This window comes from Notechis scutatus, chromosome 1, assembly GCF_049901735.1.
Source record: "Notechis scutatus isolate UNSWTSFEM ecotype Mainland chromosome 1, rNotScu1.2, whole genome shotgun sequence".
Taxonomy (NCBI): Eukaryota; Metazoa; Chordata; class Lepidosauria; order Squamata; family Elapidae; genus Notechis; species Notechis scutatus.
The window spans coordinates 148,688,510-148,760,598 of NC_142009.1; the positions used below are offsets into that span (position 1 = coordinate 148,688,510).

General features: G+C 41.5%; 1 protein-coding gene across 2 annotated transcripts; it reads left to right on the plus strand.

Annotated features, from left to right (window-relative positions):
- The first annotated feature begins 15,390 nt into the window (after positions 1 to 15,390).
- Positions 15,391 to 33,807, plus strand: ANKEF1 (ankyrin repeat and EF-hand domain containing 1). Of its 2 annotated transcripts, XM_087948464.1 has the most exons (10): positions 15,393 to 15,690; positions 20,155 to 20,541; positions 20,693 to 20,892; positions 21,778 to 21,927; positions 24,023 to 24,146; positions 26,588 to 27,413; positions 28,617 to 28,843; positions 30,967 to 31,205; positions 31,981 to 32,124; positions 33,389 to 33,807. In XM_087948464.1, exons 1-10 carry the CDS (start codon positions 15,408 to 15,410, stop codon positions 33,548 to 33,550), a joined length of 2,742 nt encoding a protein of 913 aa, XP_087804590.1. In that variant the 5' UTR covers positions 15,393 to 15,407; the 3' UTR covers positions 33,551 to 33,807. The 2 variants fall into 2 exon arrangements, with proteins under 2 accessions (XP_087804591.1, XP_087804590.1); XM_087948465.1 differs by lacking the exon at positions 31,981 to 32,124 and having other exon boundaries at positions 15,391 to 15,690; positions 33,389 to 33,690.
- Positions 33,808 to 72,089: the final 38,282 nt, after the last annotated feature.

The window sequence follows — 72,089 nt, forward strand, 5'->3', positions numbered from 1 at the left end:
ACTGTTCACACATTAATGGCACTTTTCATCACACATCTGCAGTTATCACTGTGCAATTTCTTGAGTTCTTCAATGTGCATGTAATTGTGTATCAAATTAATTTGCACCTATAGTAACTTAATTTACCCATGTCAGGCAGACTTTGACATTTATTTTATTTATTTATTTTGTCAAGCATCTATTAGATAACAGGTAGAAGTATAAACATGATGATGAATACATGAAATGGATATGAATAAAAGGGAACATTAGGACAGGGACGGTAGGCACGTTGGTGCACTTATGCATGCCCTACAGACCTCTTAGGAATGGGGTGAGGTCAACAGTAGACAGTCTATGTTTAAAGTTTTGGGGGTTTGGGGAAGAAACCACAGAGTCAGGTAGAGTATTCCAGACATTGACCACTCTGTTGCTGAAGTCGTATTTCCTGCAATTGAGTTTGGTGCAGTTTAACTTGAGTTTGTATCTATTGTGTGCTCGTGTACTGTTGTGGTTGGAGCTGAAGTAGTCATTGACGGGTAGGACATTACATTTATTATGCTACAAGAATTCGATCACTAGTTAAAGTGTAAATCATCTTGTTGTTGTCCAATCACGATTTCCATGCAAAAGTGCACTTGTCTGTTAATTGTACCAACCTGATAAGCTGGGCAAAATCTCCCAGAAAAGGTATGAGCTTCTCTTGAATGTTTACTAAGAAGTCTCATCACAATCAAGTCAGCTCTAAATTGACTAAAGAAGTGCTATACCATTATTACTTTAATAAGAACATTTTAAGAATACCAAAGGCTCTTTCTTTTCAAGAGGCAAATGGACTTTCTGGTTTTTCTTTGAAGATGTTTTGCTTTTTACTGGAGGCTAAAACATACGATGGAGGCTAAAACATAAGATGAATGGTTGCAAGTACTCAGCATGGCTGGTCTAGTGAAGAGGAGGACCAAGGGAGACATGATAGCAGTCTTCCAATATTTGAGGGGCTGCCATAGAGAGGAAGGGGTCAAGCTATTTTCCTAAGCGCCTGTAGGCCAGACAAGGAATAATGGATGGAAACTAAACAAGGAGAGATTCAACCTGGAAATAAGGAGAAACTTTCTGACAGTGAGAACAATCAACCAATGGAACAGCTTGCCTTTGGAAGCTGTGGAAGCTTCATCACTGGAGGCTTTCAAGAAGAGGTTGGACTGCCATTTGTCAGAAATGGTGTAGGGTCTCCTGCTTTGGCAGGGGGTTGGACTAGATGACCTACAAGGTCCCTTCCAACTCTGTTAATCTGTTAATCTCTTCTCATCCAAGAAGTTTCTTCATCTCTGACTGCAAAGAGTATAAATCCTTCCATTCCCCACTATCAGAGCTGAAGGAGCTTCTTGGATGAGAAGAAAAACATCTTAAAAAGAAAACCCAGAAAGTCCAGTTGCCTCTTGAAAAAGCACCTTCAGGACAACCATGACCTGGTTGACTGAGAATTTCCATAGACATTTCAAGAGAAGAATCTATTATGTTTAATTGAAATGTTTTTGTGGCATTGTCCCAGCGGTGGGATTCAAAAATCCTAGCAACTAGTTCACTGCCCAGTTGCTGGGTAGGCGTGGCCATGGTGGGCAGGGCCTACCAGAGCTTCCTGTTTCCGGCTTCCGGTGGGCCTCCAGAGCCCAGGGGAGGCCCTTTTCGCCTTTCCAAGGGTCCAGAGGCTTTCCCTGGACCTCCGGGAGGGCAAAAACAGCCTCCCCCAGGCTCTGGAGGCCCTCCAGAAGCTGGAAAGAGGCCCGTTTCCGGACTTCCAGAAGGCCCATTTTTCCCCCTCCCGGAGCCTCTGCGTGGACCTTGCACTTACCTCCATTGAAAATGTGCTGTGTGGAGACTCCTAGGAGGGGAGGGGCAGGAGGCCAGCCGGTCGGTTGAAATACTGGTTCAGTGAACCAGCTGTAACTTTAACATCCGGTTCGCCCAAACTGGTCCGAACTAGTAGAATCCCATCCCTGCATTGTCCCCCAAATCATTGGGCAGGGGAATAAGGTGTGAACTGTTACCAAAAATTAACTTTGTGCCAAAATGTAGTTCATGAAAATGTCTCTTGTGTTTTTGAACAGATTCACCTACAAATGACATGATTTTAGAGACACTCTGATCTACCTCCTGATTACATCGGAATACAATTTTACATAACCGAGCACATCTCTGTTTTCCATTTCCCGGGTGCATTATTTGGAAACTATATATCACAGTCAGAAATAATAGATGATACAAAGAATTCAGGAAGGAAAAAAAAAGATAGAGAAAAAAAAATTCCTGGCGAGCAGTAAGAAAATTAGAGGATGAAGGCAGTGAGAAAAATTTGAGAGCCTGTAAAGCAACTCACAAATTAGGTTTGTGTGAAGTATGTTGAAGTCTTACCTGCAGGCATAAGTGATCTAACAATACAAGAAAACCATGAAGAAAATTCTGCTGAAAGCTATGGTAAATAGCTGATGACATATTGGAGGCACAAAATGCTGGCTCTCTACTCTCTGAATTCTCTCATTGTGTTCTTTTTGCAATGGCACAAATAAATATGCTGGACCATCCACGTTTTCAGAATGGAGACTACTTGAGAATTAATTTGTTTCTACCCTGTGAGAGAAGGAACATCTTGTGACAGGCAAAACACATGTGAGGACTTCTGGGATGCAAAAAATACTAATGTTAGTGGGCATGAGGCCAGAGGTGTAAGACAGATTATATACCTCCTGGCACGTCAAATCACATATAATGCCCAGATCAGATATTCTCGTCGTATCTATCAGGGGAAAATAAATGGATATAGGAAATAGAATATAATTTCTGACCAATTTCACTTATATGGAAATGATACTTGTATGTTAACCTATATATTGAAAAATAGCTTGGTTTTCATGGGGAATATTACAAATATTATTTTAACTATGCCTTATACATAGGTTGGGCCTTTCCAAGGCAAAAATTGTTTCTCTGAAAAGAATGAGAGCAAAACAGCTCAATTTCTCCATATTTAGAGTGTCCCTGTAAAACCAGGATATATTTTTCCTTTTGGGACTGATGGATAAGCAGTTGGGGAAAAAAATCATGGAACATTATTTTTATATATGATAACTGCAGCAAGGCTATTGTATGCACAAAGATGGAAAGATATGGCAATACCTATGACTGAAGAATGATTGGTAAAGATGACAGAATCTGCTGAGACGACCAAATTCACAAATATGTCCAAAATACCTTCCTCCTGCTACTTTCTTTTTCAACAACAGCCCTGTGAGGTGAGTTGGACTAAGAGAGTGTGACTGGCCCAAGGTCACCCATCAGGCTTTCATGGCTAAGGTGGGACTTGAATTCATGATCTCCTGCTTTTAGCCTGTTGCCTTAAACCACTAAACTAAACTGGCTTGTTTTTGTTATTAGTTCAAAAAAGATTACACCTACTGAACTGTTTCTTTAATTTTAAACACATATGCAACAAACACCCACAATAACTACACCCACATGGATATAAGTATCAGTGTGGAAAACATTTAGGGTAGCTAGACACTGAAAGCATACTGTGAACAGTCTTACAAAATGGCTACTCTCTCTTGGGAGAAGATTTCTACTACAACAACTTATCATTTATTTCCTCCCACCCTCCCTCCTTCCTGGAAAACAGTGCCAACACCATGCACATCCTTTAAGTATTTTCAAAAAAACAACATCCAACTTTCAGTCATGCAAGAAAAGTTTCAATTCTTTACAAAATGTAGCCCTCTGAAAAAGGCCAAGATCGGGAATCAGAATTCTCCGGTTATAAAGTGATACAGGAGCATTTATAAACATTTATAATCACCCTAGTGATCTGTCATAACATCACATATGGATCACTCTAAACATTTGTGTGTGTCTATGATCAGTTCCATCCCAAGGAGATTCACTGTCTCTAGACACTGAGAATGTTAGGTAGCCATTAAGAATTAAGAATACATCAAAACAAATTGGAATGATAAGTCTCAGATAACTTATCACCTCTTATTGGAACAATAATTAATCTGCTTCCCAATAATCTAAAATCCTTACCATACTTTTAAAATTACTTCTCCTTTTCTTATGACAATGATGGAATTGACTCCCTGAGATATATTTTAAAAGATAAAGCAAACTAAAAAAAAAAAAAAACACACGGACCAAACCGCACCTATGCAAACATTTGGATATTCTCAAGTAAGTTGGTTTTCTTTTATGTTGCAGATGGATGACGTTTTATGGCCACAGTCCTATTTGCACTCACTAGCCCAGCGTGCTAGTAGAAAAACTGGTTGTAACATGAGGAAACTTCTCCTTGTCAAAATACAAAAGAGTAACTATTAACTGTTCAATTCTGTATCTGGCGATAGTTGATCAATCTAACATAGACATTATTATAGTTGACTCTATGGTATCACTTCTGGCTTCCCTCATTCCAAATGGCCAACTTCATTCCCATAGTAGCAATTTTAATCCTGTGGAACAAACTCTCTGGGGAAGTTTACTGAATTAATCCTTGAGAACATTAAGTACATTGAGAACATTAAGAACTTAAGAAGAGAAGGGAACAGATAATAGATAAACTCTACTATTGCTTTTCTATAGGACCAACCCACAGATTCCTTGTTTCCAGAAGCGAAGGAAATGCTAGTTGGACTAGATACTGAATCACAGCTAGTTCTGGTAGTGAGTCAATCTTTACATCATTTGAGGACAGCAAGTTTGCTTTGGAGAAGCAAGAAGGGCCATATGGAATACATTGGTTTGTCTTTTATCAGGAAAATGGTAGGGAACTCAGGGAGACCAGCCAGGCAGCTACTCCCTTTGGTTTTCTTTAATTTGTAGGTTATTCCTATTGTTTTGTTTCTGTATTGGGAATGGATTCCTTTAACCATTGGGTAATATATGGGAAAGAAGGAAGGAAGAAGGGAGAGAGGGAGGGAAGGAAGGACTAAAAGTCTGTTTTGCAAGCAGCTTTTTGTTGAGTTATTAATTATTTAGCAGGCATACTTTTAGTGGCTCTCAAATGTTCTTTTAAATCCCAAAGAACAAGGTAATGTCAAACCTCAGAGGATCTTTCCAGATGATGAAAGAGAATCCCTCGGTTTTTACTTTTACCACTTGCAACAGCCAAGGACACATAACCTTATTCCTGTGCAAACAGGGATACTTTAGTTTCAGGGAAAAAATCCACCTTTTTTACTGCCTTGGAATGGATGCTCAATATAAATGTCCATATATTATGTTGTCGAGATAGCCTTTTTGCTGTCATGTGCAGCTTATAGGCTTCCTAAGGCACCTGCAGAACCCTGTGAAGGAAGAAGATGTTAGAATAGATAAGACCACGACAGCAAAGATCTGACATGTTTTGATTATCCCAGAAGGAGCAATAGGTAGCTATGCATGCATTCAGTCAGCAGGTTCGCTATGGGCTCCAAGCAAGTGAAGCAAAACTCACTGGCTTTTTTTGCTCTCTGAATTGTTCTCAAATCAGCAGAGGACAGCTATTGCCGAATAAACCAGATGCTGTAAAATGGGCTATTATAACCTTGATTATGAGATGAAGAATACTCCAGTTCAGTGGTGGGATTCAATTTTTTTTTACTACGGTTCTGTGGGTGTGGCTTGGTGGGCATGGTTTGGTGGGCGTGGCAGAAGGATATTGTAAAATCTCCATTCCCACCTCACTCCAGGGGAAGGATACTGCAAAATCCCATTCTGTCTCCCACCCCACTAACCTGCTTTCCAGCTCCGTTCTCCTGTGCAGGGCAACAAAAGAAGACCCAGCCAATCAGCTGGGACTCAGGAAGCAGAGAATAGATGGGGGCAGGGCCAGTCAGAGGTGATATTCTGAACTACTCAAAAATTTCCAGAACTGGTCAGAATCTGCTGAATAACACCTCTGCTCCAGTTGTATTCCTATTTTTATTATCTAAGGCAGGGCTGTCAAACTCCCAGCCCATGGACTGAATGTGTCATGTGCTGGCAATGCCAACACCTGATTTAGGGAAGGGGGGAAAGTCTTGACACGTCACGTGACTCCACCATAATGACGTGAGTTTGACACCCTTGATCTAAGGCATAAAGCAAGGAAAGATCTTTGCACTTTTAGAACCTCTTGCTCCATGTTTTGATTAGATGGCCTTATTATCTCTACCACTTTGGGAATGAGAAGAAAGTGAGGTTGTATGTAATTCAGGAAAGGTTTGTGTATCTGTGCATATTTGGATATGCATGCACTCCTTGACAGTTTTTGTATTGATAGATGCACGATATATGATGGAAAAAGTCTCAGCTAAAATGCTGAGACAAATAAATGTTCTTAGCATAAAGATACATGCTTGCATACAGTTGCAAATGTTAATATAATTGCAATATGACAGTCAAACACATCCATTTGCATATAGTCATTCTGTTCTAAAATCCAGGGGAGAAAAATAACTGTAGAAGTCTAAGAAGCTGCTTTATGGTTTTAATGTATAATTGTATAAAGAGCCATCTTGTGGACAAATAATGCAGTTTTTGGTGAATGAATTTAAAATTGTAAACGCTGAAGGAGAAAAAAAAATGAGTGGGTTAGGAAACATGTGGCCTTCCAGATATTGTTGAATCTCAGCTCTTATCAGTCCAATTAGTGACCACACAGGTGATAAGGAGCCCAACACCATTTGAGGACTCACAAAGTTTCTCACTCCTGTATGTTTGAGGGAAAAGGAAGGAAGGAAGGAAGGAAGGAAGGAAGGAAGGAAGGAAGGAAGGAAGGAAGGAAGGAAGGAAGGAAGGAAGGAAGGAAGGAAGGAAATTATGTTCTTATAAATCCGTTGTTGTTGCTGTCATGTATCATCTTTGTTGTGAAAATCTTTTTTTTCTTTTATTATTTCTTTGTTATGCTTCAACAAATAAACATCCTGTTGATTTAGAAATTTAATAAGAGAATTTTGTGGAAAATTGTGAAAATATAGGATAGCACAGAGACTTGGTTAATAGAGAAACAATGGACAAAGGGATTTTTTTATTAAACAGCTAAAACATGACTTTTTAGATAGGGTTATTTATTCCTACAGAGTATGTATTATGCTCCATTAATATTAGTGTATTTTAGCATTAAAATCATTCCTAACCCTGCTTCCTTGGTAGGCAGAAATTTTCCTAGGGTTGGACTCTTAAGCTTCAATCGACCACGTTCTTCCACCTGCTCCTCCTGTTTTTCAAGTTCTTTCTTTCTGCTGGACTATAACCTGGGAAAACGTTTCAGAGCTGGCATCTTTCCACTCCCTAATCCACGGCTTTTGAACTTTGGCAACTTTTAAGCTGGGTGAACTTCAACTCCCAGAATTCCATAGGCACCACTTCCCTAATCACTGCAGTAAAATGTGATGCTCCCTTTCTAGAATAAAGATAATGCTAACTGCTTCAGTGATACTTTTAAGAAAGGGGGCTCCTGTATTTTATATCTATCTATCTATCTATCTATCTATCTATCTATCTATCTATCTATCTATCTATCATCTATCTATCTATCCATCCATCCATCCATCCATCCATCCATCCATCCATCCATCCATCTATCTTTCTTTCTCCAAAAGCAATTGATTGAATGCCTGATTGATTGAATGCTTGACTGATTAAAAAGTGAACGCTTATTCTATTTCATGGCCATATAGTCGTGGCATTCAAATGCAGCGCCCGATCAGCGGCAATTTACTTAGAGGAAAAAAATAGTTCCTTTTCAGATTTACAGAAGCATAGACATTTTGTAATACTTGCATTCTTAATAGTGTAAAATAGGCCCCGGGATCTCATTTTCCTTGGCAATTTTGTACATATAGGAACATTTATGTCACCACAGCATAATATGCTCCACAGTAAGAATTGGATGAAAACAAAGCAAAAAAGTAAAATATGCATAATATATACGGGATTATTATTTTTTTTAGAAAAGGATGGAATACAAGTGAGTTAGCTAAAGGAATGCAACAGAAATCATGCTCCATAAATAGGGCTCCTTTTTCCCTTGATGAATGTACTGTCTTTAGCATTGTTGCAACATTCAGGAATCCAACAGGTAGAGTCTTTTCCTGCTGCTGCCTCCCGCATTCATTTGTTTGCGTCATGTACTGTACCTCCCTCAACTTTTTCACTTCTCTCCACCTCTTCTTTTGCCACTGTCACTGATATATGTTACATTGTGCGTTACTATTTAAGGGGGAAAAAATAATTGGAAACTTAAAATGACTGATAATGGAGTTAATCAGAGACAGCTCTTGGGACCATAAACCCAGGGAAGACATCAGAATGGCAGGAGTCAAGATCTGTCATTGGTTTAATGCCCTGACTGCCCATTGCCCGTAAGGCAATGATAGATTTAGCTGCATGCTTTTTAAAAAATCGTAGGAATATTTTTCTTGGAAAATGGAATGCCTCTAAAAGGTCAAAGTTCCTCTTGCACATACGTGCTAGTCGTTTCCGGTTCTAGGGGGTGGTGCTCATCTCTGTTACAAAGCTGAAGAGCCAGCGCTGTCTGAAGATGTCTCTGTGGTCATGTGGCCAACATGACTAAACGCCGAAGGAGCACGGAACGCTGTTTCCTTCCCACCAAAGCGGGAAGGTCCTATTTTTCTACTTGCATTTTTACAGGCTTTCAAACTCCTAGGTTGGCAGAAGCTGGGACAAGTATCGGGAGCTCACTCCGTTACACGGTGCTAGGGATTCGAACTGCCGAACTTTCTGTTCGACAAGCTGAGCGTCTTAGTCACTGAGCCACCGTGTCCCCTGCTTTGACCTTAATTGGATGGTAAATGTAGACATGCACTATCAATGACATGTATCTGAATTCCCTGCAAGATTAAGGGATACCACATCACCAGTCCATCTCAAAGGATGCTAGTAAAACCATCTAAAAGCAGGCAAAATACTACTTGTGTTTGGCTGCTGTACAGGTAGTCCTTGACTTACAACAGTTTGTTTAGTGACCATTTGAAATTACAGCAGCGCTGAAAAAAGCGACTTATGACCATTTTTCACAGTTATGACCGTTGCAGCCTCCCCATGGCTATGTGATTTACATTCGGAGGCTTCACAACCGACTCACATTTATGACAGTGGCCTGTGGTCCTAGGATCCCCCTTTGCAACCTGCTGACAAGCAAAGTCAATAAGGAAGCCAGATTCACTTAACAACCATGTTACTAATTTAAGAATTGCAGTGATTCACTTAACAAACACGGCAAGAAATGACATAACATGGGGCAAAATTCACTTAACACATTTCTGATTTAGCAACATAAATTTTGGGGTCAGTTTTGGTCTTAATTTGAGGAGTATCTGTAATTTCCTATGCATAGGATATGTCTTGGGTTTCGCTTGAAATTGCCATTGCAGAATTTTAGATAACACGTTCCTGGCTGTGGTAATTTCGTTCTGTATCTGGATCTTCAATCATATACCTTGCTTTGGAAATTTGTCGCTAAAGTACAAACATTCTTTTTAATGTAGGTTACCTGCAGAACAGCTTCTTTACTTTCACAATTACTCATTCATGCACTTGTTTAATCAAGATTATATGTCATTTGGCTTTGAGTGGCCTTGGAAGGCTTCCTTGTTTGAATTCAGAGGCATGAACCAAGACTGTAATAAGCTTGTGCCAATTAATCAGTGCACACCAGTCAAATGCCAAACAACAGTGAATCTTGAGTAAAACGATAATTCTTTGTGTGTTTTAATTAATGTGTGAATGTATTTCTGTGCTCTCCTCTAAAAGGTATGAAAAGCAGGGGCAAACATGGTCAAGAGTTGCAACAAGGTACAAACAACTGAATGATATCGGGGGAAAATATAGACAGCTTGTGTTATTCCAGGTATTGTTTATTATTAATCAAATTCAAATGTTGCCTGGCTCTCATCTTTTTTGGTAGCTCACAACAACCCAGATAAGGACAATACAATAATAGCTAAATAATAATAAAACAAAATACAAAGACCTGCAGATAGAAATAGAGTGACGGTGGCCAAAGAAAGTAAAGATAGGACCAATAGTAATGGACACTTTGGGTGAAATCCCAAAATATCTGGAGCACTACTTGAACACCATTGGCATTGACAAAAAACACAATTACTCAATTGCAAAAAGCAACTTTACAGCTTACATCTTGCAATGATACCTCTAATACCATCAAATTACAACATCTTCCTACTCCAAGTCCTTGGGAAAAATTCAATAAGCAGATAAAAGTGCCAAACCTCATCTAAACATCTAGCTGACCGTGTGATGAGCCATAATAATAAATATCCCCCTTTTAAGCAGGAGTGATGCTTTGCACTGTTCCTTATTTGGATAATGGACTGATCTAGTATCAGGGGATTCTCTTGAGGCTATTTAAGAACTAGCTCTCACATGCTGGGATTAAACAATGATATATTACTTTCAATACAATGACATTTTTATAATATAATTAAAGACTACTGAGATTCTATTCTTTAAATAGCTTTGTGTATTGAAAATAGACAAGTGAAAAAACTATCAATATTAACTACAATTTAAGATAACAATATTACATACGATTATTTTCCCTTTTCATTCAAAGTTGAATATTACAAGAATTACCACCACCCACAACAAAGTATTTGTCATATGTTAGTGGTCTGGCTCTTTAAGTAGCATGGATATCCAAGACTGATACACAGCTTGGGTGTGGCTGATGCTTTGAGGGGGCTCTCCCTGCCTTTTAACTTTTTTTTTTTGTATATTTGTTATTGTCTTTTTTTCTATTTTCTATTTTATTCTATTTCATTTTATAAAGTTAAAATACCAAACTCCAAAAAAATTAAAACAAAAACAAAGAACCACACAATCAATCAAGACATTTAAAAAGTGGATTAAAAAAATACACTTATACATAATTGTATTGATTAAAAAACTGTTGCTGGTCTTCAATTATCCCCCTTAATTGAATACTGATTAATACATTGCTACAATATTGGTTCTCACTCCTTATGAAAAAGCCTCTCCCCATATTTTTAAACTAGTAAATCTATTTACAAATTATTGACTTGTCATCTACTATATTAGTGACAAAATAATTAACAGGAAGTACACTAATAATAAAAAAAGAATCCCTTACGTAGTGAGATGGATAGTGTATAAATTTCATTAATAAAGTTTTTAAAATTGAGCTATTTTTTTTAATGTCTCCAAAGTATTGTAATTGAAGATGTCTTCTAGAAAGTAACTTCCATTTAACTCAGCAAAGATCCATAACAGCAAGCCCACCCAGCCCAATTAAGAAGCTAAGTGCTGTTTATTTTGTATCCACAGATACTTTTGTAGAGTTCAAAAGAAAACCAACATATGACCCACTGCAGGAATATAATGTTGTGCGTGTATTTATTTGTTTGCTTAATGCATTTATAGATATTTTTTTGTCCAGGCATCACAGCAAATGTGTAGAAAACATAATTCTCGCTGGCCCTCTAATGACCTGGTTGTATGAATTTCCAACCCCGAGAGTCTCCTCTTTTGCTCTAGATACACAGATCTTAAGTAGTTGCAGGATATTCCAGTAAATCTTTGAGTAAGCTGGCATAAGATTCCATTTCTACAGCAATGTTCTTTTCGCATTGCCTGATTCTACCCCCATCCCTGGTCTCTTAGCTGCAAAGCAAGAATTTAGCCCGGTAAAAAGACAGCAGGCCCCTATTTTAAGTTTATGATCTTCTTTTCTCTTTCTGACCCATATTATTTTCTTTTTCTTTTTCTTTATCATTTGGCTGTTTATCCACAATGGTATGCAAATATATAACCCACTAACCTTGTATATAAGAAAGATGGAACGGAGTATTAATCTAGGAGGCTATTGTTTTTCATTGGTTTTAAAAGCTAAAGCTTGCAGTATATACTGTGCAGCAGCAATAGTAGTGCATCTCAGGCAAAAATAAATAATGCAGAGGAGAAAGGAATGTAAGATGAAGCTGGATTCAGGCCAAGTGCTGAAGAACTGGCCAATGAACTAGCAGCAGTGCCAACATTATCAGCAGTCCTCCAAAGGTAAAGATAAAGATGCCCTCAAATCGAGTTCAACTTCTGGTGATTTTATGGATATACCTCTTGTCTTTAATGTGAAAATAGCTTTTTATCCTCTGGGGATTATTTTTTAATGATTTTTCAGCTTAAAAGTCCTGATATTTCCTTAAGATGTCTCATCCAAATGCTAATGAGACTCAAACCTCCTCATTCTTCAGAAATATTCTAGAAACTAGGCAAAATGTCAGCATTGGAGAAAGAGGAATGACTTTTTGCCAACCAACAACTTGTAGGTCAGACGGTGAGAGGCTGAGCTTCTAATAAGCCAGCAATTCAAGGATCCTCTAAGGTCGTCTTTCCATTGTTGAAAGCAATTCAAACTTGTCCAGCAGGAACCCTCTGCAGCTGTGTTTCTCAACCCTGTCAACTTTGAAAGGGGTGGACTTCCAAAATTCTGGGAGTTGGAGTCCGTCTCTCTTAAAAGTTGTCAAGGTTGAGAAACACTGTTGTAAAATAATTGTCTGTCAATCTAGTCTCCTTCAGATTTGTAGGGACTTCAGTTCTTGGAATTCCTAGCCAGCAAGGTATTCTAGAACCAGTAGTCTCTCTACAACTGGTGAGTCCCTTAAAGGCATTCTGAAGCATGTGGCCAGTTTATGCATGTGGTGTGTCCCCTCCCACAATGCAGAGTAGAAATTGTTTTGCCTTAAGTCAGGGGTGTCCAACCTTGACAACTTTAAGACTTGTGGACTTCAACTCCCAGAATTCCTCAGCCAGCAAAGCTGGCTGAGGAATTCTGGGAGTTGAAGTCCACAAGTCTTAAAGTTGCCAAGGTTGGACACCCCTGCCTTAAGTCATCTACCTACAATAGAACTCATCTGATTCCAGCTTTCCAAATGAAGACCATTATCAAATGGAGCTTGCCTTTATTTTAACCACAATGGGGACTTTTTAAAAATGCTTCAAAACTCTTCCAGTTAATTTTCAGGTTTAAAAAAAAAGTTTGTGAGTAAACTCTTCCATGCTTATTTAACCAAGGCACTTATATACCAACGCTCCGTATAGAAAACCAGCAGTGGTAACTGATACCTTTATAAATGATGAAAATGACATCCATTGATATTTGTGCTTAATTTGACAAAATAAACTGAAATGATTACAATAGGTTTTGTTTTTTTTGCTGCAGGGTGATCTTTTGATAGAGATTACCATAGGTAATTCAAACCAGTTTTTCAAAAATTCAATAATGGCTTGTTGTGACTCCGAGATTTGAACCTGGTCAGTCAGCAGATGTGGGTTCGAGCGATGAAGAAGATCTGGCACTGAGATTCGAGCCTGCATTATTAAGTGACTTAGAGGGGAGTCAAGTAGAGGGAGAGGAGTTGGATCTGAGAGATGAGCCTGATTTATTGGAGGTTTCGGAGTCCGCTCCCTCCCCTGAATCTACTTCCCTGATTGCACCTCAGGTGTTAACTGTTAATCAGGAAAGTGTGTCAGAGGCTTCAAGCGGTGATGAAACTGCCGGATGCTGGCTGGATGCGAGGACTAGGAGAAGATTGAGACGTCAATCTCAATTAGAAAAGAGACGTCCAGCAAAGGATTAATTAATGAGACTGACACGCCCCCTCTCAGAGGATATAAGGGAGCGTAGGAGTTTGTAATCTTTGCTGGAAACAAAGTGGATTTTGCTTTGGAAAGAAGTGCGTCTGACTACAGCGTTGTGATTTATGGACTATACAGAATTGCCAGACAGATTCTAGAAGGATTGCCAAAGGACTGTGCAAACAGAGCAATTAACTCTTCTGTCTCTGGTTTTGTTTGTGTAAAGTATTTGAACTCTGGAACTTGAGATTCTCACCTGTGGATACAAGTGGGACAGAACAATGGCTGGTTACTAAAAGTGGGAGCCAATCCTTCTTCTCAAGTTACAGTAAGGTTGGTCTGCAAATAAATCCAAGTGAAGGTGTTGAAGCATGTCTGTAATTTAAAGAAGGATCCTGAGTTCTTTCAAGTTGTTTTTATCTGAAGGTACATGCCATTCCAGCCTCACTTACTATACAAAAGACTTATGGAAAAACATGCATCCCAAATTGATTGAGGCTTGCAGTGAGCTTGTTGTAGGTATTTTTGCTGACTTTGGAGAACATATGGAAAACAGTCAGAAATTGTCTTGGGATAAGTATCACAGGAAACATAGCTAAATGTCTATGGAGATTCTCAGCCATCCAGATCATGGTTGTATGACTGTAACCTTGTTGCATATATCCTAACCATTTATATGGACTGTTTCCATATAGTATGATTTGATTGCTTATTGGTACCCTATGGCTATTATTAAATGTTGTACCTGATGATTCTTGACTCTTGATGAATGTGTCTTTTCTTTTATGTACACTGAAAGCATTTGCACCAAGACAAATTCCTTGTGTGTCCAATCACACTTGGCCAATAAAGAATTCTGTTCTGTTCTGCTCTACTCTACTCTGTTCTGTTGTTCTGTTCTGTTCTGTTCTATCTTATCCTACCCTATCCTACCCTACCCTATCCTATCCTATCCTATCCTATCCTAATCCTATGGTTGTCTCAAAGGTGCTCTTTCAAGAGGCAACTGGACTTTCTGGTTTTTCTTTGAAGTCGTTTCACTTCTCATCCAAGGAGCTTCTTCAGAGCTGAAGAAAGTTTCTTGGATGAGAAGTGAATCGTCTTCAAAGGAAAACCAGAACGTCCAGTTGCCTCTTGAAAGAGCACCTTTGGGATATCACAGGAGACCTTAGACCCCATGAATGTCCCACACAAGACCATGGGAGAAGATGGTCCATGGGATAAGTCTCTGTCTGCAAAGGAAAGATCATTGTTCATGTAGACTATTGTTCCAACTTCTGAGAAATGGTGGGGTTTACAACCACACAGGAGCCAAGTCAGTGGTCCAAAAACTAACTGCAGGCTTGTTCAGACATCACATCCTAAAACCCCATTAGGAGCCTGGAGAGTCCTTGAGATTTCTGAAATATTGCAGCCAGCTACTGCAACGATCTCAAAAGAAAGAAAGAAAGAAAGAAAGAAAGAAAGAAAGAAAGAAAGAAAGAAAGAAAGAAAGAAAGAAAGAAAGAAAGAAAGAAAGAAAGAAAGAAAGAAAAAGACCTCCACCTTTTATTCCGTGGTCCCTACCAGCAATTGTAGTTTTGGGGTTTTTCAACCCCGCCCTCCGCTGAGAGAAGCAAAAGACATCGATCGCGAGCCGCAGCCCAAAGACCTCCACCACTCGTTGCCCTAAGCAGCCCCTCCCTCCCCGCGGGTGGAAGACTCATTTCCCTCGCCCCTCCCTGCCTCCCCCCTCCCCCAACCCGGTGATCGCGAGGTGGGATGAATTCAGCTCAGCAAGCACCATGGATCCGGGGCGGCAGGGCTGGATGCGGCTCCCATTGTTACGCATGTGCCGGCGCGCCTGCTTTCTTCCACGGTTCTGTTGCTATAGGAGCTCCTGGCTAACAATCTCCTTTTCGCCTGAATCCTCCGGGTTGCGCGGCTCCGGTTTTTGCCGCCGCCGCCGGCCGGCGCCGGGAAACAGCCTTGGCTCTCCAAGCTGCAGCCGCCCGCCGCTGGAATTTGGAAGAAGTCATGCGCTACGGCGAGTCGTCCTGCTCTCCTGGAGCATCGGCCAGGTTGCAGGTAAAGGTGGCTCGAAGGGAGCAGGTTGGACGAAATGCAAGAGGAGGGGGGGAAAAAAGGAGGGAAAACAAAACGGGGCAACAATGGCCGTGACTTAGATGATGTCATCCGACCTTCTCCAACAGGGGCGCCCTCCAGAGGTGTCTCGACAACGTCTCCACATCAGGTGGGGATGAGGAGAGACCATTAGGTGGGTGCTGAAGGGTAGATACAGTATGTCTGTGCAGGTCTCCGCTGGTGGTGAAGGATTGATTTTGGCGTGGGGGGTGGGAACCGGGTTCAGATAGCAATTAATCCCTGGAACGACTTGCCTCCAAAGTTGTGGGTGCTTCAACACTGGAAGTTTTTAACAAGATATTTGTCTGAAATCGCATGGGGCAGGAGTCTTCAAACTTGACAGCTTGAAAACTTGTGGACTTCAACTCCCAGAATTCCTCCTCCTCCAGTCATGTTAGCTCAGGCATTTATTTTTATTTTTATTTTTGTCAATTGCTTACAAGGTAATAGTCATAAGTAAAAACATAGTTATGAGTACATGGATACATATAATAAAAATAAAAATAAAAGAAACAATAGGACAGGGACGGTAGGCACGTTGGTGCGCTTATGCACGCCCCCTACAGACCTCTTAGGAAAGGGGTGAGGTCAATAGTAGACAGTCTAAGGTTAAAGTTTTTGGGGTTTGGGGAAGAAACTACAGAGTCGGGTAGAGTATTCCAGACATTGACCACTCTGCTGCTGAAGTCGTCTTTCCTGCAATCAAGTTTGGTGCGGTTAACCTTGAGTTTGTATCTATTGTGTGCTCTTATAATTGTTATGGTTGAAGCTGAAGTATTCATTGACAGGTAGGACATTGCAATGTATGATTCTGGGAGTTGCCAAGTTTGAAGATCCTTGGTATAGGGCAGGGGTCAGCAACCTGAGGCTCCGGAGCCGCATGTGCCTTTTTCATCCCTCTGCTGTGGCTCCCTGTTGCTAGTCAGCTCCACAATTGATAGGGCTTTTGGTTAGGACAGCTAGAGGAAAAAGGACGCTGTGCTAGGAGGAGACTCTATGGTAGGGGAATTGCCATAGAGTCTGGTCGGCTCCAGGATTGAATGGGGTGCTTCCGGTTAGGACTTTTGTGGCTCTTTGAGTGTTTAAGGTTGCCGACCCCTGGTATAGGGTTTCCTGTTTGAGCAGGGAGTTGGGCTAGAAGACCTCTAAGGTCCCTCCCAACGTTGTTATTCTGTGTTCTGTATTCAGCTAGTAAGTGAACTCTGGGTCACAAAAACACATCCTGCTTCACCCTTTTAAAAGTCTTCCAAGGTCCTACTCAGTTTTCTAATACACCATGGAAATGTGGAGAAATGCAGGCATTCTCTGGCCTTTGTGTATAAACAGGCCTGCCTTTGGCAGCAACATGTCAGTGAATGTGAAACTGCTTAGCATGCTTATGAAAGCTTCGTTTACGATGTTGGACTTTTAAAGAGACTCACTTTGCGGGTTGAGTTGATGTGCCTGGGATTGATGGGCATATATGAATCTGAATTTATTTAGATGCCTTTGTTTTGTTTCCCTGGGTTCTAAGTTGTGGAATGGCCAAAAGGAAAAAAAAAAGTTTGGAATCTCCAGAGTTGCATTCTACATTCCGCTTATTTGGAAGTGAATTCTGTTGAAGGCAGCATGACAACAGGCGTTGAAGACAATGCACTGAAGTACATGATTACAACTATCGGTTATAGAGTAGCTTGATCAGTGGCCTCAGGTCATTTATTTCCTGATGTAGATAGGAGATGAAAGAGTAGGGGATAGACTGAATCTTGTTTTTTTTTTTTTTCAGAAGTGGTTGTCTAGACATCAGTGACTGTTCCAAAAATCTGAGTATATTTAACTTTTCCTGGGTATTTGAGCCGAGTCCATGCTTTCTTAAGCTTCTCACTAAGTCTTTCTCTTGTTTGAATTCCTGTTACTTACTTAACTTACTTACTTACTTACTTATTTGTTTGTTTGTTTGTTTATTTATTTACTGTATAGCACGTGTTAGCCAGGGATCACTGAGGTGGCTGGCTGCTTCTGTGAAAGGAATTTTTCAGGCGGTGTTATCTTTACCTGCAGGATGCCTGAATGCTGGCAGGCAGTCGTGGAGGCTCCTGTCTTGTCCCTCTGGGGTTTATTCACTCACAGGAATCGAGCCACTGAGCTGCCGATTTCAGTGGTATGCAGGCCCAGCATCTTACCATGTGAGCCACCACAGCCCCAATTCCTACTAAAGTTATGTGAATGGTTAAGCTGGTTTTTAAAAAATGAGTAGAACATGTTAGATTGAAAACGATCACAAGCCCACCAAAAAGCCATCGTTTTTGTAATGTGCTACACGATAGGAACTCAGGTTTGGAGGCCTGGGAATTGATTGGTATGAGCTTTATAAAACGTAGTTATTATTCTCTTCCTCACAAACCTTACAGTTTGAAAATATACACATCTGGCAATGGAATGAGCCAGAGGATTAGTCAGTGAAAATAAGGTAAGATGCTAATAGGAAGTGGACTGGGGGAAAAAACTTGGAAGTGGAAACCATCTGTTAATATCTATAGTATTGCTGCTCCACGATGGATAAGGTGCATTGTTTGAATTATGTTATATATGATATAGATATATATCACATTATAACTTCTGTGATGTTAATAAAAAGTAAAAGCGATAGCCGCAGTAACGGCTATTGGCTAACTGACTTGAGCTGCATGCGATAGCATATGCTCTCAGATTCATGGTTTCCACAACATGGAGGGGAGGATATATTATTAATTCATACTATCTATGTGAAACCATTTGAATAGCCAGTGCACTGAAGATGTGCAAAATAGCCTCTTTTTGAACTGGGAGTGTCTGTAAAGACTTCACAAACATGTATGAGGCAGAAGTGTTTCAGAAATAGTTAAGTGCCACCACAGTTAAGATATTGTAGAGCTATGGCACCAAAATCGATCAGGAAGTTAGGAAGGACTACAGCAACACAAGGGGGGAAAAAAAACACACCTGCTTTAAGATGGGACAAACAGGCGCTCAATGCTTTTGTAGGCATCAACAACAAATCTTTTGGAGACAAAAACTGAGCTGCCCTACAGCCTTTATCACATCCATCCTTATTTCCACATGTCGTGATTATTTGTTGGAAAGCCTTACTCTGCAACCCCTTATCCAGCTTTATTCTTATTTTGTTAGGTTGACTTTAGCATATATATCAAGGATGCCTTCTCCTGACAGGACACAGCCTTCCATCCTTCCACGGTTGATAAAATGAGGACCCCGATTGTTGGGGGCAATATGCTAACTTTGTAAACCACTCGGAGAGGGCTGTAAAGCACTATGAAGTGGTATACAAGTCTAAGTGCTATTGCTATTGCTGTGTTATTACGAGGCTCTAAATGGGACTAAGGGGGATGGGTGGCTGAGTGGCTAAGACGCTGAACTTGTCGATCAGAAAGGTCAGCAGTTTGGCGGTTCGAATCCCTAGCACCGTGTAATGGAGTGAGCTCCCATTACTTGTCCCAGCTTCTGCCAACCTAGCAGTTCAAAAGCATGTAAAAATGCAAGTAGAAAAATAGGGACCACTTTGGTGGGAATGTAACAGTGTTCCGTGCGCCTTCAGTGTTTAGCCATGCCAGCACATGACCACGGAGTCGTCTTTGGACAGTGTTGGCTTTTCGGCTTTTTAACGGAGATGAGCACTGTCCCCTAGAGCCGGAAATGACTAGCATGTATGAGCTAGGGGAACCTTTACCTTTAAATGGGACTAAATGCCTGGCAAAGTTTTCTCTTTCTAGCAATGAAAGCAACGTACTCTCATTTAATTGATTAATCCAATGAGAACCTAGCAACCCCACAGTGCTCCAGCAGTCCTCAGACAGTGGCTTGGTGCCTTTGTTCTTTGCTGTTCCCAGAACTGGGGGATATAAAAGCTAACAAAAAGGGGAAATGGTTTACCTTAATCTCACTCTTCTTTTGTTGCATCCTTGTCTGCCACAGGAGGGAAGTTGATGCCAGGACAATATTGGGGTAAAGGATGCAAACCGATTTCTTGAACCTTTCTTGGGGCTGAGCAGTGCTTCAGGTTCAGATGGGAAAAGATGCTTCAGAATGTGCATGTGTGCACAACTAACGTCTATTGGCCACTTTTTAAACTAAAAAGTATGTTTTACTGGGAAAAGACTCAACTCTGTAGGAAGTATTGTGATCCTGGGAAAAGATGCAGATGCTTTAAAGCATTGTAGACTTGAGCCGTCCAGCACACTCCAAAGCATCTTTTTTCCTCCTTTGAATCCAAGCCCTATACAACCTATCCTCCATTCTAAATCCACTGAATGCAAATTGCCCATCACAGGTGTTGTTAGCTACCAAATACCATGACCGTAACATGAAACTTGAAGAATTTAGAGTGGACTGATTCCCTCTTTTTGTTATTGTTTTCTTTTTCTTATTCAGGATCTTTCTTTAAGGGGAGAGTTTTCCTCGGGATATTGAACATGGCTTTGGCTGACAAGAGGCTTGAAAACCTCCAGATCTATAAAGTCCTTCAGTGTGTTCGCCAGAAGGACACGAAACAGATTGAAAAGCTCACCAAGCTTGGATACCCTGAACTCATCAATTTCACCGAGCCAGAAAATGGAGACGGTGCCCTTCACCTGGCTTGTGTGGCCAACGACATTGACATGTGCAACTTTCTTTTAGAACTTGGCGCTCACCCCGATATCCAAGATCGAATGGGGCGCACCCCCGCGATGAAAGCGGCAGAACTTGGCCACGACTTGGCCTTGGATGTGCTGGTCCAGGCCGAGGCAGATATGACCATAGTGGATGCAGAAGGAAAAGGTAGGACAAGTCCTGTGTCCTCTTTGTTTGTCGGGAGGGTTTTTCAGGAAGACCAGACCGAATGTTTCAATTCCCTTAGTGGTGTGGTAGCTGTGTTCAGCGTGGTGGACGTTTGCTTTTTTTAAGCCATAGTGCTATGTGCTCTTTCCAGGAGTGCTATTTTATTGCATTCTGCCCACCAAGCGGCACTTCCGCTGTGTTCAGATGGTCCTCGAATTTGGAGCGGATGTGAACAACTGTGCTTTTGAGGGGAAGCCAGTTTTCGTACAAGCCTGTGAGCAAGCCCACGAGATCAAAGAGATATGTATGACATTTTTGGAAAGAGGAGCAGATCCCAATGCAACAAACCCAGTAAGAGCATTCTTAACATTTTAAGCGGGTACCTTGGACACTTCATTTTGTTCAGTCATTTGGACTGACTGAAATTGGAACTCATTAACCGGAGGCAAAAAACACAATACAATGTCTTTTTTTTTTTTTTTAAAGGAGCATGTGGCAGGCTCTGCCTTATAAAAGTCAGGGCAACATGGAGGGCAATAGCTTGTCCAACATAGGTTCCCCAAAACACACCAGTGTATCATAGAAAACAAAGCAAGAAATGCTCTTGTTTGTACTTGTGTGCAGGTCCAAACCATGCCCTAATTATTCTACATGATCCAAAACTCTTAATGCCATTCTTGGTATTCCAACACCTTAAGTGGAGTGCTTGGGATGAAACAGTAAGATATTTAGAAACATTTTGTGCAAAGGGCAGTGGCAGAATTCACGACTGCTGCCATTTTACATGGCAAGGATGTGTAATGTAAACGCTCCTGCTTATAATGTTTCCACGTGTAAAGCAGCACCAATTCATCAGCATTTGGGAAACAAATAGATCAAAGAGAAGGCTATCGTAAGGATAAGGGCCATTTTGATTGGGAAAATATCATACACTGTATGTGTCCATGCAGCTTGGTCTCCTGGACTTAACCAGTTGAGAAACCCTTATTGAAGGGAAAGTTCTTAGAGGCATGATATACACTTCCTGCTAGGATCCTAGCTTGTAGCTGGATAGCAATTGATCCAGGTCAAAATGTAGCCTCTGTTTCCAAGTAAGAGGTTAAAAAAACAAGCTTTCTTTGGACAATTCTGAATCTCTGCATATGGTTTTTATCTCTAGAAGCTTTGCTTGCTTTTCTGTCTCCTTTGAAATTCGGGGGGGAAAAAATCCTATAATCCTGTCTCTCTGATTTGCAGGCAACAGGCCGCACTGCCTTGATGGAAGCAGCAAGAGAAGGGGTTTTAGAGGTGGTCCGGGGTATCCTGGAGAGAGGTGGGAATGTTAATGTTTTTGACAACGAGCGACACCATGCTGCCCATTTTGCTGCCAAAGGAGGGTTTTTTGAGGTATTCTTTCTTGATGCTGTCAGAAGCAAAGGTACCCAACCAAGGATCTCTCTGGGTTAATTACTAATAATCAGAAAGAAACTAGAAAGGGAATTCTGGAATACTTGGTTTTTTTTCCTATGGGTTGGTAATATGGGGGAGGCTGTCCTAACAGCGGGAGGTCATAGAGGAGAGGGGGAAAATGTGAAAGTGACGATAGGCCCAGAAATGGATAAAAGAGTTGAACTGGAGAAGGACGGTGGCTGTCAAGAAAGGGCAGTTCTGAATTGAATTTCCCCAATTCTCCTCCATCAATGTGATTTACAGAAATACACAACATTTTAAGATCTTCAATTGACGTATTAACATCAAGGGGTGCTGCTGTCGAAGGAATGAGTTTTGTTACCATTGGCTCGTTTTTTCCTCCTCCTGGTAGCAGAACAGGGAACGTTTTCATCACCATGCTACGCTAATGCATTTCCAGAATCACATTTGATGGAAGGAAGAAGGAAACTCGATGGAGAATTACTGCTCGGGGTTGCGTTTGTCATTCGGTCATCCTGTTAAATTGATTTCTCCTCCACGGTCTTTGCTGGAAGTGTATCTGTTTAAATGTTTAAATATTTCCTGCTGCTTTGTTCAGAAGCCTCCACTCTGAGGATTCTCTTCGTTAAGATTCGAGGTTACTAGGCCAGGGATTTGTCCCAAACGAATCCCCCGGGGGGAAAAACTCACTTGTTTGTCTGCCTGTTTTAAGTTTTCTTAGACCAGTTACTTTAAACTCAGGGGAACAGTTGTGAGGCATGGGGAGGAGCCAACTTTGTCTCTTTATATCAGTTTGGGCCTCAGCATTCCCTATTAGTGCTATTTACCCTTCCCCGCCTCCTAAACTTGTGTTAAGAGAAATAGCATCCTGGCTGATTTATATCCAGCAAGTTCAGTTGAGCTGGTTGCTTGCTCTTAAAATGGAGCTTTGCGATTTCCATTAGCTCTAGGACCACACAGGATTTGGGACAGCACCTTTAAATCTGCAAAGCTCCAAAAAATATTTATTCATTTGTTTGCTTATTTGTCAAACATGTACAAGATAACAAGTATAAGTATGAACGCAAACAAGAACAAGGGAGTAAATACAGATAAATGGGGACAAGTAAGTAAGAAGGAAGCTGATTTGCAGAGACAGGTCAATATTCATGCAGTAGCTCAGGGGTGTCAAACTCCATTTCATTGAGGACCGCATCAGGGTTGTGTTTGACCTCAGGGGACTGCAGTGGCCGTGGCCAGGATGGGTGTGGCCAGCTCAACATCACTGGTGTCAGGGCACCTGTGGTGGACCAAGCGCGCTGCCAGAGAAAATGGGCTCCCGAGCTCCTTTTTCAGCTGCAACCACCTCCTGCAACCCTCTGCCAGTGAGTTCCATTTTCACCGGCAGAGGCACCGCGGGCCAGTCTTTCACAGTTTCCGGGATGGCCCCGCGGGCCTTGAGTTCGACACCCCCGCCCTGCAGTAACTTATTGGAAGTTCGATGTCTGGCGGGCAAAGTTGTCCCGGGATTTAACTGACTGGAGATCAAGTTCTCAAAGACGTGATCCTTTTAATTCAAAGCTATTCAAAGACTTCAGAGCTTGTGTGTGTTTGATTGGAATAAGAAAAAGAGGAAATTGGTGTCTTTGCTTCTCTCAGCACATGCACCCAGTGCAAATATCCATTTAATGAAGGACTTCTTTGAACGCAAGCAAGGTAGGTCTCTCATAGCCCCATCTAAGCTTTGTTTTTAGAGCTCCCAGAGCCCAGAAGATCAAACTTACCCTCTTACTAAAAAAAAGAAAAAAGAAGAACAAGTGTGAAAATATAGTTTTGCCCCAAAAGATTAAAAAAAAAAATCCTTTCTCCTTCTGTAAAAAGGATTACCATGTAGGAATGTTGCCTGTGTGCCAATATACAGTTACCTATCTTAATCACTATTATTCTGTGTTATATTGACAGTAGTCGTTTTTAAATGGTTTCAGTGAAGTCATCTGTGTTTGCTGCGGCTCAAAATAAACTCAGTTTGGTGGTTGTTATTAGTGTCCACATGTTTGCTTTTGCACGTAATAGCATGGGCTTCCTTCCCCAGATTCTGAGGATTATTTCTGCCTACAATGGAGATGTGGGCCTTATAGCCATGAATGGAAACACGCCTCTTCACTATGCTGCTGCTGGAGGTTTTGCCGAGTGCTGCAAGTTTATCGGTCAAAGAGGTAAATTATAAATGTTAGAGAACAAAGAGCCTCTAAAGTAAATGTAGAGTTTTAGATGTTTGATCTTTGAACTCGTTGTGGCTTATACCAAACCATTGGTTGGCCTTTCTTCCTTTCCAACTGTGATCTAATCAACGAAGATGGGAACTCAATTCCAGGTCCATTCCTGATTCAAATAATTATCCAAGATTAAATCCTGAATGAAATTACAAACCAAGCATGTATTTATGTTTCCAAACTGTCATGAAGTAGATCAAGTCAGGAGAGCAGGGATGTAGTCTGGACCACGGTCCATGGATATTCCATCTCATTAGTCAAAAGCTTCTTCCCAAAGTTTGGTGAAACAGTATATTACTCTGGTCAAAATATTGTAAGAATGCAATCAGTGTACTATTTAACAGTCGCACAACGGTTTGTCTTCCTGAACTAATCAGATGGTAATGGACTACCTAGACTTCTTCTCTTCTAGTACTTCAGTGTTCAGTCTTGCCCAGTCAAGAGAGGCTTGAAATTTCATGTGTTCCATTAAAGTCCATGGACTGTCCCAATTGGTATTTGGCCTTGTCTATGCAATGAGACTGAATTTTGTATTCAGTTCAGCTTGAACCAATAATCTGAATGTGGGGCTGCTATTGAAAATTGTGGTGGATACCAAATGCAACAGATAAACTAACTAGTGCAAGATATAGGGATCAATTAATCTGTCCATTGAAAGATCTCTACTGGATGTCAATTCATCTTTAAAACACCAAATGGGTGGGACCTGACTATCCAATAGACTGCCTCTTCCTAGCTGAACCTGTGTGGTTACTCAGAGTAGAGGACCTGTCCTTTGGCGCCCTGAAGTTTTCAGAAACTTAGGTCCTTCTTCTCTATGGGCTTCAGGCAGGCGTGGGATTCAAATTTTTTAACAACCGGTTCTGTGAGCGTGGCTTAGGTGGTGGGCATGGCTTGGTGGTCATGTTATTGGCTGGGTGTGGCCAACTCAATATCACTCACATTGAGGCATGCATCTCCTTGCCTGGCCTGTCATGACTGTGGGGATGTTGCAATAGTCGTAAGTGTGAAAAATGGTCATAAGTCACTTTTTTCAGTGCCATTGTATCTTTGAATGGTCATTGCACACAAGCAAACTACCAGCAAAGAAGGGGAAAAAAATCCAGAGAAATTCCAGAGACAGGAAGTCTAGTCCTGCCAAGAATGTAATAAGGGTTAACAGAGAGGCAGTTTCTGTAAGCAACAGCAGAATGTTTCCTTCCTGCCTTCCTTACAGGATTAGGCCAGTCATTTCTTCTAACAACCGGTTCTCTGAACTGCTTAAAATGTTAACAACCAGTTCTAGCGAATACGTGCGAACTGGTAGAATCCCACCCCTGGCTTCAGGTTTATATTGTTTTCCCTTAGATAGGTGTGTTCAACCTCATTCTTTTGGTGTTAAGAACAATTGTAAAAACAACTCTTTGTGAAGATTTTTTTTGTTAATTTATTGCTTTTAACATCATGTTTTATATTGTGTATTTTTGAAATCTGCTTTGCTAATACAAGTGACAAAGCCAGGTATAAACCTATATATATATATATATATATATATATATATATATATATATATGTATGTATGTATGTATGTATATGTATATGTATATGTATATGTATATGTATGTATGTATGTTTGTGTGTGTGTGTGTGTGTGTGTGTTTTCTTAAGTTTACCAGTCTGACTCACAGACGAACACAATACAGAAGCCTGATGATGGCAGATGAGATTCTGCTGAAACGTTACTACAACTTTAAAAGCACAACTATAATGACATGGGAAAATACCCAAACAAAGCTGAATACCATACATACACACACACACACACACACCAATTGAGTCTTGGTTTGGATCCAACACATTATTTCTGTTCAGGTTATATTTTGTCAGGAACGTTTACCAGGTGGATATTCAAGATTACCACCTGATTTCCTGATGATGTTGGTCTAATATTTGCAGAAGCAATCTTTTGTACCTACAACTGTCATATAAGATAGGATCCTGCATCATCACAGTGTGGGTTCCATATAAAATACAGTCATGACGATATTGTGTCTGCAACATTCTACCTTAATAATTTCACCAGTCAGCAATAAACAGTCAGTACAGAACTTCAGCAGCTGTAATGTTCACTGCTCTGTGTTTCAAGAAATATTTACCCCAGTGGTTCTCAACCTTTTCTTCACCATGGACCTTCTTTAAATACTTTTTGTGGCCACACACCATGGCCATGGACACCCAAGACTTAAGATTTAAATCATAACATTTCTTCAAGCCTTCGCAGACCCCCGTGATGGCATCACGCCCTCCCCGGGGGTGCGCGGACCATAGGTTGAGAATCGTAGAGTCACACTACTCCTGGTCTCCAGCCACAACTTGTTTTCAATGTACTTCTTCTAAATTTGTAGGTTGTGATCCTACTTGGAGAAACTTAGAGAAGAAGGTCCCGAGGCAGGTGGCTAAAGAAGGGGGATTCAAAGCAGCTGCAAAGGAGATACGTAAAATTGAGCGGCGATTTGCCAAATTTTCCAAACCCAAACCTGGGGTTAAGGATCCCAATCCACCCTGGGCTATCAGGTTGCACGATTGGTCTGGAGAAAATCAGGCGAGCCTTCGTGAAGCATTTGAGCGTTACGATCGAGGGGATGGGACTGTGACCAAGGAAGATTTTGTATCTATTATTGAGGAAAGGTATCCATTTATTGAGCCAGAGCAGCTACGTACAATAGCTCAGGTTCATGAGAAAATGCGTGCCGCAGGAGTTAACATTGAAGAATTTCTGAAGGGCAACCGGTACTTGCAGAAGCCTTTCCTCCTTGGGAGTTATGGTCCAAAGAAGAAGAAGTCCAAGAAAGCAAAAGGCAAAAAAGGAAAATTTGCCATGCCAATGCCAATCTGTGTCATTCCAGAGAGCTCCCGCCCTCGTCGGACAGACGGGGGACCCCCAGAATACATGATTGAAACTTATCAAAATGTAACTGACTGCACTCGGTTCAATCGGGATCACCCTCCAGAACATCCTTTGCAGGATGATTCCTGGTGGTACGTTGATGACCCACCAAAGAACTATGCCAACATCAATTATCTTGCCAAAGAGGGGGATCTTTCGTCTATAAGAAAAGCATTTGAAGCAGGGGTACCGGTAGACATCAGAGACCATTTCTATAAGACTCCGTTGATGGCTGCCTGTGCAAGTGGCAACATGGAAGCAGTACAGTTCCTTCTCGAAAAGGGGTGAGCTAACTTTTTTTTAATGACTTGCCAGGAATCCAAGAACAGAATTCCACAGTCAAAAAACCCAAGGTTGGGTTGGTGGTAGGTTTCTAGGGTGAGGTTGATGACCATGTGATGACCAGGGCATTGTGGATTTAATGTTGGATAGAGCTTTGCTGGATGAGGAATTCTAGGAGTTGAAGTTCACAAGTCTTAAATTGGCCAAGATTGGAGACCCCTAGGATAGAGCATATTTTAAAGCTGGTTGGGTTCTTTATTGAACTGCAAGGCTATCCTAGTCAGTTGTGGAGGCAAGCCAAGAATGTAAAACCAAGATGAAGAGGGTAGAGTCCTGTAGAAGCAGGCATGGCATCTGGTTAAGCTGTGATATTTTGTTGAACACACTTGCCTTTCTTATTTGTGCTTGACAAATTTGTCATTTAGTCCATATTGGAAGTCATCTGAATTTGTGCCAACAAAGTCGCTTTGTCTGTAATCGCTTTTTTCCTACAAGCATCCCTTTGTAGTAGTGGGAACTATGGAAAAATATTCTTCGAGGGTGGGGGAATCAAACACCTCACTATCTCCAGATCAGTAGTTCTCCTGTTCCCCAAAAGTGAATTAAAATAGTGTGGCAAAATAAATAAGATCTAGGATTTAGCAGAAAGAAGGAAAGGTGATAATGAATAAGTTTTAAAGGGTAGTTATCTAAGGTATCAAATACAAGAGATGGGACAATTTGGGTTCAAGCTTTGTATGCAGCCCTAGACGTGGCTCATATCTAGGATCCTACCTAGGCTATTTAGTTTCGTACAGCTTCACAGACCAAAGTAGGCTGTAATCCACAGTGTTTATGCTGCACTGTAATGCAGTTAATTGCAGTTTATACTGCAATACATTTCTTTACCTTTGGTGCCATTACTTTTGTTGTTTTAATCAGACTCAAATTGACTGCCAGTTGCTTTTGCTGAATGGTTCATTCTTTCAAAAGAAAGAAAAAAAAATCCTCTCTCCATTTCCCAGTTAATTTAATTGGGATGCTGAGAGATTAGAGTTTTGGCATTATTTCAACAAAGGAAGAGAATTCAGTTATAGGCTGCTATATGCCTTCTCCCTAACCCATTAATACTAAATCCCTTTGTCTAGGATCAGTTGAAGAATACAAAGAACTGGCTAGAAAAGCACGAACGTGCCTTACGGAGTCCTTATTTTCTCTACATACAGGGCGAGTGTAAACGCCAAAGACAATTTTATGTGGACTCCTCTCCATCATGCCTGCCACGCAGGGCAGCAAGACATTGCTGAACTCCTTATGAAAGCTGGTGCCACAATAGATGCCGTTTCAATCAATGATGCAACCCCATTGATGAGGGGTATTGAAAGCAGCCGCTTGGACACCGTGCAGTATTTAATCAACAGTGGTGCTAAGGCGCAGATGGCAAACCGAAGAGGTAAAGTTTTGCATTATTATCAGCCGCAGTGGTGCAGTGGTTAGAATGCAGTACTGCAGGGTACTTCTGCTGCCTGCCTGTAATTTGACAGTTCAAATCTCACCAGGCTCAAGGTTGACTCAGCTTTCCATCCTTCCAAGGTCGGTAAAATGAGGACCTAGATTATTTAGGACAATATGCTGATTCTGTAAACCACTTAGAGAGGGTTGCAAAGCACTGTGAAGTGGTATATAAGTCTAAGTGCTATTGCTATTATTACTCAGTGTATTATTAACTAAGAGGTTAAATGCAGATAAACAAGCAACTATAGAAAGGAAGGGTTTTTCCCCTTATTAAATAACATTATGGAGTTAATTGGTTTTAAAATATTGATTAACAGAATAAATAGAGGGCTTGACTTTTTTGTTTTATTCATTTTTTTTTGTTTCCAGCTGATTTTTACCAGCTGCCTTATAGTTTTATTCCTAGCGTCTGTCTTGCTTGGTTGTAACGTTTGCTCATTTTATACTATACTCACAGCAGTTCTTAGAGGGCAGCTATCAATGCATGGCGAAATGGGAGTTTTATTTTTCAGCCACCTTGTCACAATGCATGATCCTGAACAAGGCTTAAAGGGAATGACTTGCCCAAAGTCAACCAGCAGGCTTTCATGCCCAAGTGAGGACAGGCACTTGGGTTTCTCTGTGTCTAGTCCAGCAATTTAATCACCACATCGTGCCAGCTCTCATTTTAATTAGTTATTCATCCTTTTACATGCTTTGGCATTGAACTTCACAGGCTCTCTTAAGAGCATAGCCCTATGGCCAGCTGAGGCCACAGGGACAGATGTGCTCTTTTGCCCCCCCCCCAAAAAAAGCATTGATGTTGTTTCCAGAGCGTCTTTCAAAGTTGCCCGAATAGTGTAATTTTTAATGTGGTGGAGGAGAATTTTATTGGAAACCTGGCGATATTAACATGAAATACTGTACAATCAATTTAACAGAGTGTAATTTAAACAATTCAAGCTCAACCCATAGAATATCACCCCTCTTGTGTCTCTGATGCAAAGAAAAATGAAACAATGATGGAAGCTTATCAGAAATCTGATCTGGTTTCTTAGTGCAGCATCCATACAAACTCCAAAGCTATTTATTGAAAAGCCAATATGAATTTGTGATGGTACAGAAGCAGCTCAGTTCAGGAAATATGTTACAGGGAGCAACCTTTTTCTCCTCCACACTTTAATAAAATTACATTTTGAAAAATAAGAAGTCTTTTGTTTCCAAAGAGGATCAGAAGAATAGGGGCTGCATCAAAGCCTACTTGGCAAAAGAAAGGCTCTCAAGTGATCTCATAGAGGCCTTTGGAACAGTGGTGGGATTCAAAATTTTTTTACCACCGGTTCTGTGGGCATGGCTTGGTGGATGTGGCAGGGGAAGGTTACTGTAAAATTTCCATTCCCTCCCCACTCCTGGGGGAAGGTTACTGCAAAATCCCATTCCCTCCCCATCCCACTAACCTGCTTTCCAGCTCCGTTCTCCTGTGCAGGGCAACAAAAGAAGACCCAGCCAATCAGCTGGGACTTGGGAGGCAGAGAATAGATGGGGGCGGGGCCAGTCAGAGGTGGTATTTGCTGGTTCTTCGAACTACTCAAAATGTCCACTACCGGATCTCTAGAACTGGTCAGAACCTGCTGAATACCACCTCTGCTTTGGAAGGGATAAGGGGCAACAAAGAAGAAGGAGCAGAGTCATATAAGTACGTGAGACATCTTTAGGAAAGCCAAGGTTGGTGAAGCTGAAGGACTGGATCTCATGGGAAGGGATGTGCCAAGATTGTTTAGCAGTGAGATAAAAGCTATGGAATATTTGAATGTAAGAGGGAAGCAGTTATGCTGGATTGCAGGTGGACAAGGAACCAGTATAGGAATTTAGGATTCCACTCCAAGTCATCAGAAGGGTGAGTTACTTTCAACAGAGTTCAGAAGCTCAGGGTATGATAATAGAAGATCAAAGAGGAGACAGTTGTAGCAAGAGCTGATTGAAGTCTAAGCCAGAGATCCAGCAAAGAGACAATATTTGTTCAGTTCTATGTACAGAGAAGCTGAGAATGTCCCAGAATTTACCATAAGTTTTATTTAATAGGACAAAACTCACTGGAAATTGCCAGGGCCTATGCAGACAACCGACTGATCCACTTCATTCAAGATACCTTGGACCGCTTGCCACAATCCACAGAAGTCAAAGGGGATAAGAAGAAAGGGAAAAAAGGGGCCAAGCCTAAAGCCCCTGCTGCTGCTACTCCTACTCCAGCTCCATCAGGAGTTCCAGCTCTTCCCAAGCCAAAGTTTGAAGAACAATCAAAGGAGTCTGTGAAAGAGGAGGTATGATAACCAAGATTCTTTGGCTTGAATCATTCATAGCTTTGCCTTTTCATAATGTTGGAAAAATCACTTTAAGAGAAAGTTGACTGGAGGGGAATTCCTATCTCTGGTATGATGTCATGGGATTTCCATTGGGGTGCACCAAAAACACCCTCCCTTCCCCCTTTGATGCTCATTGAAATGATCCTTCTGAACCACGAAAAGACCACAACATAATTTCTATCCATTCTCTGCTTGAGTCCCTACAACCACCATAGGAAAAGATCTCTGCATGCTGAATTCGGCATGTGACACTGGGCAGGGGAATCCGGAAACTCTGCCCCATGGAAGCTTATCATGCCAGTAAAGCAAATACTTCAGGTTTTGTTACAGAGTTTTTGAAGAATAGCATGACAATGAGTTTTTGAGAATAGCATTATCAGTAGGAAAAAACAACAACAAGGAAGCGCTTCATTCATAGTAATGCCATTGGTCCATCCAGAAGTCCGTCAAGTGTTCTCAAGAGTTTGAAGTAGGGTGGAGGTGGTGGTTTGTTTTTTTGTCAGACTTATCTGGAGATTACTATGATTGAACCTGGGATCTTTTGAATGCAACAGGTCTTCCATTCCCTTTTCCTGATAATTAAGAGAATCAAAGTTTAAATCTAAACATCCTTCTCAAGTGCCAGCCATTTAAGCTACTAGCCTTTGACTTTAATTCTTTAATTGCAAAAAGATAAGCATAAAGCAGTATGAAGCCTTGAAAATCCTGATATAATTTACATTGTGTATTTCAGATGCCACAACCCCTTGAGGCTATTGTTGAGAAATCACTTTTTGAAGAAGAGAAGGAATCCATCAAAGATAATGTAGTTTATCTGAATTCTCTGATAACCAGAGGAGCTACAAAGAAACTTAATATCACTTTCACACCACAGAGAGTACGTACCACTATAAAATAGATAAGAGTTATAATTCACTGAGCTCCTAATTTTGTGGAATATGTTCCTGGTGGGTTCAGATCTAGTTCAGATCATTGTGTTCCCTGTGTCCTATTCAGTTTATATTTCCCATTTGTTCCAACTCAGGTGGTTCAAAATCCTAAAATACTACTGTCATTAAGCCATTCAGATAATAAGAGCATGCTGCCTCCAAAATTACAATCTCAAGAATAATACTACAATTTCCTAATGCTTTTGATTTGGAAGCATCTATGGTAGATGGCTGTGTGTGTTAAAAAGTAAATATGGTAGATACAGCAGATAATCAAAGCTCTTGCTCCTTTCATGTAATAAAAATAAAATAAAATCAGAAAATATAAATAAATAAATAAATAAATAAATAAAGAAGGATATGTGGTTCTATTTGCATAGTTATAGCCACCATCTTTACTTTTTTAAAACTCACTTCCCTCCCTGTGGACAACCCATCCAGTTCTATAGGAATCCTTTTGATAATTAGAATAGTTAATTTTCCCCAAGGAGGCTAGTTGAAAAATCCTTTGTCTAGATCAAAGGATAGTCAGATAATTACTATCATCAAACCAAATCTTGACCTTAAAGAAATTCGATATGGCCCATGATGGCTATACCAAATGTGATAGAAGACTTCCATTTATCAAGAAAATACCTTCTCCCAAGTATTCATAAGCTTGCCTGTACTTGAATATATTTCCTGCGTTGTGGTGGTGCAGTGGTTAGAATGCAGTATTGCAGGCCAATTCTGCTAGTTCGAGTCTCACCAGGCTCAAGGTTGATTCAGCCTCCCATCCTTCCGAGTAAAATGAGGACCCAGATGGTTGGGGGCAATAGGCTGACTCTGTAAACTGCTTAGAGAGGGCTGTAAAGCATTGTGAAGCGGTATATAAGTCTAAGTGCTATTGCTATTGCTTTGAGTATACCGAATATAAAGAGGTAGCAATAACTTACACACCATTATTCATTACTGTTTATTGATAACATGCTCCTAATAGTATAAAATTCCATTAGGGAGTTGGTTAACGAGACAAACACACTTGCTGCATAGATGCTCACCAACCATATTCTTGATGATACTATAGGTTTGATACTAATAGACTGAGAATTCCAGACAGTCACTCCAGGACATACTCAATAACTTTGCTTTTTTCAGAGCAGATCAACATGATTCCTTAATCTATCATGCTGCATTTTGATTAAGAACTGTTTTTTTCTTTTCTTTTTCAAGTCTTGGAGTCCTGAAGCAACCACAAAAGATCTTCTCAAAAAGAGGGAATTACGTCGGCAGCGTTTTACTTATGAAGTGGACTTTGATGATTTCATGATGCCATTTAAGAAGAATTTAATGGAGAAAGTCCGTACAATGCAACAGAATGCTGCTTTGCATTAATCACAGTGTGATTTCTGCATGGATCTTTAAAAAGTGAATGGGAGGGGACCTCCCTCTCAAGAAAAATGCTTTGGAGAGGCCTAAATCATGTTTTTTTCCCCTAATTATGATGAAAGTTTTATTTTCTCCTTCCTTGGTTTCAGCACAGGGCATCTTAAACCAGATAAGTTTTTGTGCCTAAAAATTGGAAAACAATCCATATTTTCCTGTAAGGTATATTAGCCCCAATAAACAACTAATTGGTCTCTTCTGTTCAATCAGATCTTAATTCATCTCATTCCTTAGAAAAAAATGATTCACTCCCACCATGGAAACTTGAAGTGAATTATTTCTGGTGCTATAAATCTGAGTGACTGAATAAGGTGTCTGATAGTTCAAATCTAGGGCAGCTGAAGGATTTGTGCAAATCCACTGAATTTTCCCTTGAGGCTCATATCCTGGAAGAATGCAAGATCGGTCTTTTTTTTTCCTGTTATGGTAGATTTAGGGCAGGAAGGTGTTTGGTTTTAACAATACGGGAGAGATTGATTTAGACTATAGCCCTTTGCCAGATAGCGATAAACAAATAAATTGTTACAGGTTTTTGAAGGCAGTAGATTTCAGTTGTTTAGGAACAAGTTACACATTCAAAAGGTTCTTCATTGCCCGTCATGGCTGAGGTAAAATTTGCGTATTTTTACATTCTTTGAATCAGTCAGGATATATCAGTAATAGCCATAGCAAACTGAGATGATTTCATTTGTGCTGTATTTTCCTGTACCTTACCCATAGTGTTTTAAATTGCCACTGGCAATGAAATCAATTAAGATTAGGAATAACATGCATAATTATTATTATTTTTTGTTTTTTATTATTTTATTATTTTTTGGCTAGGGTGTGACCCTAAACCCATCAAAATGTTGCTGAATTACAACTTTCAGCAGTTCCAAATGGTGTGGCTAAGGGTAGGACAACTGGGGATTATAATTCAGCATTAGGGGAAAGGAAAAGGAAGACATCATTTTAACTGAAACTGAGGGCATTTCCCCCAAATTGCCTTCTGGATTAAACCTAAACGAAGGCAAAGTTTCTGCAACAAACATCTTCTGCATTGGGCTGAAGGAACCCAGCACAATTACGATTATGAAGAAGCTAGGGAAAATGTTAATTATTTTCCAAATCTGTCTTCTCTGCTGCCCGCTCTTGTTCAATAAACCACTAAACATTTTTAGTTTCCAAAACTATTTTAAGCTAAAATGCCTTTGCTCTGTTTTTTGCACCTATTTTGTGAACCTCTATTATGACTTGGGATCTGTGGTTCACTTTCAGCCATGCACATTCTCATCTGCAACAATTATTCTTTTTTTAAAGTAGTAATATTATTAGAAATTAGAATTAAAAAGATAAAAACAAATGCAAAATTAAAGAAATAAAAGGAGGAAAAAGAAAAGAGAAAGTGCAGAAAAGACCCATACACAGACACACAATGTGTGTGTGTGTGTGTGTGTGTATTCGAGAAGCATTACTCCGAGAAGCACAAAGCCGAAGACACAAGACTGAAGATGATGAATGAGACTTCATCGAAATGTCTCCTAGATACTTCCAATTTTACACAGGAGAAAACCCAAATAACCAAAGATCCACATACAAATACCCGCGAAAACCTCAGAAAACATATATGTGTGTGTGTGTGTGTGTGTGTGTGTGTATTCATTTGTTCAGGTATTTTCCCACGTCATTATAGTTGTGCTTTTAAAGTTGTAGCAACGTTTCAGCAGAATCTCATCTGCCATCATCAGGCTTCTGTATTGTGTTTGTCTGTGAGTCAGACTTTCACAGTTGTTTCAGTTTTAAATTTGGGGCTAGCCTACTGCTGTGCCAGAATGTTTTTTTTTTTCTTCATCCTGATTGGTTGGGAATCTTGGTCTGTGTTTATTGGTCTTGGAGTTTGCTGTGTTCTGCTTGATTGGTGTTTCTAATATCTTCTGTCTGTTTTGTGGCTTTTTTGTGTCTTGATTGGCTGGCAACATTGTGTTCCTGTATTGGAGGCTTTTAGTGTGGCTTGGCTCCGAGTAAATGGATGGCTATCATTTGTTAGGAAGCTAGGTTTCATCTGGGTGCCTGGCTGGGGTGTGTTTGAGCTGGAGGTATCAGGGGGGATCTGTTAGTGCCCAGGTGTTTGCCTGGCTAGTGGTGTGGAGATTTTTTTGTTTGTGAGTGCAGGCTTCCAGATAATTGACAGTCTGGTGGAATCATCTCTTCTATTCATGCTTTTGGGTCTTTTTTCAATCTCTATGGCTTCTCTGATAATTCTGTGGCTGGGGTTTTCTATAGTGGCTAGGGTTTTGGTGCCATTGAAGTTGATGCTATGACCTGTGGCTTTCATGTGTTGGACTAGTGAGGAAGTGGGTTCCAGCTTTTTTACTGCATTTTTGTGTTCATCCAGGCGGGTACTTATTCTTCTATTGGTCTGTCCAATGTATGTGGCCGGGCATGATGCACAGGGGACTTCATATATGCCTTGGTTTTCCAGGTCAATTTTATCTTTGGGGTTTCTAAGGATGGCTGCTATTTTTCTGTCTGTTTTGAAGGCAGTCTTGATGTGATGCCTGTGTAGTATCTACACAGTACATACTACACAGGTAGACTGTGAAAGTCTGACTCACAGACGAACACAATACAGAAGCCTGATGATGGCAGATAGGTTTTTGCCGAAACGTTGCTACAACTTTAAAAGCACAATTATAATGACATGGGAAAATACGCAAACAAAGCTGAATACCATATATATATGTATGTATGTATGTATGTATGTATGTATGTATGTATGTATGTATACACACACACACACACATTAAGTACTGTATTCTTTCTTGATAATTAATTATAGAATTATCTTCTTCCTTTTGGGTTTCCTCAGAAATCCTAAATTGTAATTTCCATATGTATGGTCCAGCAGTTCCAAAGCCAATCCTTGGGAGTTGTAGTTCCTTTGGAAGGCATCAGATTGGGTAGGACTGTAATAAAAGAATAATTAAAGAAACCAAAGGTAACTATTGAGATATGATGAAAAAGAGCAGAGGTATTTTTTTCTATTTTTTTAAGGTTGACAAATCATGAATGAAATTCATAGTTTATTTTGAGCAGTTAACCACAGAAGTTTTCTTAAATGGAAAATGATTGGATGACAGAACAAGTTCTTACCAGAATGTTGTAGTGTTTTCTTTACTATTGGGTGATGTTAATATTGAAATCAGAAATCAACTAAGACTTCATTTTTTTTAAAAAAAAAATCTATTTTCCAAAAGAAATTGGTGGTTCTTCATGTATTTTCTAGATTTTGGGTTGAGTTCCTCAGCCCTTGGGGAACTCTCTGATGTATGAGAGAGCTGCTACAATGAGATTAAAAGTAAAAACTCAGGATGGGTTGTCAATAGTCCTTTGTGATAGACTACAACACAGCAACTTTGAAAGTCTTGGATTTTAATGTAACTGAGAAAATAGTGGATCATGGGTCAAGACCCAGTGTATCCAGCTCTTTGTTAATTAAGTGATCAGTTATTTACATTACTAGAGATCAGGGATGGGATTCTACCAGTTTACACCTATTCGCTAGAACCAGTTGTTAACATTCTAAGCAGTTCGGAGAACCGGTTGTTAGAAGAAATTACTGGCCTAATCCTGTAAGGAAGGCAGGAAGGAAACATTCTGGTGTTGCTTACAGAAGCTGCCTCTCTGTTAACCCTTATTACATTCTTGGCAGGACTAGACTTCCTGTATCAGGAACTTCTCTGGAGTTTTTTTCTCCTCCTTTGATGGTACTTTGCTTGTGTGGAGTAACCCTTCAAAGTTACAATGGCACTGAAAAAAGTGACTTATGACCCTTTTTCACACCTACGACTGTTGCAGCATTCCCACAGTCACGAGAGGCCAGGTGAAGAGATGTGTGCCTTGATGTGAGTGATGTTGAGTTGGCCACACCCAGCCAGTCACATGACCATCAAGCCATGTCCACCCAGTCACATGATCAGCAAGCAATACCCACCAACTAAGCCTCGCCCACAGAACTGGTTGTTAAAAAATTTGAATCCCACCACTGCTAGAGTTGTGAATGACAGTGGGTAAGTCTACCTCCTAGTAATGGGTGTGACCAAATGACTTCTTTTAAAAGTCCTTTTCTGTTGTTTTAGTCATGTGATGCTCCATTGTGTAAGTGGAATTGCACTGACAGGTCATGTTGCCAATGTAACATATCTCAACACATCCCCCTCTCTTGCTGTCAGCAAGTTGTCAAGTTCTCCATCGCTGACAAAAACAAGGGACCAAAAGCAATATGGAGTTCAAGAAGATTTATTTAATGCTAAACTGAGGTTAAAAAAAAAGAATCCTGAAAACTAAGCTTTCCTCACACATGTAGAGCAAGAATAGATGAAAGGATGGCTTCTTCATAAGCACAGATGTTTAAAATGCTCTGTTATACAGTACATATTAAGCGGAGATAAAGGTTTAGCATGATAGTACCAACTGGGCAGAAGGTGCCCCAGAGTTGTAATTCCTATTGGGATAGAAGGAGAGGGGAAAAATATGCCAGGGATTCATATTTACCATCTCTAAGGCTACTTCAACTTTTGAAAATATTAATTTTAGTGCTTTGCTAATTCAGATACGCACAAAATATGTCTCATAAGCAGGCTATCATTAACCAACTTCATGATGTCAGTATTTAATTCAAATGTAAGATTCTTGTAATTCTACTCCCAAGAGCAATAAAATATCATTTTAGAGAAAGAGTTTCTTGAATTTGGTTTTCTTCAAAACTATGCATAGAAACAGATACAACATTGGTCTAGAACAGTGGTGGATAACCTTTTTGGGCTCCTATGCCAAAAATTATGCATGCACTTGCATGCTCGCACTTGCGTGCCAGCACTCTGAAGGCAATGCGTGCCTCCCCTACACATGCGCGCACAATCCCCACCCTCTCCCACTCCCACCACCACTCCCGCTGCACCCTTACCTGTACTGCGCCTCACAGCTGATTTTTGGCTGGTTTGAGACCTTTTTCAGCCTCCCAGGAGCTTTAGGAAGGCTTCTGCAGGCTTTTCAGGCCAAAAACTAGGCCCGTTTTGTCACTTCCGGTATTTCCGGCAAAACAGGAAGTGATGAAACGGGCCTAGTTTTCAGCCTAAAAAGTCTGCAGAAGCCTTCCTCAAGCCTCTGTGAGGCCGAAAAAGGCCTCAAACCGGCCGAAAATCAACTGTGAGGCGCGCGCATGCACAGTGAGGTAAGTTTGCCTGCAGCTCGCATGCCAGCACAAATGGCTCAGTGTGACACCTGTGGCACGCGTGCCGTAGGTTCGCCATCACGGGTCTAGAAGATCTCCAGGATCTCTTCCAATTCTGTTATTTTGTTACGACCTCAGTTTCTGATATAACTGCTATGTAATACAGAACTATTACTAGAACTATTAATTCTTTTCTTGGGTTTATAAATTAAATTAAACCAATATTTTGTAACAGAGCAGCATAAGGGGAATGGAATATAGTCATTAGGCAGAACCACAAGCATATAACTGGTAAAAAGTATATAAAGCCCACATGAGAGAGAGGGAATGGATGGGAACATTAGGAAGGTATAGGAGAATATAGGTGATACAGAGAGGCTATACTTATATCTAATATGGCAATGTAGGTGCATGTTGAGACTACTTTTTTTAGAATTGAGCCTGAAGACAAGAAAACATCATCTGATGAATTTTGAGCATTGCTGCACAGAACCGGGAAACTTTATATGTTTTGATAAGATTGATATCTGAAGGCAACCGGGAGATTCTGCCTTATACTGTGTGCACTCTGGATATTTGTGTAGTAATGAGAGAGTGAGCCTAGTATGAATGTCTCTGTAATGTGAACATGCTCCTGTTTCAAGGTTGCTCCAAGTGGAGGGTCTTCCTATATCAATCCTCAAGAAGAGCTTTATATAAAAGCTACAAAGTGCACTCTGGAGATGATTGGCCGTTCATATTTTAAATAAAAAATGAAGCTTTATACATTAGTGGGTTTTTTCCATTTTTTCTTCTTTTTATACATGTTTATATTTGGGGACTGGAAAAAAAATTGGTTCCAAGCTATATAGAATAGAGAAAACCCTATTCTAAAAAAAGAGAGAGAGAGAGAGAGAGAAGAAAGAAATAGACTAAGGTTAAAAAAGAGAAGTAGAGAAGTGAGTCCCACATAGTATTTTTGGTACCAAAACCATTGTTAAATCTCAGTTTAACAATCTGAACTTCTCGAAATAACCAACCCTCATTGAAACCCAGCCGCACTCTGCTCAAGGGTCTTAAAAGAGTGGGTGAGTATAGAGCTCCCAGATGCTCTAATCTGCCATGGATTTTATGTCCATCCTTTAAAGGCAGAGAAATTGGATCTCAATATTACGAGCATCAATTTTACAGGGAAGTCTTTAATTTTTTAATGTTTATTTTTAACTGGCTGGCTGCTTAATCACTTAACCAAGAGACCACTGATGAAAAACTTTTAACTGCTTGTTTGACCTAAGATGAGCATTGTATATAATACCTATATAACTCACTGGTGTGCAATAAGTATCATAAAGAGCATGTGTGCATTTTCAATCTTCCCTTTTCGCTTTTCCCCCTCTCTGTTCATTATTATTATCATTTTTTTGCAGATGGCATTTCTTCTAATGGCAAATTTGTGCTATCAAGTGTTTGTTTTGCAGGAAAAACAAACAACTGCTAAGAAACAAATAGGGAGATGAAACAAATAGGAAGATGAAAAAGAGGGGGGGAAGCAGCCAGTGATACTTAATGTGCTCAGTGGTCTCCAAGAAAAGTATCAATTGAAAGGCAAAATGAAAATCAACTGGAGTAGGGAGTGAAGAGAACATAAATCGATCTATTTGGAGCTTGTAATTACCTGGCTCTGGGAAGGTGGGAAGTTCAACATATATGCAAAAGCTAATTTGATGTAGTGATGAAAGTGCTGGCCTAGAAACCAGGAGTCTGTGAATTCTAGCACCTTAGGCAATGAAAGCCAGTTGGCTAACTCTCTCTCTCTCTCTCTCTCAGTCCAACTCACCTCACAGTATTATTGTGGGAAAAAATATTAACTTTTTTTTTCTTTACATTTTATTTGATTTGTCAATCGCTTACAAGATACAGGTATAAGAATAAATATAGTTTTGAATACATGAGATAGATACTTATAAGAAAAATAAAAAAAAACAATAGGACAGGGATGATAGGCACGATTATGCATGCTCCCTACAGGCCTCTTAGGAAGGGGGTGAGGTCAATAGTAGACAATCTAAGGTTAAAGTTTTTGGGGTTTGGGGAAGAAACCACAGAGTCAGGTAGAGTATTCCAGACATTGACCACTCTGTTGCTGAAGGCGTATTTTCTGCAGTCAAGTTTGGTGCGGTTAACCTTGAGTTTGTATCTATTGTGTGCTCTTGTATTGTTATGATTGAAGCTGAAGTATTCATTTGCAGGTAGGACATTGCAATGTATGATTTTATATACTATATTTAGATATATATAAACAGGAGTTGTGTTGCTTATAAACTAATAAACAGCAACTTGAGTTGCTTACAAAGTAATAAAGATGGAATAAAAATCTAATAAATATCACAAGGGTACCAAGTTACCTCCTGATGTCTTTTGGAAACTTTGGATTTCTACGTTTACTAAGGATGATGAGAGTTGTCCACAGCTTTTGGAGGACACCACATTACTCTTGGTTTAGAATGACTTGGAGAAAAATATGGCCAACTAACCAAATACCAGTTTTGGAACACTAATTTTAAGGTACATGCAATGTCTCCTTGTGGTGACGATTAAAGTAAGTAAGTAAGTAAGTAAATAAATAAATAAATAAATAAGTGTCTCTTTGCATGTCCCCCTTTTATAAATGCCACACTATCATTCATCTATATTCATGTGCTTACATAACGATGGAAAACACCGCTATGACATTCAAGTCAGGAACTTTAACCTGAAGTTACAGAAATTGTGAGGCAGAAGCAGGGAATGAATAAGAGGCCACCAGAGTCAGAGACCAATCCAGATAGTTCAAATGCATAGGTTACTGCAAAGGAAATATGTGCAATGTTTTAGTTGGACCAGCATTGGCTGCATTAAGACTATAGGGAAAAAGACATGGAAAAGAGGGAAAGCAGCAGACAGGGATTGTTTTCAAGCACTTCGCTCCCCATCCTACAGTTCAAAAACATTCAAAGTAGCTTTCATATGATCGTTCCGAAGGGGGGGAAAAAAGATCCTGCATGAAGCCTTACAGTGTGAAAGTCATACCACAAACGAGAAAAAAAAAAAAAGGATGATGTGGGAAGAAGAAAAGCTCAGGCATCCCATCTTAAAATGAAATGTTATTTCTCAAATGACATCCCACTGAATTTAAGCAATTAAGAAAGGTGGGGTGCTTGTTCGTTTCACGAGGCCCATCAGAGTTTGCTTTCTTCCATCTCATCTTCCTCCTTGGCTTGAGTGAGAGCCAGGGTCAGCCTCTGTTGAGAAAGAAGCCTGGCGTTGGCCTCTCAGTGGAGCTGATGGAATGACGATACTGAAGATTAGAAGAACACAGGGAGACGAGAAGAGGCCTCAAGAGGCAAATGGATCTTTTCAAGTTGCAAGGGTGGCCTCGATGCCTCTTTCTTCAATGGCTACATTTCTTTGTTGTTTATTAATATCCGTGAGGGAGATAGATGGTTACTAGGAATCTCTCTGGATAATTCATTAAACCAGTAGAATATATTCAGGGGTGGGTGGAAAGGAAAAAGTAGGCTTCCTTCTTTAGAAATTGTTTTCCAGAAGAGGAGTTAGGTCAAACTACCTGCTTTATGGACATGTACATATATCCAGGGGTGGGATTCAGCTCGTTCAGGCAAACCGGATGTTAAATTTACATCTGGTTCCCCAGACTGGTAGTTGAACCGACTGGCTGGCCCTGCTCACCCTGCCCCGGCCCTCTCGAGAGTCTCCACGCAGCCCGTTTTGGATGCAGGTAAGTACAGGGTCCACATGGAGGCTCTGGGAGGGCGAAAAACGATCCCCCTGGAAGTTCTCTAAGTCCAGAAATGGGCCTGTTTCCAGCTTCCAGATGGCCTCTGTAGCCCAGGGGAGGCTGTTTTCTCCCAGAGGCCCGAGGGAAGCCTCCGCTCTGGACTCTGGGGGAGGTGAAAAGCGGCCCGCCTGGAAGTTCTGGTAGGCCCCGCCCACCCAGCAACTGGGCAGAGAACCTGTTGTTGGGATTTTTGAATCCCACTCCTATGTATAACATATGCAATATCAGTTCTAAGTACAAAAGGAAGTAGCGAAACTTGGTTCTGCGAGCAGCAGGAGAGAGTTAACTCCAAACTTCAGTGGGTATTGAAAGGATGTTTCCCTGGCATCCCACACCTCTGTGAAGCATGTAATCGTTTCCTTGGCCAGACCAGCATTTTCAGGCAGAGGAATAGCTTTGGGGATATATGCTAGAGAAACAGTGAAAATAGGGATGTGAACTTCTCCTTTCCTAAAGGGAAGATGGACAGAGTCATGTGGTAAAGTCTCGTGTCTTCCTGTATTTAGGCTACATGCAAATAGAAATAAAAAGCTTGAGGAGAGATGTCAAAAATTTTACCTTCAAAGACACGATGGCAACCCTACAAATGAACCTGAAATTAAAGCAGCAGAAAAATAAAAAATAAAGTCCTGAAAGCCTTGGTGGTTCTGTCTATCCTCTGAAATAAGAGCTTTGTCTAAGGTTTTCAATGGATGTTTTAAAAGGAAAACAGACGGGTGGGATTCAAAATTTTTAACAACTGGTTCTGTGGATGTGGCTTAGGTGGTGGGCGTGGCTTTGTGGTCATGTGACTGGCTGGGTTTGGCCAACTCAATATCACTTACATCGAGGCACGCATCTCCTCGCCTGGCCTCTCATGACTGTGGGGATGCTGCAATAGTCGTAAGTGTGAAAAATGGTCATGTCACTTTTTTCAGTGCCATTGTAACTTTGAATGGTCATTCCACACAAGCAAAGTACCAGCAAAGGAGGGGGGGAAAAACTCCAGAGACATTCCTGAGACAGGAAGTCTAGTCCTGCCAAGAATGTAATAAGGGTTAACGGAGAGGCAGCTTCTGTAAGCAACACCAGAATGTTTCCTTCCTGCCTTCCTTACAGGATTAGGCCAGTCATTTCTTCTAACAAACATCTTTTAAAAGATGTTGGATAACCATTTGTCTGAAGTGGTGTAAGCTTTCCTGCCTGAGGAGGAGGTTGGACTAGAAGACGTCCAAGGTCCCTTCCAACTCTGTTATTCTATTCTATGTGTTGGTGACCTCATGTGAGAGGAATCTGGCATCTGCTCTGAAGATATTCTGGTGCTCTCGAGGGTTCCTATAGAGAGAATGGCCTTAAAGAACAGTGAACAGAAGACTGATTAGTAAACAATCTGACAAATAAACCTTAAGCTCATTCCAAGAAATTGTCTTGAGAAAATGCCGCAGACAGTTCCTACTTCATATGAAATAAAGTAAGGAAGCACATTCAGACCTGCAGGATTCTGTTACTATAGCTGTTCTAATAAAACATAGTTTTAGATCTATATGGGGTTAGTCTGTTCTACTCTACTCTCCCCTCTAATAATGTCAGAAAACACCATCTACTTGTAACGGCCTGTGGGCATGACCTTGGGAGACAGGAAGAGAAGCTGCAGACTAGATAACTATCATGCAAGGAAGAAGCATGGTGTTTGCATTAACAGTTGCTCATCAAACAACATTTCAAGAATGAAAAGAGACACAGAATCTGCCGAAAGTCCACCCTCATGAACTGGCCTCTGTGTCTGAATTAACATCATGCCCCTTACCATATTCTTATAACAGGGTGGATAACTCGCCATAAAAAGAAAGCGAGAAGTTCTTTTTTATTTCTCTGCTCCCCTTCTCCTTCCCACGTGACTGAGTCAATCTGTTATTGATTTCTTCTTGCATAACAAAAGCAGACGCTTCCTGCAGATCAGCTTTTCTCAAGCTGATTGTTGTATTTTCACACTGGCAGCCTCCAAAGAGGACCTTGGTGCTATGAAGTGCTGCCAGCAACTCTCCCCAGCACTGAAGCTAAACTACAATCCCATGACCAGGAGGAACAAAAAGAACCTCTCCCTTTCATTAAATGGATTCTAATACTTGTGCCTATGGATTTCTCCCCTCCCCTCTTTTTTCTTTTAAAAATGAGGTGATTATTGGAGGAACACTGTGATACGGGGATCATTGGTAGTGTTAAAACAAAAATAAATAAATATGTGAGGTCTCAGCTGATTCTCCATTGTAAATCTACTCCTTTATTTGCTGATTAAAATTGGTTTGCATTGTTCTAACTCACGGTTTCTACTCCAGCTATTTTTCTATTCTCAGAGAACGACCTGATGCAAAAGAACGGTTTAGGATAGGATTCTCTTAAATCAGGGGATCGCCAACCATTTGGACCTCAGGGACCACCAAACTCATAATATTCAATCCCGTGGACCAGAGACCCTAGGAAAATCCCCCAAAAAGTCTGCAGGAAAATTCCCCACTCCGTTTTCCTACCGATCGATCATTCTTTATTTGGGATCACAGGATACCGTCTCCAGCTCTGTTCTCTAGGGAGAGAGAGAGAGAGAGAGAATGAATGAGAATGGGAGACTTTTGGCTGCATGCAAGGAAAGCAGCAGAATTTTTTCTTTCTCTCCCCCAAACTCTGCCAGAAATGAGTTTTTATGAGACTTGTCGTGCCGGCACAGCCTCTTGGAGCAGGATACCTTGCAGGGTCCCAAAGACTCATTTCTGGTGGAGTTTGGGGGAGAGAAAAAAAAAGACTTTTGCTGCGTTCCTTGCATGCAGCCAAAAGCAGAAGAAGAAACAAGTGGAAAGAAGCAGCCTGATGGCCAGGCAAGGTGCGTGGGACAAGTCCCCCCCCCGCCCTTTTCCCCCTCCCCTCACTACCTCGTGTTGTTTGCAATGCAAGTGACGCAAGCCTTCTGTTCCCACAGGCCATGTGGGCGGCGCAGCCTGGATTAATTGCTTTGGGGGTGCTTTGGGGTGACATTTCTCTGTGGACCACTACAATTTTCTCATGGACCACTGGTTGGCGACCACTGTCCTAAGTGGTCAATATGGAACCACCAAGAATCAATGGGACTTCCTGTTACTGTTGTTGTGGTTGTTATTTGCAGTGATGTTAAAGTAGTACATACAAAATTATTTTCATATAATAAAAGTTTGGAATCATGAAGGGACCAACGAGATGAAATGTTTAGGGGCCCATGGTTTAGGCCAGGGGTAGGGAACCATGGCCTCTTTATGACCTGTGGACTCAAACTCCCAGAATTCCTGAGGTAGGAAGGGGCCATAGTTCCCCATCCCAGGTGTAGGCCAAGGTCTCTGTGTTGTGTTGAATGCACTTTTTACAGTGGCAGGATTCACATTTTTTTACTACCGGTTCTGTGAGTGTGGCTTGGTGGGAAGTGTTCTGTAGCGGGAAAAGATCTGACTCGAGACCAGTGTGAATTCAGCTCTTTATTTGCTCTCAGTAACATCAACAAAACCGGAGCCGCAGCAGCCTCTTTTATAGCGGCTGCTCGCGGCTCGCGACCAATGACGGACTCTTTAAACTTCCCGCCGTCAGCGGACCAATTACAAACAGTATTCAAGTATTCAGGATGGACCAATCAATAGGCAGCATTGGCGGACCAATCAGAATGCAGTATTACAAGTATGCAAATATATAACAGGAAGGATACTGCAATATCCCATTCCCTCCTCACCCCACTAACCTGCTTTCCAGCTCTGTTCTCCTGTGCAGGGCAACAAAAGAAGACCCAGCCGATCAGCGGGGACTTGGGAGGCAGAGAATAGAGGGAGGTGGGGCCTGTCAGAGGTGGTATTTGCCGGTTCTCCAAACTACTCAAAATTTCTGCTACCAGTTCTCCAGAACTGGTCAGAACCTGCTGAATACCACCGCTGGCTTTTTATCCCCTAAAGAAAAAACTTGTGAGAATTGTTTGGTAAATATACTGTATGTTGACTTTTACCAAATAAATTTCTTTCCCTATGTACTTCTAGCCATCACCGATCATGGAAAACGAAGAGGGGTGAATTAGAACAGCAGGCTCAGAATACCCCACTTTTTTTTTTTTAATGCCCAGGCTTAACTTGCAGGACTTAAAGGAATCCTTTTGTAGGGAGAGGTGGAAAAGGCAAGAATGGCTAAGCTGGCTTTAGTCTTTGTCTAGCCCAGGCAGTGCTGCCCTCTATCTGTTTTGCATCACAGACCTCCAATTGCCTGTCATGGAAGACTGAGAGGAATTGAAGTCTAACACACACTTAGAGGCCACCAGGTTGCCTGTGCTGATAATAGCCACCGGCAACTGCTCCTCCCCACCTCTTTGGTTTAGCCAGCTGATACAGGGGACTGAAAGCAAGGCATTTCCACCCTGGGACAGGAGCCGTAGCATCACACCCTGTTCCAGAATCAGTTCTAAAACTGATTCTGGACCCACAATTATCACGCCTGTTTGTGATGCACCTGAAAGGGCACATTAAGAATCATTGTACTTACAATGGGGTGGTTTTTCAATGGTCTTTCCCATCCTCCACTGCCCAATCAGTGACATTTCTTGCCTTAGCCAGCCTCATAGCTCTGCAACTTTAAATAGCAGGGTCTCTCTCTCTCCCCCCCCTCTCCCTGTCTCTCCCTCTCTCCCTCCCCCCCCCCCTTTCCCTTTCCCTTGCTTCTGTCATTTTGTGATGCAACATAATCAGGAACAAGAGGCAGGAACTGTCTTCCTTCCCATACAGAAAAGCACATAACAGTCTTCCTAATGCCATCTGCTCAAAATGTGGCAAGGCAAACACATTAGCTCTCCATGTGGCTTGCAGATCATTTGAGAAAAGCAGCAGCGAATTAAGTGGTTCTTTATCTCCATTGGCAGATACTTCCCTTTCCTACCAAAGCTTTGCGTTAATTTAATCAGCACTCGTTTATGGAGTAATGAATTGCCCGAAATTTTCCCTCTTCTTGCTGTAGATAACAATGGATAGTACAACCCGTCACATCTGCTCACTTTTGTTTAGCCAAATGAAAAATAAAATTACCTTCACATCATACTCTATTCCTGTGATTTCATGGATGCAATGATATCATTTTCTTGGTAGCAAAATATTGATGACCATTTTCTGCTTCCTGAATGGTCTTTTTCCCATTATAGGTTTATTTTAGATACTTCTATTAACAAATTGCATTGCCTTACATTATATTATTATACTGTACTATATTATACTGTACTATACTATATTATACTGTACTATATATACTATAGCAATAGCATGTAGACTTATATACCGCTTCATAGTGCTTTACAGCACTCTCTAAGCCAGGAGTCAAACTCACATCATCACGGCGCTCCCACATGCTGTATTGGGACTTTTTCCCTCTTCGCTAAACCAGATGTGGCCGTGGCCAGCGTGTGACTTATCCGGCCCACGGGCCAGGAGTTTGACAACCCTGCTCTAAGCAGACTTTTTATATATTGCATATTGCACCGAACAATCTGGGTCCTCGTTTTACTGACCTTGGAAGGATGGAAGCTTGAGTCAACCTGGAACCGATCATTATATTATTATAATGTTTTTTTCCTGGTATTTCCTGGTTGACTCCCATTTAAATATTACCCAGGGCCAATTTGCTTGGTTTTCTGAGATCAGCCAAGTCAGCTACTGCTGTTGCCTAACTCAGACAATAATGTACCAAGATCAAGAATAAGTTGAAGAACAATGAATTCTTTGATTTGCTGTAGACAGGAGCGTCCACAGGTTATGATCAAAAAGTTATAATGGTGTTAGCATGATCAAAGCTATGTCTATTTTTTAAAAAAATGTGTATTGCAGATCCAGGCAGCACATAAATAGAGGCATCACATAAAAAAACAGGTGTTGCAATGACTTTGACTGTTTAATCACAGCCTGCAGGGGAACTTGACTGTGCATAGTATTGACTGTATGGAAACTGACGATATTACTAATTTATCTTCTCTCTTATTTTAAGTTATTTAATAGCACAACCAGGAAGAAAAAAGAGAGAGACAAAAAGGTTTTCTAGTCTAGGGATTTGAGGCTTTATTTTTGCAAAGCGCAGTCAGTTATCTGGGATGATAGTAAAGTAATGTTGCAGATCAAAAGCTATGACAGATGTTGGGTACAAATACTGAACATCAAAAAAGCTTAAAGTCCATTTTATGCATAGCTGGATTATGCAGTTAAACAGATAGTCGGCTAATTTAAAAAAAAAACAACCTAAAATGGAACAGTAAATTGTGAAACTATTTTGGCCTTTAAAATGTTTAATTCTAACATGCTACCGTATTAAATCTGAAATCCTGTGCTCGCTTACCCATAATAAGTCTCATTGAGCAGAGCTGGATATGCCTCCATGCTAAATAGAAAGTAGCTGTTTGTAATGACCTGGGGTATGGCACAGAGATAACACAGGTAGCTGGCAATTCAAACTGCCCCTTTATTGCTTCAAATTTCCCCAAATGCTCCCATGTTTCTGGCAAGTTCCAAAGCAAAGTGAAACACACACACACACACACACACACACACACACACACACACACACTTCAAGCCGTCTCTGGCTGCAAATAGTCCAGCCCAACACTGTGAGAACCATGGCTGCAAAGCAAGAAATCCAGCAGGGCAAGTCGAGGAGTCCAGGAATCAAAGGAGCAAGGCAAGAATCCATAAATCCAGCAAGAATGCAAGGAATCCAGAAAAGTTCAAACATTGGCACTCAACACTCCAGGAATTCAGCATTTGTTCCCAACAAATGCCCCTCCCCACAGTGTCTCCTTAAGTCTCAGTCCCAGGTGTGCCTTGTAAAGAGGGGCGGGGAACAGTCTGCACTGTCCTCACCTTCTCTCCACTCTCCATGCTCAAAGATCAGGAGGGGTGGTCCCTGCGCATCGCCTGAGCTCTGTCACTCCTCATGTTCACTGCTTAGCCACTCTTGGTCATCCTGCCCCCATTCCTCCCTGCCTACAAGCCACCCTAATCCCGAAAGGCCCTACCCTGACTGGCCCTGCTCCTCCACATTTTCCTCCAAAGTCAGCGAAGCTGCCCCTTTGATCTCTTTCGGCTCCAGTTCCAGCTCTTCGTCTCCCACAGATTCAGGCTCCGACAGAAGCATGACCCTGTTTTAGACAGATATGAGAAATGTCTGAATTAATGGGGGGATGCCTTCAAGGTAGCCTAGATAGGAATCAAAACTCTCCAGAATCTCTTGAGTGATCTAGGGATTTGGAAGGAAGTAAAGGTTCAATGTGCCTACCAAAATGAATCAATATCTCTTGAAGATCTATATATAGGTAGTTCTCGACTTATGACCAAAACTGGGACCGGTATTTCTGTTGTTAAGTGAGTCATGCCTGATTTTATGATCTTTTTGCCCTGGTTTTTAAGTGAATCACTACAGCTTTTAAGTGAATTACACAGTCTTTAAGTGAATCTGGCTTCCTTTGCTTGTCAGAAGCTGGCTGGGAAGGTTGGCAAATGGTGATCACATAACCCAGGATGCTGCAATAGTTGTCAATACATGCCATTTCCCAAGCACCCAAATCTGGATTATGTGACCATGGGGATGTTGTGACAGTCATAAATGTGAGGACTAATCAGGAATCACGTTTTTTCCCCCTGTGCCTTTTTAAAATTTGCTTGTAAGCTGCCTAGACTCCACTCTAGGTGAGATGAACAGCATATACATTTAATAAATAGACAAATTTTGAATGGTTGCTAAATTTTGAATGGTTATGACTATCTGTAGAATGGAAAAATAAGAAGTATAGCTTTGTAATGGGCAGTTTTGACCTTTAATTGCAGTGAATAGTTTGTTACAGGATTCATGACGTTACAGGGCTTTGGGGCAGAGGTGGTATTCAGCAGGTTCTGACTAGTTCTGGAGAACCGGTAGTGGAAATTTTGAGTAATTCGGAGAACCGGCAAACGCCATGTCTGACTGGCCCCGCCCCCATCTACTCTCTGCCTCCTGAGTCCCAGCTGATTGGCTGGGTCTTTTTTTGTTGCCTTGCACAGGAGAACGGAGCTGGTAAGCAGGTTAGTGAGCTGGGGAGGGAATGGGATTTTACAGTATCCTTCACCCAGGAGTGGGGAGGGAATGGAGATTTTGCAGTATCCTTCCACTGCCATGCCCACCAAGCCACGCCCACAGAATCGGGAGTAAATTTTTTTGAATCCCACCACTGCTTTGTGGGAAGGACCCTGTTTGTGCAGGTTGTATGGTAATTCTTTTCTCCCAGTAGCAGAGAATGAAAATAATTCTCATGACATCCATAGCACTTGAAATTATGTGACACGGTATATCTAGGAAATGGTTGGCATCAGTTGTACCTGTAGGTACATCGGTTGAGCAAGAAATCAAAACATGATCTATTTTTTCAATCATTATAACTTCCATGACTTTTCCTGATCTTTTTTTGGAAATGGACAGGTTTCTCAATTAAGGCTGCCGCTGTGTTTGTGAGTTTATACATTTGTGTTGACCTTACTTTTGTCAATTTCTTTTCCGCTGCATACAGCAGCCTAGAAAGGAAGGTATAAAATTACTGGGTTTTTTCATAGTTCTAATTGATTGAAAAACATTTCAATCAAAGTAGGTAGAAGGCAACTTATAGCCCCCAAATGTGCAGATGGTTGCCCCCTGACGAGTGCAACTGTCATATGAATTAACGCCGCTAATGTCAGATGTAGCAAGACCCAGTTTAGTATAAATGGTTAAAGATTAGAAACTGGGAGATCATGAGTTCTAATCCTGTTTTAGGCTCAAAGCCAGCTAAGTGACCTTGAGCCAACCCTTCTCTCAGCCCCCAGAAGGAGGCAATGGAAAACCACTCCTGAAATCTTGCCAAAGTTAACCGCAGGGATTTTTTTTCCAAATATCAAAGAGATATGCTCACAGGTCTGATGCAGGCAGGGTAATAATAAGAAATAATGATTTATTCCCAAGGTTCAGTTTGAAAATTCTCCTGCCACAATGCAAACAAACAAAACAAAAACAACCCCCTCTAAAAAAAAAAAGCCCACTGTAGCTCATTCACACAAACACCCCCCCAAAAAAACCCCCAAACTAGCAGGTAAATTTAGGTTCTTGGAAGATGTTCAGGATTGTTATGCAAAAGAGCCTTTTCATTTTCAAGTTGGAAAGGCTGCTTTTGCAGAAAGAATCCTGAACATCTTCATGCAAAACTTGGCCGGTCTGATTGTCTCCAAAAGGACAACTGATTCAGAATTCATTTTGTATAAAGATGAAACTTCCTCAATTATTGTTCTTGCCCCCAAAATACGGTACTTTTTTCTCTTTTTTTTTTAACATAACATATTACTAATTCTGGAAATTCAGCCCAGTTGCACTAAACAGTAAATTATAATACTTGGTTGGATTCTAATGATAATCAACAGGAGAGGTACTCGACTTAGTCATTCCCAGATGTTGAACCTCCCCACCTGGCCGTAGGGATTGGAGCTGTTGGAAGGAAAAATCCATCTGGTTCCGTTCCAAGCTGAGAGAAAGACGCTGGGAACAACACGGAGGCTGATTGGAAAGAACATTTATTGATGAACGGAACCACACACAAAGACAGCGAGGCAGTTCTGGGTCAGCTGAACCGATGGCTGAAGAAGTGGATGGCTCTCTATAGTGTCTTTTGAAGTTTGCGATTTATGCAATATGGGCTTTGTGTTTCTAAAAGGGGTTTGGGGCAATTCCTATTGTGGCTAGTGGCTTTCGTCCAAGGGTAGGCTGCTGGTGGGTCCGCAGGGTTTCGGGAGAGCCCCTAGCTAAGATTCTGCAAAGTTCGAAGAACCCCCAAATCCCACTCCTGGCTGGCCCTGCCCACCTCACCCCGCCCCTCCCAGAAGTTCCCACGTGGCCCGTTTTGGGTGCAGGTAAGTGCAGGGCGTGGGCAGAGGCTCGGGGGAGGGTGAAAAACAAACATTCGGGAAGACTCTGGAGCCCGGGAGGGCAAAAACGCCCCCCCCCATAGAACAGGAGGCTGACTAGGCCACACTCACCATGGCCACACCCACCCAGCAACCAGGCAGAGAACCCCTTGCTAAAATTTTTGAAGCCCACGCCTACTTTTGTCCTGTGTTGGATCGTGGGTGAGGGGCTGCTTGTTCTAATCCTACCATTCTGCTTGTGTTAGCTGCCAAACTTTGCTGCAAGCAGTTTCAAAATATCTTGTCTGGAATGGATTTCTGCCTGCAGTATTTGCTTTGTTTATGAATGGAGCCATCCAGATAGTTGGCTTCCTCTTTCAATCAGCTCTTTATCTCCTTAAGTGCAGGCATCTGTTGTGGGCTAATAAGAAAGGCTGGGAGGCTGCTTTTTTGCTTCTGAGAACATGTTTCTCCATTTCTCCTTTGGGGAAATATAATATTGTGCCCCAAAATATTTCATTTGTCTGTGGGTGGGGCGGGGTGCTTCCCACAGAGCTGAGCTGGTAATCTGCTTTAAAAGGTACTCATATCTTCTACTAGGACTTTGTGTTGATGGAACTTTTCAAGTTTTCTAGATCAAGGATATCTGCAGGGACAAGCCTAGACCTGAATCTGTGACATTGGAGTTATATGCTTGATGAGGGTTATTACTAGAACACTATACAGAAGCCTGATGATGGCAGATGAGATTCTGCCGAAACGTTGCTACAACTTTAAAAGCACAACTACTATGACGTGAGAAAATACCCGAACAAAGCTGAATGCCATACATGTAAGTACCCATGAAAACTTAAGAAAACAAATATATATATATATATATATATATATATATATATATATATATATATATATATATATATATATATATATATATATATATATATATATATATATATATATATGGCATTCAGCTTTGTTGGTATTTTCCCACGTCATTGTAGTTGTGCTTTTAAGTTGTAGCACGCTTTCGGCAGAATTATCTGCCATCATCAGGCATCTGTATAGTGTTCATCTGTGAGTCAGACTTTACAGTGGCTGACTCACAGATGAACACTATACAGAAGCCTGATGATGGCAGATGAGATTCTGCCGAAACGTTGCTACAACTTTAAAAACACAACTACAATGACATGGGAAAATACCCGAACAAAGCTGAATGCCATACATGTAAGTACCTGAAAACTTAAGAAAACACACACACACACACACACACACACACACATACACACATATATATATATGACTCGGAGGTCTGAGCCTGCCTTGTTAGAAGATACAGACTTAAGCAATGAGGAAGAGAGGGATTTGGCCTCGAGATTTGAGCCTGCTTTGCTGGAAGACACAGACTTGAGCCAGGAGGAAGAGGAGGATTTGCCTCTGAGGTTTGAGCCTGCTTTGCTGGAGGATTCGAATCATCTTCCTCCCCAGGGCCTTCCTCCCTGGTTGTACCTCAAGTGTCGGCAGATAATCAGGAGAGCGTGGCGGAGCCTCTGACCAAGGAATGTTGGTTTGATGCAAGGCAAAGACGTAGACATAGACGTGAAATGCAATGTAAAAGGAAATGTCAAATCAGGGACTGAGATGAGAGACTGACACGCCCCTCAGGAAATAAAAGGGGCGTTAGCTCTGAATCCTTGTTCGGGACAACTTGTTTATTTGGGATAGAAGCTTTGACAAATTCTCTGTGCGGCGTTTGCCTTTGACTTATGGTCCTGTCTTGTTATCGGACTTGGCAGGCAGCTTTGGAAGACTGCCAAGGACTTCTCCAGTCAAAGGAATTTAACTCTGTCGTTCCTGGTCCTATCTGTTTATTTATATTTCTTTGGAAACTTGGACTCTCACCTCGTGGTCACAGGTGAGACAGAATATATATATATATATATATATATATATATATATATATATATATATATATATATATATATATATATATATATATATATATATATATATTCGTAGATTTTAACAGGTACAGGTATGTAGGTCTAGGTGTGTTCGGTCTTTTCCCATGTAAGATTAAGAGTATCTTGGCGATGTTTCGGCGAGGTCCCACTCACCATCCTCAGGCTGGTGCTTTCAGCTTCATGCCAGTGCAAGCAGTGTGCGATCGGAGCTGCCGTCTCTCTCTATATACTTGTGGTGGGGGCTGGTGTGCTGGGCTGGTTGGCTGCACTGCTGCCTCTTGATTGGTTGATGGAGTTGATGTTGGTATAATGGGCTGTGTGATGGCCTTGTGAGTTTTGTTGTGGAGATATCCTGGATCTTGTGCTGTAATCTCCTGGGTCATTTGTTTTGTAGTGATCTTTTTTCCATTAGCCTCTCGTGTTTTAACGGCTTGGGTAATGGGTTGTGTGATGGGCTTGTGAGTTCTTTTGTTGTGGTATCCTGGGTCCTGCGTTGTAATCTCCTGGGTCGTTTGTGTTTTGATCTCTTTTCCATTAGCCTCCTGTGTAGTAACGGCTTGGGTAATGGGTTGTGTGATGACCTTGTGAGATTTATTGCTGTGGTATCCTTGGTCTTGTGCTGTGATATCCTGGGTCATTTGCTGCGTTGTAACTTCTTGAGTTCTTGTGGTGTAATTTCCTGAGTTTTCTGATGTGATGTCCTGAGCGGGTGGCTGTGATGTAGCATTCAGGGTTTTAGTCTGGCTTCGAGTTTGGGGTCTGGGTCTGTGTTCTTGGTGTGTGTCAGAGGCTAATGGAAAAAAGATCACTACAAAACAAATGACCCAGGAGATTACAGCACAAGATCCAGGATATTTCCACAACAAAACTCACAAGGCCATCACACAGCCCATTATACCAACATCAACTCCATCAACCAATCAAGAGTCAGAAGCTCCTCCAACCAGCCCACACACCAGCCCCCAGTATTTATAGAGCGCAGCTCGATCAAATTGGCACCCACCAGCCTTACCGCAACTCATCTTACATGGGAAAAGACCAGACCTACACACACACACACACACACACACACACACACACACACACACACACACACATATATTTCAAGAGTTCTTTATCAGCTTGTCAGAAGCTCCTCCAAAACCCTTACCACTCATCCCAGCCTTGCTTATATTCAACATGTGCTGAAATTAGCACTTATAAAAGGGGAGAGCATATGAAGAGCATCTGCCTCCATTCTACTTTACAAAGCCAGGAATGTATTTCTACTTGAAATACAAGCAAAATAAATAAATAAATCTCCAAGGAATTTATTGTCTCCAAAGTCATCTGTCTCTTTGAAGTCTTAAAAAATAATTAAACACCCTTCCTTGGACCAAATCCAGAATAAATGCTTCCAGTGTTTATAACTTGTGACACGAATAGCTTAGCATAGCATAAAATAGCATAGCTTAAAATAGCATAGCATAGCATAGCATAGCATAGCATAGAATAGAATAGAATAGCATAGCATAGCATAGCATAGCATAGCATAGCATAGCATAGCGTAAAATAGCATAGCTTAAAATAGCATACCATAGAATAGAATAGAACAGCTTAGCATAGATTAGACTAGCATAGACTAGCAGAGTTGGAAGGGACCTTAGAGGTCTTCTAGTCTGACCCCCTCTCAGGCAGGAAACCCTATACCATTTCAGACAAATGGTTACCCAATCTCTTCTTAAAAACTTCCAGTGTTGGGTTAGGGTTAGGGTTAGGCAAGTTGTTCCACTGATTAATTGTTCTGTCAGGAAATGTCTCCTTAGTTCTAGGTTGCTTCTCTCCTTGATTAGTTTCCACCCATGGCTTCTTGTCCTTCCCTCAGGTGCTTTGGAGAATAGCTTGACTCCTTCTTCTTTGGGGCAGCCCCTGAGATATCGGAACACTGCTATCATTTCCTCACTTCCACAACCGCCATTCAATATGCACACGTCAACTCACTGGTGGTAACTTTTTTGTTTGACTTTGCTTTTTGATAGTCTTGTTTGTAATACTGGTGCTTAAAATGTAGAAATTAAGCGGGCTTGTAGGTGTCGTAACTATAAACAGAACCAAGACAATAAATTGGGGGGGGGGGGGGAAAAGGGAAAAAGCCTGAAGCACAATTGAAAGTCTGATATTAAAATTTTTCTCTGGGAGCCACAATGACAAAGGAGTCACCATCGGTATTTTAAATTACTCATACAGATCCTGAAAATATATGCTGGGTCATTTTCATCTTCTGTAGCTTGAGCAGAATAATGGAAACATGGTAAATGCTGAAATGCATTTTTAAAAAGACTGGAATGAAACTGCATTTATGCAGCCAAGATATACTCAAGGAAGTACGAGGGTGGGGCAGACTTGGTACAATCAGGTCATTGCTGAGCTGATTCCATGCTGAATTCTCCTACTTTGTTTTCATTCTTTAGGGTAGAGACAAATGTTTTCCTTGTCAGTAAAAAAAAAAAAAAGAAATCACCATTAAAACCCTTTAATGCTCCTATTCCAAGTGTCTTCCCTAAAGTGTGTGGTAACTTTTCTCTACTGTTATGGTGGTAGCCATTTCTTACTTTCCTGCAGGGGTCAGCAAATGTTTTCAAGAAAGGGCCAGGTGGTAAATATTTTAAGTTTTGTAAGTCAAGAAGAAAAATCTAGAATATGATGTAGGTTATTTATATAACAAGACAAAAAACCATCAAAAATTCAGTTTTTAAACTGAAGTTCCCTCTCTCATTTAATGTGGCAGGAACTGCAAAGCAGCAGTGGTCTAGGTGAGGTCAGAACCTCCAGCCACCTCACCCTCCCTCACTCTCTGGATGCGGTCAGCAGGTCTGCTGGCCAAGGAGCATGAGAGCTATTAGATCAGCAATGAAGTATAAAGGCATATGAGAATGACCTTGGAAGACGGAGGAAGATGAACAGATTATGCAGTGGTCACAGTGGTGGGATGCAAATAATTTAACAACCGGTTCTCTGCCCTAATGATTTCTTCCAACAACCAGTTCACCAAACTTCTCAGAAACTTTAACAACTGGTTCTCTCGAAGTGGTGCGAACTGGTTGAATCCCACCACCGAGTGGTCAGATAAGACGCAGATGAGTCCATAGAAAGAATGTGGGTCTAGCAAAAGTCTCAGAAGTGACCCTCCCTAGTTTCTTAGACTGGAAAGGAAAGAAGGGGGGAGATGTACCATCAGGCTTGCAAGATTCTGTTACTATAACCTTAGTAAAAGTTAGAGAGAGTACTTTTAGATGCGCTTCTGGCCCAGACTACTTCACAAAGTTGTCAGGAGGCCACTGATAAGTTGCAAGCAGAATGGAAGATGTCCTCCTATGCCATGGCTCTGGCCAGCACCCAGGAGCTCTGCTGAGCCTCAGGCCTGGCAATATACTGCTTTTCCACCAGTGATGGGATTCAACTTTTTTTTTTTTACTACCGGTTCTGTGGGTGTGGCTTTGTGAGCATGGCAGAGGAAGGATACTGCAAAATCTCCATTCCCTCCCCACTCCTGGGGGGAATGTTACTGCAAAATCCCCACTCCCTCCCCACCTCACTAACCTGTTTTCTAACCACTAACCACTCCCAAAATCCCCACTCCCTCCCCACCTCACTAACCTGTTTTCTAACCACTAACCACTCCCAAAATCTCCATTCCCTCCCTACCCCACTAACCTGCTTTCCAGCTCCGTTCTCCTGTGCAGGGCAACAAAAGAAGATCCAGCCAATCAGCTGGGATTCGGGAGGCAGAGAATACATGGGGGCGGGGCCAGCCAGAGGTGGGATTTGCCGGTTCTCTGAACTACTCAAAATTTCCGCTACCGGTTCTCCAGAACTGGTCAGAACCTGCTGAATACCACCTCTGTTTTCTGCCCATCCATCCTTATGTGCCCTACAAAAAGAGATGGTGAGCTGGATTTGATCCATGTTGCCGATTGACGATTGTTGCCTTATTTCTTCAACGTTCCTAAGCACTTGGGGAGCCTGAGCCAGAAGTGGCAACTTCGACATTGACTAGATGTGTCTACTTGCTGTCACTAAAAAACTAATGAAATCAATTTTAGGCTGAGATGAATGCAGATAATCCGGCAATCCTAGCTGTTTGTGGCTCACACATGATCTATAAGGGTATATGGGAAGAACCTTGGGAGAAAGAGCCACAGACAAAAACGACCATCGTGTAAAAAAATGCCTCAAACTAATTCCCGATTCACACCCACAATCGAGGCCAAAATTTTTGTTGCTAACCGAGACAGTTAAGTGTGTTCCCCATCCATCCCATTTTACAACCTTTCTTGCCACAATTGTTAAGTGAATCAGGGCAGATGTTAAGTTAGCAACCCGGTTGTTAAGTGAATCTGGCTTCCACATTGACTTTTGCTTTTCAGAAGGTCCCAAAAGGTGATCACATGACCCCAGGACACTGCAACCGTCATAAAGAGGAGTAAGTTGATTTTGATCATGTGATCATGGGGATGTTGCAACAGTTGTAAGCATGAAAAAGGATCATAAATTGCTTTTTTTCAGTGCCGTTGTGCCTTCAAGTGGTCACTAAATGAATTATTGTAAACTGAGGACTACCTGTAATTCCCACCCTGTCTTATTCTCTGACAATATTAGAAAACATATGTTAGACAACCTCTTTGTTTGATTTCCTATCTTATTGTGTTCCTTTTTTCTTCATGATTTACTTTCCCCTTCCTAGTGCTTCTCAAACTTCGCACAGATTCTAGCTTCTGCCTCCTTAATTATGATATGACTACGGAAGGAGCAGGATTTGCTTTTAAGTTTGCATTTATCTGATTAACCTGGAGGGTTGTGTTTTTGAGTCACTCATTCACCGACTCAAAATTAATACCTTGTCCTTTCAGTTCTCTTTTGAGCTCAGCCATTCAAGTCTCGAATTGTCACTTTTCTTTCAAGGCCAGAGCTCCTTTGCTTTGTTGGCACTCTCTTCAACGGGCTCATGCCTCTCTTGTTGGCACTTAGCACATTCAGCAGCTGCAGCTTGAATCATCTGCTTCCATTTCTCACACCTGTCTAGAGCTCGGGTGAGTGAACAAATTGCAAATGAGAGAGAAGCATACTTCTTGGGGCTGGATCGGCACAGCAGTATTTGGGAGAGGCCAGTAATGGCTGCAACATACCTGTGGAACGGGGCTACCTCTGATGTGTAGACATGTAATACCATTTGAACTCTAGAAGGGAATCAGAACAAATGAAAAATATACTTTTTGTATCAGCCAAGGATACCAGTGTATCTATACAAAAGAACAGCATGGCGAACAAACTATCCTAAGGCTGGGTTTTTTTGGCCAAAAAAGGCTGGCTGCTTTTCAGGGGTGACTTCTCCCCTTGCTCTTGGGTGGGCGGGCGGCGGTTGGAGTTGCCTCGTGGGGGGGGGGGGGCGTTGGTGGTGGGTTCCGCGTGGACAGACCGGGTTGCCAGTACTGGTAGGGGGGGGGTTTTGGGGTTTTGTTCTTTTTTTTTTTAATTTTGGCCTTATTTGGGGTTATTATTTCATTCATGCCCTGCTGGGCTTCCTATTGGGGGGGTTTTGTTGGAGAAACAGGGAAAAATCAGACATCTTAATGCAGGAAGAGCTGATGGAAGAAGGTATGGAATGGAAAAGTTTGAGAGGTATAACTTATTCAAAAGCCAGGCAAAAGAGATCAGTGATTATACATACATACATACTAACTGCAGAGATTTTTTGAACTCCAGGACTCTGAGCAAAGGAACCCAATGAAGAGCAAGAAAACAAGGAAAGAGAAATAACAAAGGTATTGTTGTGAAGGTGGGCAATAATTAGCAGTAGCACTTATATATGCTGTTTCATAGTGCTTTACAGCCCTCGCTAGAAGAGAGCTGAGCTCAGCTTCTAGAAGTGAGTTGGCATATTGCCCTCAACAATCTGGGTCCTCATTTTGCCCACCTCGGAAGGATGGAAGGCTGAGTCAACCTTGAGCCTGGGGAGATTCGAACTGCCAAATTGCAGGCAGCCGGCAGTCAGCAGAAGTAGCCTGCAGTGCTGCATTCTAACCACTGAACCACCATGGCTCTTTATAAAAGAGTTTTTAAGACGAGATTGTACAACCATTTGTCTGAAATGGTATAGGGCTTCCTAGCTGAGCAGGGGGGTTGGACTAGAAGATCTCCGAGGTCCCTTCCAACTCTGTTATTCTGGTATCCTAATATGCAATCAGAAATACACATAAAGCAAACAATGTGGGGATTCATTTAACAGTACTATCATAGGTTCTCAAATGCCAAGTGATTATATCCTTTTTTAAATATGTACCTAGCGTATTAAATAAATAATTTGGAATCTGTCTGAAAGACTATTGCCTGATGCTATTCAAAAGTATTACATAGAGTCTCCTGTTGCTGAAAAATATAAATGAAAGGGTGCTCTTGCCAGAGTATTCAGCTTATGGGGTACTCATTGGCATCTTTCATGGATGTTATGGGAACAGAATGCTGGACAAGATGGGTCTCTCCTAGGGGACAGAGTTGGCAGAGTCTTATATCATTTTTTCCTTCTTTTCAATCATATTTGATTCTTGGAAATTGCCTGGAGAAGTCCGTGCAGTTTTCTTGGCAAGGTTTTTCAGAAGTGGTTTGCATTGCCTCATTCTTAGAGCTGAAAAAAATTGAGAGTCCAATGTCACCCAGCTGGCTTTGTGCCTAAGGTGGGAGTAGAACTCATAGTCTTCCAGTTTCTAGCCTAGCCTAGCCTAGCCTGATGTCTAATCCACTGCATCGAACTGGCTCTATTGTTGTGATATGTAAAATTATACATATGTGAAAATATAAAGCAATGGTATTGCCATTTTTAACCTCTGTGTTAACCTAAGATAATTTACTGGAATATTATGTGAGAATTCTCTATTGTTTTGTATAAAGGTTATATATTTGGCAGGTCAAGCTGTCCAGTGTCATGTTAATGATGGAGATTACTGGAAATGGAAACAGGTAAACAGGTTAAGGAAACAGATGTTATGCTACAATAATAGGGGTATTGCGTAGGGAGATTTGTAGCTGGATAGATTGTGAACCCAGAAAGGGGCAGAGACTGTATATTTGAAACTGTATATAAATCCCAACCCTCCTGGGGGAAATGTCTTCTGCGGCCATGAGTGCAGAATTCCCTTTTGCAAAAGCTCCATGATAAAGCTTCTATTTATTGTTCACGTGTTCCCAGTTGTCTGAATACCTGAATGGTTGATATTTATCACAATTATACTGAAGTAAGAGAATATATGTAGCTCAATGTCTGCAAGAAAACAAGTTCGGAGAACCAAGTTTACTGAGCTGTCACAGAGAAAATGGGGCCAGCCTATTCTTCAAAGCACCTGAGGGCAGAGAACAAGAAGTAATGGATGGAAGATTATTAAAGAGAGATTCGACCTAGAACTGAGGAGAAATTTTCTGACAGTGAGAATAATTAACCAGTGGAAAGGCTTGCCTTCAAAAGTTGTGGGAGCTCCATCACTCAGAAGTTTTCAAGAATAGACTGGAAAATCATTTGTCCAGGATGCCATAACGTCTCCTACTTAAGTGGGGGTGGACTAGAAGACCTCCAAGGTCCCTTCCAATGCTATGATTCTATGAAGCACCAAGGACTCGGCAGGGTGTTTATACCAAATTGCAGTAAATATTTGGATTGCTGCTGCCCTCTGGTGGCATCTTTGGAATGGAGTATATTCACATTGGGTGGGTGTATGGAACATGCAAAGTTCATTTCTGCATACGGTAGAGGTGGGAGTTGGGGATTTTTCTTGTCCGTGGAAATATTTGTTTGTGCATTTTGCCTCTGTATTAGGCACCTTCAACACTGTAAGGAGGAATGGATTAGGGGGAGAAAAAGCTTCAGGTGAGGGGAAACATGATTCCAAAAATGCTGTCGTGGATGTGTTGGGGTTGACTTGTTCTGTTTTTACTAGAAGGCAGGACTAGAACCAGTGTCAACTGATCACAGAGAAATATGCTATTGATAAAATGACAGAACAGGATGTGGCAAGCAAACCTTCCCTGGAAGTACTTAAGCAGGGCCTGATCTTCTTCTATCAAGGATCCCTTGGCTGCAAGATTCCTGCCGTGAGCAAAGAATGCAGAAAATGAAAACTGAAGCTGGTTTTGTATTTTTATTATACAGGTGCTCCTCAGACTTACAGTTATTTTTGTTGTTGTTAGTTGTGAAGTCGTGTCTGACCCATCGTGACCCCATGGACAATGTTCCTCCAGGCCTTCCTGTCCTCTACCATCTTCTGGAGTCCATTTAAGCTCATGCCGACTGCTTCAGTGACTCCATCCAGCCACCTCATTCTCTGCCGTCCCCTTCTTCTTTTGCCCTCAATCTTCCTCAGCATTAGGATCTTCTCCAGTGAGTCCTTCCTTCTCATTAGGTGGCCAAAGTATTTGAGTTTCATCTTCAGGATCTGGCCTTCTAAAGAGTAGTCAGGGTTGATCTCCACTAGGACTGTTGTGGTTCACCGGTAGCAGGTGTGGACAGCTGAGGTCTGTGAGAGTGAGGACTCGGATGAGGGGCCTGCGTGTGATGCAGGGATGGGGCCAGGATTATCAGAGAGTGGGGTGCTGCCTTCAGAGCTTGTGAAGTCTGGCAGCAGTGATGTAGAGGACCCTGAGGAGCCTGTGCCCAGTGCGCATATGCGCAGGGCTGCTCGAAGGAAAGAGCAACTGCAGCAGCATGGGCGACTCGGGAGTAAGGCTGCAAGGTGATGGCCCCTCCCATAAGGGATAAAAGCCAGCCCTCAGGGATTGGGTTCTTTGCAGGAAGCAAAGAAGTTCTTTCAACTCCAAGTTCTTGTGGAAGTCCTGTCTATTCTGGTTTGTTTTTGGAGACTTTTGGTTTTGGATATTTCCCTGCAATTAATCTTGTGTTCTTGGCAGCCTTTCACAATGTTGAAAGAGCTTGCTCTTATCTGGGTCAATTAGTTTTAATGACTCTTTGCTGTAAATGAACAGAATTCACAGAGACACATTAAAAAGGTTTGCTTTTATATATACTTTGTGTTTATTTGATTTGAACGAGGCTTGGGTCAGAACAAGGACTGACCGGTTTGATCGCCCTGCAGTCCAAGGAACTCGTAAGCCAGAAATCTTTCACTGGGAAAAAAAAAAAAAGAATCCCTCAGCTGCTCAGGATTCAGTTATATACCATCAAAGCAGCTGACAAAAATCCCCTTGATTCTACTTGGCTAAAGGGCCTTCAAACTTGGCAAGTTTAAGACTGGTGGACTTCAACTCCCAGAATTCCTGAGCTAACATGACTGGAGGAGGAATTCTGGGAGTTGAAGTCCACCAGTCTTAAAGCTGTCAAGTTTGAAGACCCCTGAATTGTATGGCTTCATTTGCTAATAGGATAGCTTGTTAAGAGAGTTGATTGCTCAAGAAATAGGAGGAGGAAAGGGAGATAATCCATTATCATTTATGCCACCAAATCCTGACATAGAGGCACTCTACCCTCTAATTGAATTTATTTGTATTCTGGTGTCTCCCTTCCTTGTACAGAGTTCCTGTGGCTGGATCTTGACTTGGTGGCTTTTCTGAGCCTAATTGCTAAATAAAGACGTAGACCTAATTCATTCAGACGGATCTGAAGCCACCCCTGCACTCCTTTCTTGCATATTCATTTTCCTTTGGCTCACTGGGAGTGATTACATCCAATCCCTAATGGCCAGACAGCATATTTCAGACCAGTTAGCTTTGACCTGGTTATCCAGACTGGGGTTTCAGATTTTACTTTGACAATGTCTCTAAAGACTTTGAACTGTCCACAGTACCAGCTGTCTTGCAGTAGGATTTCCTTTCATGGAAGACGAGTCTCGATCGTTTTTCCTGAATGCAGAAAGGAAGCGATTAGCACAAGAGGGAAAACACTGCAGTCTGTGTTGTTAATACCAGTACACAAAATGAAATCTTCTTATATTAAATATGAGCCGGCTGCATATTGCTGGCCCTACCTTTCTAGTGCTATTTTTCAAACCAAATCACTCAAATCTGTATCATGTATCCCTCTCCTGTAGTAAGAAAGACATCTGGACCCTTTCATTTTCCTATATTTTTCCCTCCTGGCCTTGAGTGAAGAAAAGCAGTTCCGAAGGATGATTTTGTACTGAAAAATGATAACGGTGAGCCGAACAAGCTCAATTTTTCTTTGCCTGAAAAGTGGTAACTTCCACATCCCTTGGAAAATAAACACACACAGAGACATCCCAAATAACCAAACCAAGCCAAACTAAGCCAAGAAAATTAAAGATTTTCATAAGATATGTATTGGATAGACAACGTTTAAAAATAAATACTGTAATTCAAATAGAAATACATGAACTTCATGTTTTTATGTACCTCAGACTAGTAGACTTTGGATACAGAAGACAATGTTTTGATCCAGGCAGTGCCCTGAAAGAACAGATTGGTCTACAGTGGTGGGGGAAACTATGGCCTTTCTTTATGACTTGTGGACTTCAACTCCCAGAATTCCCGAGCAAGCATGGCTGGCTCAGGAATTCTGGGAGTTAGAATAGAACAACAGAGTTGGAAGTGACCTTGGAGGTCTTCTAGTCCAACCCACTGCCTAGGCAGGAAACTCTATTCCAGACAAATGGTTATCCCACATCTTTTTAAAAACTTCCAGTGTTGGAGCTTTCACAACTTCTGAAGGCAAGTTGTTCCACTGATTAATTGTTCTAATGGTCAGAAAATTTCTCCTTAGTTCTAAGTTGCTTCTCTCCTTGATTAGTTTCCACCCATTGCTTCTTGTCCTTCCCTCAGGTGCTCTGGAGAATAGCTTGACTCCCTCTTCTTTGGGGCAGCCCCTGAGATATCGGAACACTGCTATCATGTCACCCCTAGTCCTTCTTTTCATTAGACTAGACATACTCAGTTCCTGCAACCGTTCTTCATATGTTTTAGCTTCCAGTCCCCTAATCGTCTTGGTTGCTCTTCTCTGCACTCTTTCTAGAATCTCAACATCTTTTTTACATCGTGGCGCCCAAAACTGGATGCAGTATTCCAAGTGTGGCCTTACCAAGGCATTATAAAGTGGTATTAACACATCACATGATCTTGATTCTATCCCTCTGTTTATGCAGCCTGGAACTGTGTTGGCTTTTTGGGTAGCTGCTGTACATTGCTGGCTTGTATTTAAATGGTTGTCCACTAGGACTACGAGATCCCCCTCACAATTACTACTATTGAGCAAGGTACCACACATACTGTACCTGTGCATTTGATTTTTCTTTCCTAAATGTAGAACCTTACTTTTTTCACCACTGAATTTCATTTTGTTAGATAGCACCCAATGTTCAAGTCTATCAAGATCCTTCTGTATCTTAAGTCTATCTTGAAGTCCATAAGTCATAAAGAGGGCCATAGTTCCCCATCCCAGGGGTGGGATTCAAATTTCTTAACAACCGGTGCCCTAATTTGTGGGTGTGGCTTGGTGGTCATGTGACTGGGTGGGCATGGCTTGCTAACTGGGCATGGCTTGGTGGTCACACAATTGGCTGGGCATGACTTGTATGCAAATATTGTAAACGTTTATGTAAATATTGAATTTTTTATTTAAAGAAAGAGCAACTTTTACCCCAAATCAGGCAAAGCAGGCAGGCAGATTGAGCTGCTTGCAGAATCACAGAGTCACTCGCAGATCTACCTTTCTGCAATCTGGTGCCTGAGTCTGCACTGAAAAATAGAAGCTTCAGCCCTAAGGAAGGTTCAGCTCTGCTCTCAGGCCAGTGGTACGATTTGCCGGGTTCTTCGAACTGTGCAGAATCGTAACAACCGGTTCTATAGAACTGGTCAGAACTGGTAGAATCCCACCCCTGCCCCCACCCCTGGTTCACCATGTTCAGAAGTAGCCCAGGCAGCAGTTTTGCCACCCGTAAAAGCTGAGGAAACTTCTGCAGACACTTAATGTTTTGAGTTCCTGATGGGGAAAGGGAGAAGAATGGGAAGCACTGGGAGGTTGAGGCCCACAGAAGAGGCCCACAGTGCTGGGGCAGTTAATAGTGGCCAAACCAAAAGAGCTAATGATCAACTTTGTTTTTAAAAAATAATAATTTAGGGGTGTTTATTTTCATGATCTATCTATATATATCCAGACTCTAATCCTTCAGTGTACAGGTAGTCCTCGACTTAACAATAGTTCATTTAGTGACCGTTCAAGGTTACAACGGCACTGAAAAAAGTGACTTAGAACCATTTTTCACAGTTACGATCTTTGCGGCAGCCTTTGTGTGATCAAAATTCAGATGCTTGACAAACTGGCTCGTATTTTTGACCGTTGCTGTGTTCCAAAATCATGGGATCCCCTTTTTGTGACCCTCTGACCAGCCAAGTCAATGGGGAAACCAGATTGACTTAACAACCGGGATACTAACTTATCAACTGCAGTGATTCGCTTAACAACTGAGGCCGGAAAGGTTGTAAAATGGGGGCAAAACTCACTTAACCAATGTCTCCCTTAACAACAGAAAAATTTGGATTCTTTTGTGGTCATAAGTCGAGGACTACCTCTGGAACAAAGACAACAGCTGCAACAAACACTTGTCAACCTAGATATTGTTGTAGATCATTCATTGGATATGTCGCTTCTGTTTCAGGGATGCCAAAAAAATTACAAAGTAAACTTTATTGGTCCTAAAGCCACTTTTACAAAACATTTTGGACAAGAAGTCCGAGTATTTCACTGTTCCACTGTATTTGGAGGTCACCAAATTAGACATGGGATGCAATGAGAAATAATTAAGGTTGCTTAACCATGGTTTGGCAACGAATTTGACTTGGTTATGTTTGTTGATTCTATGTATATGTGTGTGTGTGAGAGAGAGAGAGAGAGGGAGAGAGAGGGAGGGAGGGAGAGAGAGAAAGAGAGAGAGAGACTTTCTGAAGAATTATCTTTCCTGTGGACAAAAGGCTAACCCTGAATTTTCTTTTCTTTTCTGCTTCAGCTTAGTTTTCTCTGCTGTGAAATTGATTGATTGATTGTATTGGCTGAGTTTTTCCTCCTCCTACAAGTCTTTGAGACTCTTTTGGCAGCCTCGGGAGATGGCAGTCCTATACCTAATATCACCTGATCCCAAAAATGCTGCTGTTTGTAACTTAAAGATGCTGTTAATATAGCCGAGGGAGGCGGCTGTAGCCAGCGATGGAACATTTTTAGTGGCTGTGCATAAGGAAGGGAGCCGAGCATGGTCTCGCCTGCTGCTGATCTTTGAAGAAATGTCATCTTGATTTAAACTTGGCTCGAGTCAACCCCTCCCCCCACACTGCAGCAGATTTCAGCTTTGCTATTGCACTGCACTCTGCCATAGCCTTGGGCAGTGTGTTTAAGAAATCTCTTGTTTTTTTTTTCTCTTAAAGACAGGCCCCACTGTGTTTACACTGAATCTGTGCTTCCTCCAACACAGGGAGGGTGGTAGCAGCACTCCAAAGGGGGGTGGGGTGGATAAGGAAGAAACACTCAGACAAACGGGATCTGAATAATGTAAAGCAGACAGTCATGCAAAGGTAAGATGAACAGTAGTCCCACCCCACCCCCACCCCCCGTCAGGTGTTCTGAGAGATCATTGGTGCGTTTCAAACATTTTTTTACCACCAGTTCGGTGGGCGCGCTTTTCACAGGCGCAGAGGCTTTCCGACTCGCCTCCTGCAATCCTGCACTCTCCCCGTCGCTTCCGCAGCTGACGCGCGGCAATCAGCAGGATTGCCTATTATCTTACCCAGGGGCAGGGGTGGGATTCAAAATTTTTAACAACCGGTTCTGTGGGCGTGGCTTAGTTGGTGGGCGTGGTTTGGTGGTCATGTGACTGGGTGGAGGTGGCTTGGGGGGTCATGTTATTGGCTGGGCGTGGCCAACTCAATATCACTCACATCGAGGCACGCATCTCCTCCCCTGGCCTCTCATGACTGTGGGGATGCTGAAACAGTCGTAAGTGTGAAAAATGGTCATAAGTCACTTTTTCAATGGTCACGCCACACAAGCAAAGTACTAGCAAAGGAGGGGGAAAAAACTCCAGAGACGTTCCTGAGACAGGAAGTCTAGTCCTGCCAAGAATGTAATAAGGGTTAACGGAGAGGCAGTTTCTGTAAGCAACACCAGAATGTTTCCTTCCTGCCTTCCTTACAGGATTAGGCCAGTAATTTCCTCTAACAACCGGTTCTCCGAACTGCTTAGAGTGTTAACAACTGGTTCTAGCGAATAGGTGCGAACTGGTAAAATCCCACCTCTACCCAGGGATCCCTAAATTTGGCAACTTTAAGACTTGTGGACTTCAACTCCCAGGGCTGGAGAATTCTGGGAGTTGAAGTCCACAAGCCTTAAAGTTGCCAAGTTTGGAGACCTCTAATCTTAACCAAAGTCTTACAAATCCCAATAAGGGTTGTCAGTGTATTTGGGCCAGGGGATACAAAAAGAGGGACAGAAGGTCATCACCAATCATAAGTGGTTCCTTCAGGGATGAGTGCTACATTAGGAAATTGTCTTACATGAGGCTTTTCCAACTAGGTTGCATTAAGATATGGATTAGTTTAAACATGGTTTCTTTAACAAGTCATGTGGCCTGCTTCCCACATACTGCTAAGTCATAAACCTAGGCTTACACAACCGCAAAGGCTGACCTGATACAATGCACTATGTCTAAATCAGGCGAACCACAAGATAGCCTAGCACAATGCATAGTTCCAACCATAGGCAGCTCGCGTCTGGCATCAATGTTGAAAAGAGATCCTGAAAGAAGGTAGTGGGAAAGACCTTAAACACTGTTGCCCAGACAATTGCACTGAGATTTTCGTGAAGTCAGAAGCATATTGACCTTGACTTGAAGAAGACATGGATATCTAAAGGAAGACTGAAAGCAAAACAAGTGACATCATATAGGTCATATCATACCTGTTATAGCTGTTATTCCTATACATATCTGTTGTAAAGATTCCATATTTTATGTCACTGGTACCGTAACATCATGACACATGACATCATTAAGACTTTTTCTCTTGGATGCCTTGGGAAGCAGACTTTTTGACTGGAATCACCTTAAATTAACTAGAAACTAGTTAAATTATCTCCCTTGCTTTTTATGTGAAACAATGGAACTCAGTGGTGTCATGGTAAGATACATTCTGTACTAGTTTTGCTTCCCAAACTACTCTCAAGAAGGAGCAGCCCCATTACAACAATCTTGATTTAATATTTTCAACCCACACATTACTATGGTAAATCTACTCCTATCAGCCTTCCCAGATCAGACCAAACAGGAAACAAACCAGATGATCTACTTCAATCTTATTGTAAAGCTGCATTAACAGAATCTTGCAACTCAGAAACTACAAATCTCCCATCATTTCATTTACAACCTGAGAAGCTAGGGAGGGTCTTTCTCTTCCCATTATGAAGCCGTGGGTTGTATCATCTAATCATTCCCTAGGTGGTTTCTCAAAAATTTTCTTACATACTATTACAATTCCCATCTGGGAAAGATTGTAACGTGATCCTCCAGTGACAAAGTTGAGTTGCTAATCACCTCAGGTGACACATCTGTCACTGCAGGACAAATTGAGACATATCCAGACCAAAGACTGGACTTAGACATTTTACTTCTTCTGTTACCTCAAACACTTTCCTGCCAGGATTAGCAGCCAGAAAACCAGTTTTTTAAAAAAGTGTTAAGTTCTATCACTCCACTTTGTCTCTGAAAATGACAGCATGTTGCCTTCTGAAAAGCACTTTGGGGACTCAGATGATTGACAATCACCACAGACAAACTTGTGAAGGCTGAGTTTGTGAGCAAAGGAGAAAGAGATACGATGCAAGGACAAGATGAAACAAACCACATTAGGGTTTTGAACAAGTCCACAGTGTTCTCTTAACCTTGCTCAGGCTGGAATCCTAAATCCACATAACCCACTGGGAGTAAGCCAGAGGTGGTATTCAGCAGGTTCTGACCAGTTCTGGAGAGCCAGTAGTGGAAATGTTGAGTAGTTTGGAGAACCAGCAAATCCCACCTCTGACTGGAGATTTTACAGTATCCTTCCCTTGCCACGCCCACCAAGCCACGCCCACAGAACCGGTAGTAAAAAAAATTGAACCCCACCACTGGAGTAAGCACCACTGGGTTCAATAGAACATAGAATCATAAAGCTAGAAGAGACCTCAAATAACTTCTAGTCCACTGCAGGAGATCTTATGCAAGGAGTGTCAAACCGGCGGCCCATGTGCCGGATGTGTCACAAGCAGGCCACGCCCACCCCAACTCCGCGAAGGGGAAAAAGTCACAAAACGTCATGGGACACCATGCAACGTGACACCGTGAGTTTGACACCCCTGCCTTATACCATCCCAGTCAAATGGCTGTCCAATCTTTTCTTGAAAACCTCCAGCAATGAAACATCCACAACTCTGGGATGCAAGCTATTCCACTGATTGTTCTCCATGTCAGAAAATTTCTCCTTATTTCTAGGTTGGATCTCTTTAACAAGTTTCCACCATTGCTTCTTGTCCTGCCCTCAGTTGCCCTTCTTCTCCGTGACAGTCCCTCGAGTGCTGGAAGACAGTTATCGGGCCTTCTCTTCAAAAGTCCTACGTCTGAGCTCAGAGACTCATGTGTTAAACAGTTTTGATTCTGCTTATAGAATAGAAACTCTCTGGAGATTTGAGAAACAAACAAATACCAACCGTAGTGAATTTTATGGCAGCGTTTTATTATAGTATTTAATAGCATTTTGAAAGTACTGGTTATAAGATTATTTACATTTACATCTTTGGCCTGCAATACAACTAATGAAGTCTAGTGGGACTTTTTACCATCTTTTCCCTTAAATGCATATACTGAAAAAGTAGCTCTTTACTTTTCATTGCAATTTTTTCTATTTTTGTTTATCTTTTTTTAAAAAATTGAACTGGCGAAAGCCAAGAATCAATGTTTGTTTTGCCTGCCTGCCTGCCAGCAAAAAAACCTTCAATAAGTGCACTTCTCCCCCACCCCAATAAAATAAAAAATAAAGTTTGATGCCCAAGGATTTCTTCCTCGATTTGTATTTCAGCACACATGGAGTTAACTGACCTAAACAGATCATTTCTCAGGATAGTGTAAGTCTATGCATGCATGCAGTGCCTGGAAATAAAAATAAGTACAGAATAAGCATGGTTGATATTTGTTGACGCCAGATTTCAGGACTTCCTTTTTTCTATGTGTCTACATGAATGGATGTAAAAATAATTGCTGTGTTGGTGTGTGTGTTGATTATTTGTATGTGTGTATTGTATAGCATGAACTGCATATCTAAGCCAACTTCTTTTGCAAATCAAGGATAGCTTTCTCTTCCCAGCCTTTCATCCTGTGGTAAAATACAGCACTGCCTTATAGAAATCCATCTCTCTTAGTCTAGGCTAGATTATTTACACCAGGGGTCTTCAAACTTGACAGCTTTAAGACTTGTGGACTTCAACTCCCAGAATTCCTCCTCTAATCATGTTAGATCAGGAATTCTGGGAGTTGAAGTCCACAAGTCTTAAACTTGCCAGGTTTGAAGACCCTTGGTCTAC

What these genes read in the sequence shown, in the direction of transcription:
- ANKEF1 (XM_087948464.1), top strand. Translation starts at nt 15,408, where the DNA reads ATGGATCCGGGGCGGCAGGGCTGGATGCGGCTCCCATTGTTACGCATG. An exon ending in GCAGATGGCAAACCGAAGAG is followed by an intron (nt 28,844 to 30,966) that starts GTAAAGTTTTGC and finishes TTTATTTAATAG; the next exon opens with GACAAAACTCACTGGAAATT. An exon ending in TCACTTTCACACCACAGAGA is followed by an intron (nt 32,125 to 33,388) that starts GTACGTACCACT and finishes TTCTTTTTCAAG; the next exon opens with TCTTGGAGTCCTGAAGCAAC.